A 70,687-nucleotide genomic window follows, 5' to 3' on the forward strand; every position below is an offset into this window, starting at 1 on the left:
GCTCAAATCACAAGCAAGGCACAGTCTCCCAAGGATACTCAATCATTACACAAAAAGCCAATCTTGTAGAAAGGGAACCCAAGAAAACCTTGTACCTCATTTTGATGGGTACCTAAAGCTCTCCTCAAGGCACAAGGGTACTATAAAGATAGTTGTTATCTTTTGATTTCCAAATGTGCCAAAGTCACTTGCAAAAACATTCACAAAGCACAACCCTTGGTAGCCAAAAAACCTTAGACACCCAAGCTAAAATAGAATTTGGAACCATGACAATAACAACCTAGCACCATTTCACAAAAGACAAAAAATAATATTAAAGGGAAAATGAAGGAAACTTTGAAGGATCATAACTTGCTATGTGATCACGTTGTCAATACCAAATCTAGGCCCTCTAAGGCCTCTATGGATTCTCAAAAGACCCAAGCCACAAAGCTTACCATAGTCTACAAATCCAAGGGTCCTTATCATTTTCCTACCTCTACCATCACATAGAACAAATCATCCTCTTGTGCTATAGGCAAAGTTTTGCACTTAAGACCCTGAATTCCATGGACATGGTAGCAAAGAGTAGTATGCGCAAGACCCCAAACTCCAAGTCAACACTTATCTTAGACACTACCAAACTTAACCACTATTTAGACCAATCAAAACAAGAAAAACTCCCTCAAAACCTATAGCTCATGAGCCAAATACACCTCTAGACTAATGCTACCAAGCCACTACCTCTTGTCAAGCCTAAACCTTCTTGCAATTCAATTTGCAAGATGGCTATGGATGTGGCTTAGCACGCAATTTCATAAACACAGAATGCGTCATCTAGTTAGAATTGAAATTTAGAACCTTTGCCAAGGTTTTTGCAATGACCGATGTGGGTCTCATTGATGATGAATGGTCAAGCTTGTTTCCAAATGGCTCCCCAATGGCAACACACATGAGAGAAAAATGAGCATCTCTTCCATAAAAGCTCTTTGATTTAGGAGAAATTCTCAAAAAACTTTTTAGATAAAAAAGTATAATCACGACAAATCATTTTATTATATGCATCAATCACAAAAATCAAGGATTACTTGGAGATTGATGAGCTTAAATATAAATGCAACTCATCATACTATTATTTAAGCACCAAGTGAGTAGCAAATGATGCTATCAATGTATAAAGACTAAACACTTGGGACATGATTGTCCAAACCATTCCAAAAATTCAAATTCAAAATAACTAGTCAAAAAAGATCATGGAAGCAGTATCAACAACTGATGTTGAGGACAAGGAAGAGCAGTAGGAGTTTGAGAGAATACTATGATAGGCCACTTAGAAAAAGATGAATGCAGGTTGGGTAAGGAAATTAAACAAGGAGCCATACATAATACCATTGAGAATAAGGAAGTAGACCACTAATGCTTTGTTGTATCCAGACTCGAGTGACTTATATGGGTAAGTGGTTCAGAATTGTGATTGATTGTGGAAGTACTCCTTCCTTTTTTTGCACTAAAGATAGTTAAAACATTGCATCTCAGTCTTAAGGAAACAAATAAAATTATACTAGAATTAGGTAGTGGAAAGAAAGTTACCTCTACTAAAACCATAGGAAAAATTCACTTCAAATTAGATAGCTAGGGAACTCAAGGCAAATTCTAAATTTTGCAATTGGGTTGCTATGGCTATATCTTGGGCATGGACTAACTCAACAAGAATAAGACCTAGATCTTGTGAGAAACTTATCTTCTAAGACTAAGAAGGGAATTGTAAGAAAACTTAGATTTTAATAAAAAGAGAAAAGCCTAATGCTTTTGTACATAGCTAATGTCATCCCCGTAGTCATCCTCATCATTGACATCATTATCATCATTAAAAAAAAGGCTTCACCTCTTGCGACCATGACATGAAAAAGGAGGGAGATGAGATCCATATCAGTTTGACTGGACAAGATCAAGCAAAGTAGGGCCCCATCAATCAAAAGGAACAAGAGAGGAGAGAGCTACAAGGCTATATAAAGTCTTAGCCTTAACATTAAAAACATGATTTTTTTTGTTATGTTGGAGAGAGAGAGAGAGAGAGAGAGAGAGAGAGAGAGAGAGAGAGAGAGAGAGAGAGAGAGAGAGAGAGAGAGAGAGAGAGAGAGAGAGAGAGAGAGAGAGAGAGAGAGAGAGAGAGAGAGAGAGAGAGAGAGAGAGAGAGAGAGAGGAGGATTGTGTCCATAACTCAAAAAATCAAGCGAGTTCATCTCGTTCTCCTCCTTGAGAATCACCTTACGAATCACTCTCCTTGCTCCGTTCATATACTCACAATTCAATACTAGGGACATCCAACTATCTACATTTCCACTTTATCCTAAATCCACCCAAGTATACATAAGAAAATATTTAATCCGGCATATAGAAGCATTATATCTTCCCCTTTATCTCATTACTGAGCTCACTCCTCATAAATTGAGAACTTTTTCTTGCCTAACCAAACTTTATACTTTCTTTGAGCTTATCCTTCTACCTTGATAAGCCTTTAGTTGAGGATGCATGAGCCCTAGAGGGGGGGACCAACAAAAACCCAAAGGAGAAGCAAGATGAGAAGTAAGATGGCCCCAAATAAAAAAACATTGGAGATGGGCAAGAAATAACACATGCAAACAATGTTTCTGTCACATCAACTCAAGTCCAGATGTCCTGCTTGTATTTTAAAAGTAGTATAATAAAAATAGAAGTATTGATTAGAAAATAATAATGAATTGGGACATAATTGTTTGAGTCCCAAGATCCTTATGGACACCTTGAGAGACATTTAGATAGACAAAAATAAAGGTGCTTAGGAGGGAAATTCCAATAGGATTAACCCTTTCCATGATTGCTTCTAGTCTATGTTTATAATTTTCTAAACAAATTGGATGTTTATATTGCAATGATGAAATGGCTTTTTAAGAAACTTCATCGTAAATTAGAGTTAGCTTTCATATTTTGAATGGATTTTTTATGCGATAAAAACTCAAGGAAGTTAAGATAACTAGGGATATTTGTTATCTACTATTCTAATTATCCAATGAAATTAACTAGTAGAGATAACTAGGGATATTGGTAGGTACTATTCTAATAATCCCATGAAATTAACTAGTAGAGAGAGAGTGATCTCTCAACCTAGAAAGGGTTAGAAAAACATTAACTCTTTGATAGATAATTTTCAAGAAAAGTAGCTTGATGAGAATTTCATTCTTAAGTAGAAAATAAGTCTCGATCAAAGACCATAAAATTGAAACAAGAGATAACTTAAATACACTTAGATCTTTAAAGAAGGAAGTCCTTGGATGTTAGAAATATAAGAGTCATCTTATTCATGGGAACTAACAAAAGGAATTCCATTGACAAAGCCTAAGATGCAATATCAAAACCATGAGTTACATCAAGAAAAACTTATGCTTGTGGGCTTTAGAAAATGCACAAGTTTACTTATCATACTACGTGTCACATTCAAAGAAATGTTTAAACTATTTGTGGATTCTAAGAAATAATTTATTCAATACAATTGAACTCTTAGATGTGTGGACTAGACTTCCCCAAGGTCAATTGCATTAGCTCTTCATCAAGGAGGTGTATTATCACTTTAGATGGACTAGCACCCAAAGGTTAGAGGCCTCTCCCTAGGGACTTTTCTTTTAGCTAGGAGGTGCTAAGGAGCCAAGGGGGAATTGGTTGTAATTCATTGGATGTACATGACTAGCTTAATGCCTATGAGCTCGAGATGGATCTCCTAGAAGGCCTTGATGTTAGCTAAGGGTGCGCTTGGTGGGTTTTATAAACTATTGCAATAAAAATAAAGACAAAAGTTTTTGAAGAAATCTTTTATTTTCCAAAGGACTATTTTCCTTGCATTCATATTTGTGCTTAAACTTACTTGAAGGAATATTATTTAATGGGCTAATTAATGAAGTTGGATTTGTATGTCAAACTACATTGTGTTATGTTAGTTAGAAAACTAAAGCTACTCCTCGTGAGAAGTGGGTGTTTAAATTGCCCATGGATTTTTCATATAGCAAAGTGGTCTTGGTTAGCCAAGAGGATTCCATTTAAAATCTGAAATTTTAGATTAGGTCAAGTTAGGAAGGATTGAATGTCAACTATCCTAGCGTGTCATCCTAGATCTAAATCGATGTTATTTTAGGGGGGACTGAGTTGAGACTATACCTTATAGATAGAGGGGTTGATGCATATCACCCACCCCTGCCACCCATTTCTCACTCTCTTTAAACCAATGCAATGTTCTAAGTTTGAGAGATGATAGCAAAGTAGTTATCTTAAGCTAATATTAGATAACCGTGGTAGGAGGCTATAGTCACGATTTAGGCTTGCTTTAGGTTGATCTTTGTGGGCTTAAGGTGGAACTTTCCCTACGAGGTAGACTTAAGTAGTTTGAGGTCATGGAGTTTGATTATTCCAAGGGAGTTTTGAGCAGAAGTTACATTGATTACTTCGTGATAAATTTTTGCCATTATGATTCGATGGATAAACATGCTACAAATATAGGTGTTCACCTAGATATGACTATAGGCTCTAGATTTGCAAGGCCATGGACTCTCTAGAATTTGGATGAAAAGGGATCAATTTGTGCACACCTTAGATTGACTTTATGATAATTTCTGTATCATGAAAGGTGTTGGATATAGAATGGCATATATTGCTTTATCAATACTAATCATCTTCCCTATATTAGAACCAACCTTAAGTAGATATAGTGGATGGAAAATCTAAAAGTTGTTAAATGTTTATTTTGAAGGAATCTAGGGTTAGTCTTATTCTTTTTATAGGATGACAAAAAATTCATCTAAATCATTATATTTATTACGAAGTAACTAAAGTGATTCAGACTAATAGAGTTACCATTCTAGGTTGCTCTTGCTGGCAAAATTATTGTAAAGAAGTTTATCTCGAGACTTTTCTTCCAAATACAAAATCCTAGAGGTTTTTACCAAACCTCAATCCTACCATACTATTAATGTATCTAATTTCCATGAATAAATCTTTATAATAGGATTCTTATCATGATGTAATGTCTCTCACAAGGGCAACAACAATTTGATGCAAGAAATAAGACCAAGGTTAATGTATTTGGGAGCTTTATCCTATCAAACCAAAGCGACGGAACTCAAAGTTGTTTTCACTACAACAAACCATACCACTTTAAAAGATAGCGTCCCAAGCTAAACCAACCTTCTCCACAAGGGCAATTTTGTGGCCAAAACAAAGATGAAATAAGAAGAGGAAAAGGGAGAGCTATTGTAGTAACCCTCGTAAGGGAAGAAGAAGAAGAAGAGCGTACAATGGAAGTTAAAATGAAAAGAGGGATGGTTTATGTCACTTTGAATAAGAAGGGACCGAATTGCTAGTTCTCGTTGATTCAAACACTTGAAAACTATCAAGACAAACCCTTCAAGATTTTGATAGATTGTGAAAGTAAGCATTCCTTTATTTCTCCAAAGTGTCCATAGAAACTAGGCATAGAGGTCACACTAGCATCCAAACTTTTAGTAGAGTTAGCAAATGGAAAGGAACTTGTATCATCACAATAAACCTAAAAGAAAATCAAATGACTACTCAAGGTAAAGCTGGTAAGCCAAAAATCTAGCTAAAGCTTCACAAATAGTACAAGGGCTAAGAAAAGAATTGCTTGTATACTTAACTAAACTCAATAAATTAGTAAAGACAAGAGATTGAAAGAGAAACCTTATTAGATAAAAGAGTATGCATACATTTTCCATGAAGAGTTAATTGAGTTTCCACATGAGAGAGAACTTGACCATGAAAGTAAGCTAGTACCAAGAGCTGCCCCAGTGGCAAAAGATCATATCCAATGTCCATCTTTGAGGATATTGAGTTGAAAAAACAACCTAAGCACCTATTTTATTAGGGATACATTGACAAAAAAATTTATAATGGGGGCCCCTGATTCATATTTCATAAGAAGAAGTACAAAATCCTTCATCTTTGCATTGATCACTGTGGGCTAACTTGGGTCATAGTTAAGAACAAGCACCCAATCCTTTTGAGAAGGGGACATTGTGTTTTTGCATATCCACCAAAAGAAGAGCTCACTATTATTAAGTGAACGAAGAAACAAAGCCCAAGATATCGTGGACCTTACAAGTTTCTCAAGTGCCTAGGGGCCAATGTGTACAAGTTGCAACTTCTCGAACACTTAAACATCCACAATGTTTCTCATGTTAGTTTTTTAAAAGGCTTATGTAGCAAACATTGATCATGTATATTGGATGATTAATAAATTTTAATGCTGAGCTAAAGAGTCATTGAGTTCAAGCCTGAGAGAATACTTAAGGTGAAGGAGAGGATCTGTAGAAGTAGAACTTTAAGAGAATATCTCATCTAGTGGAAGGACTATCTTGAAGAGGATGCCACTTTGATTGTGATGAGGAATATCTAGTGGAAGGACTATCTTGAAGAGGATGCCACTTTGATTGTGATGAGGAATATCTATGTAAAAATGACCCCTAATTTCTCTTGAGATGAGGACATCTCCATTTCTCTAAGGAGAAGAGGATGTATAAACTTTAGAGTTTAATAAATAAGAAAAGCATAATGTTTCTATAAATAGTCCATATCATCCTTTAGTCATCATCATTATCAACTGAAAAGCTCCACATCTCCCAAAATCATGGCATGAAAAGGAAGGGAGATGAGACCCATATTAGTTATGGCTAGACAAGATTGAGCAAATCATGTGCCACTTCAATTGAAAGGCATGAAAGAGCGAGAGAGGTACAAGGCTATATAAAGCCTTAGCCTTAAATCTTACACACTACATGACATTTTTCTGTTATGCTCCACAAAGAGAGAGAGAAGGGATGTGTGTGTGTGTGTGTGTGTGTGTGTGTGTGTAGAAGGGAAAGAGAGAGATAAAGAGGGAGAGTGACATCGATAGAGAGAGAAGGAAGGTAAAGAGGGAGAGAAGGATAGATTGAAGGAGAAGAGGGTCTCATGTCTACAACTCAGAGTATCAAGTGAGTTTATCTTATCCTCCTCCTTGTGAATCACCTTGCCCCTACAAATCACTCAGCTTGCTCCATCCCTATACTTCCAATCCAATAGTGGTGACATCAAACTATCTATATCAACCCCTTTTTCTTTCTCTATCTCTATTTTTGTACAATTACCACTTTTACCCTTGTCTCATCTCTTGCTCTCTATCCTAAATCTACACAAGAATGCATAAAAAGATCTCTCATCCAGTATCTAGAAGCATTATATCTTCCCCTTTATCTTACTATGGAGCCCACTCCTAATAAGCCAAGACTTTCTTCTTACTTAAACAATCTCTATACTTCTTTTGAGCTTATCCTTTTGCCTCGATAAGCCTTGACTTTAGGATGTGTGAGCCTTAGAAGGGCCAATAAAGACCCAAAGGAGAAGCGAGACCAGGAACATGGTAGAACAATTTGTGTATGTAAGATTGCCTAAAAATGAAGGAACATGAGAGTAAATAACACCTACAAACTATGCTCTCGTCACACCAACTCATGTCCATGTGTTCCCCTTTTATTTTGAAAAAATATTTTTGATATTTACAAAAATATTAGTTAAAACATGACAATGAATTAGACACAACTATTGAGTCTCAAGATCCTTGTGGACACCCTAAGAGTTAAGTACTAGATGGACAAAAATAAAGGTACTTATTAGGAGGGGAATTCCAATAGAGATAACCCCTCTTGTGAAGACAATACTTAAACCCTCCTGTGACAGTACTTAGTTCACACATAGAGTTTTCTAAACAAATTGGAGGTTTATATTGCGATGATGAGATGACTCATTAAGAAAATTCAATGTTAATGAGAGTTAACTTTCGTCATTTGAAGTAAGATTTATGTATGATAAAAATTCAGGGAAGTTAAGATAATTAGGGATTTTTGTTAGATACTATTCTAATTATCCTATGAAGTTAACAAGCATAGAGAGTTTAATCTCTCAAGCTAGCAAGGGTTAAAAAAACATTGACTCTCGGGTATAATTTTATTGAAGCAAAGTAGCTTAATGAGAAGTTCATTCTTACATAGAAAATAAATCTCAAGTAAAGACCATGAAATTGAAACAAGAGATAACTGAGATACATTCATTAGATAGGTATATTACATCTGGAATGAGAGGGAAAGAGAAATTTAGAAAAACCTAGATATTTTTTGCACTTTGCTAAAACTAGACAAGAGCCAATTGAGAATCAATTTCTTATGATTCATTTTTCTACTAATACTTAATGAATTTATATCAAAATGATGAATCTTAGAAGCATTTCCTTGTATTCCAAGTTATGTTTACTTTGGCTATGCACTCTCTAGATTTTGGATGAAAGAATCAATTTATGCATACCTTAGATCAACTTTATGATATTTCTCCATTGTATTGTGAACAATATTGGATGCAAAAATGCGTGTATTACCTAGACCAAATCCATGGAGGATTATTTTCAAGCCACAATGATGTATGCTCCTAACCAAGTTATGTTAGCTAAGTTAACATTAATAAGGGAAGCACATCTTTTTTGGAAGTAGTGGTGTTGAGATACTTGAATCTCATAGACTACTACTACTTGGGAGTTAATAAAGGAAGCTATGCATGGAAGGTAACTTTTGCCTTCCTATCATGCCTTGAAGATGAATAAGTTCTTTGAACTCTGCAAGTTAGGGTTGAACTTAGAGGCTTACTGCTCCTAGATTGTGACTGTGAAGAAGTAAACCTTGCCCATGGATATCACTCAATAGGTGGCCAAGTTTTTCTGAGGCTTAAATCCTCCCTTGGATACACAAATAAAAGCTATACATCCCATAAATCTTTAGAATGCTTTGATAAGAGCTAAACCATAGCCTCTAAGAAAAATCAAGGAATGGAAGATATTGGGGTGAAGGATTGCCCAATTAAATATCCCGTGCCTTCATAAAAAGAGCACAAGAGAAATATAAATTTGATGCAAGAAAGAAGATCAAAGTTAATACAATTAGCATCTTTGTTCCATTAACTCAAAGCAATGGTACTCAAATGTATTTTTATTACAACAAACCATGCCATTATAAAAGACACTATCCCAAGATAAACCAACCTTCATGACAAGGGTAATTTTGTAACCAAAATAGAGGTGCAATAGGAAGAGGAAGAGGAAGAGGAAGGGCTGCTATAGTAGCCCTGATAGGAGAAGAAAAGGAAGAGTCCACAATGAAAGTTGAAACAGAAAGAGGGATGGTTCATGTGGCTCTCAACAAGAAGGAATTGAATTGCCAATTCTTGATAATTAAGATGTTAGCAAGCCATCAAGGTAAACCCTTCAAGATTTTAATAGATTGAGGAAGTACTTATTCCTTTATTTCTCCAAAGTGTGCAAAATAGACACATAGATTACACGAGTATCTAAACCTCTTGTAGAGTTAGCAAATGGAAAGGAAGTTGTATCATCGCAACGAACTCAGAATGTAGAGTTTGATCTAGGCAATGAGCCCATTAGCATATGGTTCCATGTCATGAACTTGGGTGCCTATAGTATCAATGCAAAGTAACCCCACAATCCAAATGACAAGAGAAGCTGAAAGGGACCCTAAATACCAATAGTTAAGAAGGGATGTTCAATTTAAGGATCAAGATCCTAAATTGTTTGAGGCTTCTCCATTGAGGAAGAGCTTGTATACTTTAAGAAAATATTATACATTCTTTCTAGTCATGAATTGAGGAAGAAGATACTCTAAGAAGTGCATAGCTTCCCATTTTTAGGATCTTACTTATGCCAAGATACTCAACGCAGTTAGGAAGAAGTTATCATTGGAAAAAACTTAGAGGTGATAGACTTAAGTATGTCATTGAAAGCCTAAGCTACCAAAGAGTGAAAGCAGAGCGTGTTAAAGTATTAGGCTAACTTCAACCCCTTAATGTTCCTAAGATGAAGTGGGGATTCATTAGCATATGTTTCCTAGGAGGGTTGTCTTCAATCCATGGAGGATACAACTCTCTCGTTGTGATGGTGGATATGCTAATAAAGGTTGCTCATCTCATTCCCATTAAGGCAAACTACAACACTTTAGAAATTGCAAGGTTGTTTGTTAAATAAATCTGTAAGCTTCATGGGTTGCCAAAAAGGATCATTAGTGATCAAGATTTTCTATTTTACTTCTCAATTCTAGAAGAGCTTATTTGAAGCTATTGGTATACAACTATGCTTTAATACAATATATCACTCACAAACCAATGGCTAGTTAGAGAAAGTCAATTAGGTCATAAAAGACATCTTGAGGGCATACCATTGCAAAGAACCTAAGTGGTGGATGCAATATCTACCCTTCATGGAATTTGGTTACAATGCATCTTAGAGCCAAAGCATCAAGATGATGTCATTTTAGGCCTTGTATGGACAAGATTGTCTCACCCTGCCCAACTTCTTTGATCCAACACTAAAGGTAGAAGCTTCCATGAAGATGCTAGAAGATATGGATGAATAATTAAACACCATAAGATAGGATATTCAAGTTTCTAAGGATTGCTATAAAGCCTACACCAATCTTGAAAGACAGGAGCTAATCTTCAAACAAGGGAACATAATGTTTCTCCATGTCCACCCAAAGAAGAGCTCACTATCATTAAGAAAATTCAAGAAACTAATGCCAAGATATTATGGACCTTACAAGATCCTCAAGTGCGTATGGACCTATGCATACAAGTTATAACTTCACGAACACTTGAACATCCACAAATTTTTCAATGTTAGTTTGTTGAAGGCTTATGTACCCAACCCTAATCATGTACTCGATGATCAACAAATTGTAATGCTGAGATAAGGAGTCCTTGAGCTCTAGAATGAGAGAATACTTGATGTAAAGGAGAGGATCCTTATAAGTAGAACTTTAAGACAATATCTAATTTAGTGGAAGGACTATCTTAAAGAGTATGCAACTTGGATTGATAAGAAAGCTCTGTGCAAACAACACCCTAAGTTTCCCTCGAGATGAGGACAACTTGATTCTCTAAGGGAAAGAGGATGTAATAGATCTTAGAGATTAATACAAAAATAAAAGCCTAATGCTTTTGTGGATAGCCGACAACATCCCTATAGTCATCTTCATCATCAACAAAAAAGCTAGACCTCTCATGATCTTGACACAGAAAGGGAGAGAGATGAGATCCATATCAATTCAATTGTACAAGATCGAGCAAAGCATAGGTTACATTAACCTAAAGACATGAGAGAGGAAGAGAGCTACAAGGCTATATAAAGCCTTAGCCTTAAGGGTTGCACACTATATGAAAATATTTATTATGTTGGAGAGAGAGTGAGTGAGTGAGGAGGAAGATAGAGAGGGAGAGTGAGAGAGATAGAGAGGGAGAGTCAGAGAGATAGAGAGAAAAGAGAGATAGAGAAGAAGAAGAAAGAGAAGGGAGAAAGAGAAGGAGAGCAAGGGAAAGAGAGATAGAATGCAAAAAGAGAGATAGATAGGAGAGAGAGTGTGAGAGATTGAAGGAGAAGAGGGTCATGCACATAACTTAGAGAATCAAGCTACTTCATCTTATCCTCTTCCTTGTGAATCACCTTGCCCCTACAAATCACTCACTTGCTCCACCTATATACTCCCAATTCAGTACTAATGACACCCAACGACCTATATTGGCCCCCTCTCTCCATTCCCTTTCTCTATTTTTTTCCAATTACCACTTTTACCCTTGTTACATCTCCTACTTTCTATCCGAAATCCACCCAAGAATACACCAAAAATATCTAATTTGGTATCTAGAAGCACTATATCTCTCCCTTTATCCTATTGTGAGCTCACTCCTCACAAGCTTGAGACTTTTCTCTTAACCAAACTCTATATTCCCTTTGAGCTTATCCTTTTGCCTTGATAAGACTTAACTTAAGGATGTAGGAGCCCTCCTAGACGGGCCAACAAAGACCCAAAGGAGAAGTGAGATGAGAATGTATGTTAACCTCAGTTTAAGATGGCAGAAAAATAAAGCAAAAAGCGAAAAAAGAACAAAAAAATAGCAAAGGTGCAAAGGCGGCCCCTAAAAGCTAAGCTAAGACGAAAGTGCAATTTTAAAAAGAAGGCGCCTCAAAAAACTCAAAAAACTCTTGTAAAAGAGCGCCAGGCTCCCTCCTATGCCATTTGTAAAGGAATAGACATGTGTAGGCTTAAGGCATGAGGTAAGAAAAGGGAAATAGGAAAAAGGACCTTGCCACAAAGACCAGTCATGTAAAAAGGGATGGGCACGTGTGGAATTTTAGGGCTTGTATATAAAGTTCAAAAAGTGAATGGAAGCTCATTCTTTGGTGTGTGGCTAACAAGAGACCTCTCTTCTTCTCTTCTTCTTTTCTCTTTGCTTGTGTGTGTGCTCTTGAGAGAGGGAGTGTGAGAGTGTGAGAGAGTGAGTGTGTGGGAGTGAGGGATCAAGAGGGTGAAGCTCTTCACCATCTCCTCTTCTCTCCTTCTCTTCTCTTTCCTTTTCTTGTGCACGTATGACTATGGTGGATGGAGCTTGATGGAGGAGGCTTGAGGATGCTTGAGCTAGCATCTAGGATCATGGAGCTACCAGTGTGTGCAAAGGAGGAGGAAACTCATTTTGGCATTGAGGTAAGCTCACTACATTTGTAGGTTCGAAGGCGTGTCGGCTATGTAAGAGGTAGCCATTAAAGCTCGCTTGGAATGCTTGAAATAATAAGCGGTCCGTGGGTCTTGGCAGTTGAGCGAGAGCTCCCACATTTTGGTTCCGTTGCCAGGACCAACGGATTCAAGCTTGAGCACTTGCGTGCCTCATATCGAGCATTGAAGTAAGAGATTCATCCCCAAACCGGAGCTTGAGATAGGTAGGAAGTTGGTCTTTTGATCTTCGATACAAGTAAGTATTTTGGTTGTTTAATGATTGGGAAAGAAGGGGAGATCATTTTAGTTAATTGCTTTTGATTCTTGTTGCATTTAGCATAGGTCAGGATTACGAAACTAGATTGGCAAAGCATAGGGTTTACTACTATAAAATAGGGTAAAACATGCACAAATTGGGGTAAATGGGGAAAAAGAGTGGTTGAAATGCTTAATGCCGGCAAGAGAGTGATTGGGGATAGCAAGACCCTGCTGGGGAAGGGGTTTAAGGGCCAGGAGACCATAGAAGAGCTCATTTTTCACCCTAGTAGAGAGAGAGAGAGAGAGAGAGAGAGAGTTTCCAACATTGATTCGGTCCAATCTTGCCATCGGGGAGTTCTTCGCACGATTTAGGTATATCAGAACCTTCATGCTATGTATTTGTTGTGATCTGGAAGTCGGCGTGCCTAGTGATTGCGTGGATCATTTGATTCAATGAGATTATCCTCGGTGCAGCCGTCATCGTGCACGACTTGACTCGTTTGAGTGGCTTGGTTTTGGGCCGAGTCCCAGAATCAGACCATTCGGCTCTCGACCACCCAATCCATTCGGCCCTCGGATAACTCGGACCACTCGGCTTAGACACGTATCACTCGGCCCGTCTGAGTCAACCCCTCGGACCACTTGGCCCACTAATGTGACTTGGCACTCGGCCACATCTGTACCACTCAGCCCCTGCAATTCGGACAAGTTGGGCCGCGTTAAAGTTTTGCAAATTTTGTGGAAGTTTACACCAGACCCAGCTAGATCTCAATGGCACCAACCTTTGTGAGCAGTCCTGATGCCCATAACTCGATTTTGGCACAAGGAATAGGCAAATTCGCAAGACGCGACTGCTTAGCAGCTTGAGTAGGTTGTTGAGAGAGTCAGTGCCTTAATGGCATCTCGTGGAGACATAGACCCCAAACAAATCTAAACCGAGGAAGACGGCGTAGCAAGAAACCCTAAAACCTAGTAAGACGACTATCAATTGATCGAACAAGCCTATCAGGCCTAAGACAAGACCAAAGTGCGCAAGCTGCTTAGACACTTGCTCTTCGCACTCATCTTGACTTCCAGCACTTGAAGTACACCTAAGAATAGCTGAAAGCCTGATTGAGCACAAGTGCACAGAAAAGAACACACTCGCTGAGTGGAGGTAACTTGAGGATTGTATACAATAATTAAGGAACTCACTTAGATAAAGGAACGTGAAGGAACCCACCAATAAGAGGAGATCCAAAGACATAGACGGGCAATTGGAGCCTGGCATAGGACTAAGCGAATAGCAATAGAGATGTGGATCTACCCGACCTCCTTAACCTTATCGACAACTTGGTGGAGCAGAGAACACAACCATGTCGGAGGAAAGCTCAGACCATAGGGAGAACGAGGAATTTGACTTAGGAGTTTTTCCAGAAGTGATCCAGCAGTTGGTGAGTAGCTACGACTCTCATGCTCGGTATGAGCACCGCGGTAGAGTGGAAGAAGCCATCATAGCTGACCTAGAGGAGGAAAGGAAACTAGCCCACAAAGCACTACAAGGCATAGTGGAATACAACCAATACCAGTAGACTAGGAGCCTGAGGTAGAACACAGAGATGCGAGAGATACAGGGAGTGTTGAACCTAGCAGGCAGAAATCGAACTGGCCATGAGAGAGCGCTAGAAGGGGACCTGACGCTAAGTGAGCTTCTAATGAAGCAATTGCTAGACAACACAGCAGCAGAGCAGAGTGCTGCAGCATTGGCCACATCGCTACTAGCAGGGTTAGGGGTGAGCCAAGGCTCCAAGAGCTAGCTTAAGATACCAGTTGTCACTAAGCAACTCGATAAGTACTAGCTCCAAGATGATCCGTACACCTTTATAGAGCAGTTCGAGTAGGTCTGCAAGGCCAATGGTCTCACTGACTTGACTCAATGCTCTCAAGCATTCGAGCTTTGCTTAGGAGACAAGGGTCAAACTTGGTACACAAGTCTAGATGCCATAGAGCGAGTGAACTTCAATGGACTAAAAAACCTCTTTATTAAGAGATTTTTCGAGTCTGGATACTCTAACAACCTGCTAGTATGACTTATGAACATCAAGCAAAAGGAAAAAGAGGACATTCGTGACTATGTGACCCATGTAAGGAGTCTCTTCAAGAGAATCCCGACTTGACCGAAAGAGCAGTGTCGATGGTATTCATCAGTGGAATACAAAATGAGGAGCTTTATAAAGTCTTGGTGGGCAACTTGAGCTTACAGCGAGATGCGCTAGCAAGGGTGTTTGAAGAGGCCATTCGAGTCGACGACCAATTGAAGGAGAGGAGCTCTAGGAAACCACGACGAGACCAACTCAAGAAGTTCAGAGAGAGCTTCAGCATCCAACGAGTGATCAGATGCAAGTGCCCAAGATAAGAAAAAGGCTGCAGACACCAACCAGGAATTGGCTGACATGAAAATGGAAATAGCCAAGATGCAGGAAATGATAAGACGACCAATGTGACCACATGTCCAATGCGTGTACTGTGGTGGGAACCACTTACCGGCTGAGTGTCAAGACCCTAGGTCATGACCTTGTGCTAATTGCAGTAGGTTTGGTCACGATGGTGCACATTGTAGATTTCCTAGAAGACTTTCGTACTCACAACCGTACGGTCAACCTTACCTAGCAAACATGCCGCAACAATTCTTCAAAAGGGGAGTGCCATTGGCCCTTCCCACGCCAAATGATGCTAAGCTGGCTGTTCCTAGAATGGATATGAATCCTACTGGAATACCCAAACCACTTGGTCCCTATGTGACACATCCACCGAGTGACGCTCCAATCAAAGATCCAAATGAGGAAGAGCCTTACGTATACCCTTACATCTCGCATGATGATGAGGGCAACATAGTCCTTATGGATTATCGACCAGTATCGGTGATGGCATTAGGTAGGGGACGAGGTACATGCCTAGGAGGGCAGACCCAAGATCCAATCATGTGTTGGACTTGCAGTCACCCGGGACATATCTCATCACGGTGTCCCTAAAGGGAGCAACAAAATAGAGACAAGGCTGACCTAAGGTGTCCTAAGTGTGGAATCACTCATCTCTTCATTGAATGTCCGAAGTGAAAACCATCCTCGAGCTTAGCTAACATGCCATCTATCCTATTGGGGTTGTTTGGTGTCGAGAATTTGGATGGGGAGGCTACACCTATACCATTTCATGTCATGACCTATGCACAAACAAAGCAGACCGGCATATCACTGCTAGGTCCTAGCAATCTTGACACAGCCTCGATAGGGAAGAAGAGCCATAGGCGAAGGAAGAAGAGACCCGAAGCTAAGGTTGCACTAAAAACTGAGAGTGCCACAACGCTACCTACTGGAAAGAAAGTCACTGATGCTGAGGTAGAGACACTAGTCCCAAAGATTGCTGAAAAGGGAAGTGCTAAGGAGGGGGAGTACCCCAGCCCGAAGCCTGTACAAACAAACAAACACCTCCCAACACCTCCCTCCCTCCCTCCCTCCCTCCCTCCTCTCTCTCTCTCTCTCTCTCTCTCTCTCTCTCTCTCTCTCTAAAAAAAACACCATGTGCCACTCTGACCCCCTCCACCGAAACTGAGAGATGCGGTTGTGCCACAAGCAATACTGCTTAGGCAAGGCCTTAACTCTACGGGCCAGCAACCCAATCAGGGCCACTGGCCAGGACAATCCGAAACAGGAGAAAGACAAGCAGCCAACAACCTCCTTACCACTCTAGTGACCACCCTGGTGACGGTAAGCCTGGGAGATCTGCTTAGGCAGCATCCGATCCTATGGCAGGACTTGAAGTAGTGGGTTGAAGGGTCACAAGAGCAAGCTGCTGCAAGCCTACAAGAACATGATGAAGAGACGTAGATACTGAGTTTGACATTGCACTCCATGCCCAAATCCTTGCACATTAATGCTTTTTGGGAAGGCATTGAGAAGCACGCAGTCTTACCGGTCTCAATCCTAGGCGACACAACAAGGAAAGGGATTGTAGACACAGGGGCAGGAGACAGTGTACTGAGCCATGCAGTGCTCCTGACTTGGGGCATCCCACTTGTCGAGACTGCTAGGTTCAATGTCACATTAGCTAACGGAATGAAAGTGAAACCATTGGGGTGCTAAAAAACTGGCCGATGAGAATTGCTGGAGTCCAATTCTCAGTTGATTTTATAGTCATGAAGGGAGTGGACTACAATATCCTATTGGGCCGACCCTGGATGCGCAATGCCAGAGTGATCGAAGATTGGGGGAATGGTCTCATCTTCCTAGGCAATAGAACAGAAGCCATGAGGATAGAGATGGGCTCCTAGAAAATTGTACCAGTTGACCTCAATGCCGTCTTTGCGATGCTCAAGGGTAATACCCAGATCAAGAAATCCTATGGACCCCTAACTAAGTATATCCCATGTCCTAAAGACGAGCAAGACTAGATGCATGTCCTTGCTACCATTGATCTGTCGTTCTTGGATGAGGAGGAGTACAAACAGGCCATTAAGATGATCGGCGAGCCCAAGGGTGCACCCTCAGTACCAATCTGTATAATGGCAAGAAACCCTTGCAAAAGACCCAACCTTGTCACCTTCCAAAAGCCAACCAACTAGAGGGAGCTCCAGGGGGTTTTAGAGTATTTGACCGGCAAGCTAGCAGGCAATCCATCAACAAACTTCAAGCCACTCCAAGATCTCTTAAATGAACCAAGGTGGCAATGGGCCAGGGTGCATGACCTAAACCTCAAGTACAATTGGCTTGATCAAACACACGAGACATACCAAGACCTAGGAGATGACGAGCGGTCAGTCAAAGATGCTTCCAATGACAAATACAAGGACCACTGCTACTTCAGTGATGACGAGAGTGAGGATGAGATAGATACCATAGAATATGACATCGAAGGATGAGTGATAGAACATATATGGGCAAACTCTAGGCCGAAGAGAAAGAACACCTCCAGGATAAAACAAGGGGTAATGCACGTGGATTGTGACCGCACTTGGTTGGAACGTGTAAGAGCCATAGATTTGGGACAAGCAGGCCTAACCCAACTAGGTAACAGACTAGTGCTTAGAATAGAGTTACCCTCCGAGCTGTGACCACCGGGGGAGACTACCTTATCTAGCGAAGACGAGGAGTTCAATTTCGAGTCCAAAGTGAGCTCAAAAAGTGACCCAGAAATACCGAGGCATCCCAAGACTAGACGTACCAAGGGGGAGCTGCATGTCCACCTGAGGCACAGATGCTTAAAAGAAGAAAGGGCAGAACAGTCTTAGGATGCAAGAGTGGACGAACAAGGAAAACCACATGACCTCCCTAAGAGATTTACAAAGTTCAAAAAGGGCGATAGGGTAATAATCCTGCTGGGTGCCAAACATCAAGGGCAAACAAGTGAATCCATTGAGGGACCCGCCAAAGTCAAGGAGGTGAACCTAGCCCAGGAAGGGGAGACACCCCGACTTGTCTTTATTGTTGATGACACGTCTCATTGTCCTCTTACAAGAGTATATAGACATATTCATCTGGTCCTTGAATAACTCAAGGGGGTAGATCCAAGTGTAGTGACTCATAACATACCCATGATGCCAGACACAATGCTGGCCAAGCAACGACCGTACCCCATGAATCCAAAACATGCTCAGGCGGTCAAGAGATCGACAAGCTGATGAGAGTGGGATTCATCTATGAAATTGAGCACACATACTAGGTATCACCCATAGTCATCGTAATGAAGAAAAACAGTGAGATTAGGGTGTGCATCAATTACAAGAAGGTGAATGCTACAACTAATAGGGACAACTACCCATTTCCGTACACTAAGCACATACTTGAGAGAGTGGTAGGCAAAGCGGCCTACAGTTTTTTGGATGGCTTCTCTGGATACAATCAGGTGTAGGTGCATCTTGACGATAGGCATAAGATTGCATTTGTTACTGAGTGGGGTATCTTCGTCTACATAGTCATGCCCTTCGGGTTGACGAATGCTCCAGCTACCTTCCAACACCCTATGTGCACTATATTTAAAGGCATGCTTAGGAATGAGTTGGAGGTCTTCGTAGATGACTTGTGTGTTCACTTGACCTAGCAAGAACATTTAGACAGACTACGAGCGGTCTTTGAATGGTGTCGCCTATATCGCCTCTCTTTGAATCCCTTAAAGTGCCATTTCTGGGTAAAGCACGGATGTATCCTAGGGCACATGGTGTCGAAAAATGGCATTGTCACGGACTTTCAAAAGTCATGGTCATTGTTGATCTTCCACCCTTGACCAACTATAAGGGAGTGTAATGCTTCTTAGGCCATACGGGGTATTATTGGCGGTTTGTGCTGAATTATGCATTGATGGCTAGACCTTTGTACAAGCTATTGATTATATTCGAATGGACTGAAGAGTGCCAACACGCATATGAGGAACTAAAAAAAGCTCTGACCACATCACTGATTCTACGAGCCCCAGATTGGGACCATTACCTTCCACGTGCATATTGATGCTTCGAAATTCACTATAGGGGCAGTGTTGTGCCAACCTGGCAAACACAATCTCGACTATCCAGTGAGCTTTGCTAGCATACAACTCACTAAGACCGAGATGAACTACTCGACAACAGAAAGAGAAGGTCTGGCCATGGTATTTGCCATGAAGAAATTTCAGCATTATTTGTTAGCCACTTCTTTCACCTTCTTTGTGGATCATCAAGCCTTGCTATATTTAGTGAACAAACCTTGTGCTATAGGCCGCATAGCTCGATGGTTCCTTTTGCTTTTAGAATTCGACTTCTCTTTGGTTGTACGAAAAGGGAAACATCACTACATGGCCGACCACATGTAATGCATCCCCCATAGGAGAGGTTGTTGAATAAGGCATCATAAATGATTTGCCAGATGCACACTTGTCTAGCTTGTCTAGCAAGAGAGAATTATTTTGAGCCGACTTGATGCCATATTGGGCAGACGACATAGTCCAGGTGCTTGAGCATGGACTACCTGAATGACTAATAGAGAAAGCCTAACTTAGACGGCTCATCCTCAGGATCCAACCCTATCAGTTGATAGTAGGTCAACTGTATAGACTAGGGCAAGACACTTGTTGAGCAGATGCATATGCGAGTACGAGATGCATGAAGTGCTCTTCGAAGCACATAGCAGAATCACTAGAGGACACTTTAGCGGAGAAACAATAGCTCGCAAGGTGTTGCAGTCTCAACTGTGTTGACCCACGCTTTTTCGCGATGCAGCACGGTTCGTTAAGCACTGTGACAAATGTCAACGGACAAAGGTCCCTATTCACAAGGATCAAATGGAGCTAACCCCGGTAATTGCACGACAACCCTTCGAGAAGTGGGAAATTGACTTCATAGGACCTCTTAGTTCTGCGGCACAATACTCTCAAGCCAAGTATATCATTGTAGCCACTGACTATCTAACAAAATGGGCAGAAGCATCAGCTACGAGAAAGAATGGAGTGAGAATGACTGCCAAGTTCCTATGGGAGTAGGTAATCTCATGATTCGGCTGCCCCATCGAACTGGTTGGCGACCAAGGCACACACTTCATTAATGAAGTGATCGCACATCTTCTATCCACCTTTCTAATTATCCATCGGAAATCCTCGCCATACTACCCTCAGGCAAACGGCCAGGTGGAATCCACTGATAAAATTCTAGTAAACGTCCTGACCAAGGTAGTCTCTGCTTCGTGCAGTGACTGGGATAACAAGCTAATGGCAGCCTTGTGGGCTTACCGCACAGCCTACAAAACAGTTGTAGGCAAGACACCTTTTAGGTTGACCTATGGAACTGAAGCAATTCTACCTGTAGAGTTCTTTGTTGTTAGCCTAAGGATCACACTTCACAAAAGATGGGAAGGGAAGGAAGTGTGGACAAAACGTCTAATTGAACCCAAACGCCTCTCGAAAACTCGCCTCCTAGCTACCCATGCACTCATATGCGAGAAAGCACGATGCAAAAGCTAGTTTGACAAGCATGTCAAGTAGCGTGACTTTGAACAAGGCGACGATGTGCTCCTGTACTCCGTTAAGGGGCATAAACAGAAAATAAAGTTTAAAGGTCTAGGGCCCTTCAAGGTTCCTGTCTCATCAGCTGAACTGGTAATGTCGAACTCAAGACTTTGGAAGGCGAGGGCGTAGGCTTCTTCAATGGTAGTCGCATCAAGAAGTATTATCCCCCCACGCACCCTTGCAGGAACCACCAATGTTAGAACCACCCGTCAAAGTATGGGTAGCCACAATCGCATAGATTGACAATGAAAATGACAAAACCGTAAAACCTGCCTACCTCATCACAATCACTCCCAAGCAAACATGCATTGTCAATGCCTTAGTTGATAAGGGAGCAAACTTCAATGTCTTAACCCACGATCATTGGACCCATATTGACAAACCACAACTACATCCCACTACCGCCAAACTGAGCCCATATGGGGGTCGATCATACGCACTCTTAGGGAAATGCAGGGCCGCAGTTTCTATCGAGTCTGCGAGCATACCAATGACATTTTATGTGTTGCCAAACACTGAAAATGCAGGCATCGAATCGCTACTGGGTCGAACCTTTAAAAAGCAAACTCACTGCAATGTCAATTATGAGTCATAGCATATCCACTTAGCCACTGGCAATGTTCGCATAGTGGTGGCTTTCAACAAGGGCTACATAACTCCCACTAGACCTGCAACGCCACTAGTAAACACGCATTTAGCCAAGTCCAAGGAGGAGGGTTGTGATTTGTTACACCCTCCCAAACCTGTATGCTAGCAACTTGCTGAAACCAAGGTCAATGCCCATGAACACCAGTTATGGTGGGTGCCTAAATATCAGAACCTACTGTCGAAAAGCAATCAGCCACGCCTGCGCAAAGCTAACAACACAACCTCAAAACCTAGGAGGCCAAAACAAAGCTACAAACAGTGGCGAGTGGTCAAACCGCAATGGGTTCCTAAGACCCTATTGCAAGCCAAGGTTATTATGAGGGTAATGCTTGGATACGGATCCCTAAGTCTAAAGCAACCAAGAGCGCCGATCAAGTGCCACCCTCACATGTAACCATACCCTACCATGCAACGTGTCAAGGCCTAACGTCGTAGAAGACTCAAGACACCAAGCACATTGACTCACAACTGATTATGAGCATGAAGACCGACCAGGTCTACCGGCCCAAACCTTAGCCTGCCGTTCCCGAACCAGTCCCATGCAACTCAATCAAGACTCAAGAGGCTGCATCCATAAGTAGTAACACCCCATTCGCAGTCCAGTCGTCCGAGCTCGCTAGGCAAGCGACCCAACTGCAATCTTAGGAACAACCGAGCCCACAACTATCTGCTCTACCAAACTCTCTAGTTCTGTCAAACCTCAACCACCCGCAGGCCTTAGACCCTCCTATGAGCAGAAATCATTCTTGTCACTGGCCGCAGATCTTGCTGAAGACATAGGGGATGACATCATTGCTTGCCTCAGATGCTTAGATGCCACATTCATGTCGTTGAATCTGAGCTATGACTACTTGGACTTGGACCTATTGCAAGAGCCCTTTGCGACAAAAGTTCATACAATGCCTTGTTTATGGGACACACTGGAATTTGCATTCGTCAAAGCACCCCACTCAGCTTGCAGAGTTGCTTCCATTGAGATATCTATAGAGCAAGCCATCAAACAATGGCTCATCACGTCATACGATAAGTGAGCCTCTTCTGCTATCACTGATCGAGAATTAGAGGAGTTAAAAAAGCTTGCTGAAATTGAATCCCCATTCTTACAGAGCTGGTACGCTCTTTGATTGCAATGGGATCTCAAGGGATGCCAAATAATGACCAACTCTGAGCAGCGATGCACCATCAAGACATCGGAATACGACCCAACTTATGTCGCTCCAACTTCATATAGGGTGTTAACAACTATTCGTGATTGACCCCTAAAAGAGCACATCAAAGGACACCCTTATCTTGACCACCTCCCTGATAGAGGAAGAGTTACATATTGCTAGTTGCATCGACTCCGGTGACGTCTTGATAGATGTCCTTACTTACATCACACATGTAGATAGTCAACCCTTCGATCTAGACTGCAACGCTCAGTTGGAGTACAATCCAGACTCCTATGCTTGGCTCATGCGAAAGTAAACACTCAACCGTAAGCTGACAGCCCTAGGCCTGCTAGCTTTCAATCCTAGGAAGGATTCTCTCCAAATCTGGAAGGGGAGGGGATAAGGTAAGGTGGGTGAGTCAAATCGAAACTAATCAAAATCAAGCAAATGCATAAACATGTAAGGAAAAAACACATCGCTATGAAAACCTTAGTCGACATTTAAACGCAGGAAGGAAAGAAACACATTAATTTGCAAGTGAGGAAAAATGTCACAAAAATGTGGGATTAAAGGGTGGAAAAGTCTGAAAGGAAAGTTTATGTTGGAGCTTAAATGCTTTCATTCAACAAACACCAAGCCTTTCTTTTTCAACAAATAACTCTTTCGCAAGCACTAATGGGAATGATGGTTCATGACAGGAATGAAAGATGTTGCAGCAAGATCGTGCTCATCGACTCCCTTTCATGGAGGAGGAGAGAATGTAGTACGGCATCAGCTTAGAAAACTGTGCTTATAGTCAGCTGAAATTTTGCATTCACAACCTTGAGAAGGTGGTAGCCAAGGAGCAGCCGTAAGGAGAGTAGTGGAACAATGTAACCTCTCCAAGTACCTAGAGAAGTTTGCGTAGGAATTTGACCACACGAAGTGTGTGGAATTTCTGAGAACGTACAACCGCGACCAAGAATGCGGAACGGTGACTGTGGGAAGAGGGGACAATGCTCGACAGGTGCATGTGCCATTAAACCAGGCCTTGGTGGAGAAGGCACTGGGGCTAGAACCTAAGGTGGAGAAAAAACGTAAGAGATATGTGTATGCTATATTAAAGATGAAGAGGGAAGATGTTTTGACAAACGACAACATCAGCATACAGGATATCCCCGATGGTGAGATCCGATGCAGGCAAAGTTGGTGCACTCACTTTTCTCCAGCCAACGCAATAACTCCCTCATGCACCAGATCAGTGTGCATGTGCTGGAGAATGTGGCATCCCATACCCTAGATAAGGCGGACTGGAATGGCTAGATGCACAAGACGATAGACCAAGCAACCAAAGCACTAGCCCTGGGCAGCAGACAGGCAGGCGGAGAATCCCCATCCTTTAAAAATACTGAGAGGAAGAAACCTTCCTCGAAAGCCTCCTTCATCGGGTATGGAAGTGTGCTAATGGCCATTATCCAGGAGGCTGTAAAAGAAGCCCAACAAGGAAAGGAAGGAGCGTATGAGACCCTAGATAGGTCGCCGACCCACTAAGGGAAAGAGCCATCGAGCGACAGGACAAAAACTAAGACAGAGAAGGAGGAGCAAGAGGCTCAATCCGGAAGAAAAAAAACAAAGAAGCCCACTAAAAGGACAACTCAGAAGAAGAAACAGAATGGGGGTAGGAAAAAGGAAAAAGAAGATCTAGAGAGAGCCAAAAGGGAATCCCTAAGAGAGGTGGTGGAGAGGAAAAGAAGGAGAAGGAAGAAGCTGAAAAGCTGGTAGAAGAATCAAGGAAAACAGAAGAAGAGAGAGAAAGAAGAGCCATGGAAAAGGAGGCGGAGTTGAGGAGACATGAGGAGGAAGACATGGCCGAAGCAACTCGCCGGTCCATAGAACAACAAAGCTGACTCAATGGCCTAGGGGCTTTAAGTCCGCTTAGGGAGGACAGACCCGACTCAAGCACTCACGTACCCAAAGTCATGCCACCCATGGTCATCGAAGGCAAGGGTAAGGCTCCCATCCATCCCATCTTGTCCCTCTTGGTGCTCGCCAGCGAAGCAACCACTATCACCTCAAGCATCTCGACTAGCACCAATGTGAAGAGTTTTGTGGCCTGGATGCAGTACTTTATCAATAAGGAACTAGCAAAAGGAAAGAGCAGGGAGACTATCGCCACTGGGTAGAAAACGCCAGTCACAGATGCCGATTCTAGGCAAGATTTGAAACGCCAAAAGATGGAAGCTTTGACCACCCCAATCCCTACTACTATGACGTCTCCAGCAAACCATGATGAATATGTTGATGGATTGCTCTCTCACTTAGAGAAGGCAAGGGAGGAAAGAAAGATAGCGGTGGTTGAGTTGGAAGCGGAAAAGGAGTCAATGGCAGCCTTCCAGCTCGAAAAGACGAGGCAAATGGCTACGCAACAAAAGGAAATCCTTGACCTGAAACGAGAACTAAAAGCCAAAGAAGAAAATGAGCAAAGATGGCGGCAGCAAAGATGAAAATCATGCAATATGAGGATTTGTTAGCAATTATAGGTCGGATCGAATGGGGCATGAACGAGTTTGCCACAGGGGAAGAAGAAAGGAAGCGAGAAGAGGAACAACACCACAAAGAAATGGAAACCATGACCGAAAACTTGAGCCTTGAAAGAGAGGAGCATGAGAGAATGAGCAAGGAATTGGAAGACTAGGAGTAGAGGCTCATGGCCTTGGTGCAAAGACAAGGAGAAGGTATGGAGGAAATGAAAAAGAGAGCCGAAGAGTGGGCATGTCAAAATGAACGAAGAGTGAAGACCTTGGTGCATCACTTGGCTCTCATGGAAAAAGAGAAAGTCCTAGCAGAAGGCAAAGCAGAGGCAGCCCAAGTGGCTTTCAATACTCAACAACCAATCTTCCTGAATACCCTCATGGATGCCACTCATGTAGAGCAAGGGGAGTCCTTGGAGGTGGTAAAGAAGAAGTTGAGCATAGTGCACAAAGCTCTGCGAGCAGGGCTACATATGCCCCCCCAACCCATTGCAGTTGGGCTGAGTCTTGATGAACAATGTAGGTACCTATTATCGGCCGCCCTAACCCCCTAGGAGATTGATTCTCTGGGGTTCGTAGAGGAGGTACAATAGCAAGAGTGCCTAGGAAGTGAGGCTAAACTGCGATTCGACCTAGGCAGATTTGAAGAAGAAGTGATCCTACAACCCCCTTCGCCCCATTTTGAAGGGCAGGGGTAGCCAGCAAATGCGCTCGTGAAAAAAGAAAAACCACCCTGAGGGAGAAGAGAAGGAAAATGGTGGAAGAAGCCAGACAAAGATTGAGGGCTAACCCTATGGCACATCCATCCTCCCACCATGCCCAAATGACATGTTGGCTAGTTTCCATGCGGAGCTCATAATTTGGGAGAGATAAGAAAAAGAGAAGCAGCCCTTCAACTTCAGCTTCCTCATTCCCAATGCCCTACGCAGAGTGGACGAGGTGATCAATGTCAGAAGCCGGCTAAGCCAACAATGGTTGAAAGAAAGAGAGAAGAATCCCACCCTCTGGAGCATTGAGGATGCGGAATACTTGCAAAATAAAGTTTTTGAAGTGCCTTGATTCGTGTCCGGATACGAGTGCCAGCCAGTGTGGGCAGAGATGCATTTGCGATGACAACGTGTTCGCATGGATGGATTTTTGTAATACCCTCCCTTCTGAGAGAAACAACCCCACCTACATGGCGTACCCTTGTAGGATAGGAGTAGACTTTGATGCAAACACCCATGGCCGTTATGACTTCCCCGTCATATATAACCCCTGTACTACCATCTTAGCCCAAGCCCTCACCTTCACTTCTGACAGCCTAGATGCCACCATGACCCGCTTTATTGCTGACTTCTCCTCCTGTCCGAATCTCGCCTTCATTACCACTTGCAACTACCTTAGGCTATTAAAAATCCTACTTAGGCAGGACCCCATCCCGACAGAACGTGGCCTCCCCCCACTCTTTTTTGACCCTAATGCCATTGATAGCTACGCGATGACCCACTTAATGATGCAAGCCAGCCTCCTACCTTCCTTCTACCTCGTTGTTCTTAAAGATATGAGTGACAACAAATTCACCCGATGCAGCCATCCATTTCTCTCCACCACCCCTCTCCAGGTCCGGTTGAACCTTAAGAACTTCATGTAGAGCTGGAAATTTTTGAGTCACTCCATTAAATCCCCTTCACCACCACCTTCTGAGGACGAGGACTAACAATTACCTACTGCTCGAACCCTATACCTCAGCAAGGCCTTTAAAAAACAAGTAAGGAGCCTGTGACATGTCCACATGCAAGTCGCGGTACATAGCTCACATTCACTGCACCTAGGGGTCCTCAAGCTAGGCCCTATTTTGCCTCCCCACTTCACGCTTAGGGCACCCCAAGGACATTCCTTAGGGCAGGAATCCCAATAGTTGCTTAGTCTTTTTACTTTGATATATGCATATAGCTACTTGAGATCAGCCTATGTTAAAGTGACCATAAATGTCATGTGGTATGTTACTTGTATTACAAGCACCTGTCTTGATATTCATGCAGTTGTATTTCTTGAGATCAGATGAATGTCTGAATGTAGAGAATGACAACGCCGTGTTTTATTGGTCATTGCTAGTTGATTTTTATTTTTGTGTCTTGTTACTTGATTACCAAAGTCATTGTTTATGAGTTATGTGTTCATAAATATTTTCAGGTATGGCTGTTGGAATTTGTGCAAGAATTATGTTAGTGATGAAGTCTAGCATTTCAACATATTTGTGTGTTCTCATATTTCCTGTTATGGTTCTAAATACCCATAACACTTTGGCAATCCTTATGGATTACCACTTTGAATGCTAGGATTGGTATTGAATGCAAGAGGTTCTCTGTAGGGACTTGTTTTTTAGCTAAGAGGCATCAAGGAGCCAAGGGGGCTCTAGCTGTAATTCTTGGGTATAGTAGGACTAGCTTAATCCCTACAAGCTCGAGATGGATCTCCTAGAAAGCCTCGATACTAGTAGTAGCTGAGGGCAACTTGGTGGGTTTTATTTTTGGCCTTAAGGTAGAGTCTTGGTGTGTTAGGTTAATTAGAAAACTAAAACTACTATGTGAGAAAAGGGAGTGGTTAGAACCTCAATAGGTTTTTGTTACAGTAGAGTGGTCTCAATTAGTCGGGAGGATTTCACAAAAAATTCAAACCACTTGATTAGGACAAGTTAGGAAGGGCCAAACATTGATTGTCCTAATTTGTCATCCTAGATCCTGACCAATGTCATTTTAGGGTAGCACAATCTACACTATGTAATGGATAGAGGGATTGATGCATAATACTCACCTCCTTTTTCACTATGTTTGAACCAAGTGTGGCAATCGTTCACTTTAGTTTGATGGATGACAGCAAAGTGGTCACTTCTAGTTGATGCTAAATAATATTACTAGGAGACCATAGTAATAATTTAGGCCTCACTTCATGTCCATCCTTGTGGGATTGAGGTGGAGCTTCCCCCACAAGATAGGCTCAAGAAATTTGAGGCTATGGAGTTTGGTTATTACAAGGAGCTCAAGAAGTTTGAGGTTGTGGAGTTTGGTTATTACAAGGAGTTTTGAATAGAGGTTATCTTTATTACCTCTTGATGGACTACTAAAAATTTATGCCATCAGGATTCACTAGATAGGCATGTTATAGGAATATCATAAAGACACATGGGAAAGCTAGGAGAACCAAAGTCCAACTAGCCAGTGTAAGTTGACTCCAAAAGGGGTTGAATAAGATCCATCTAAACAAGATTGAGAAGACCCAAGAAGACATGCTTCCTTCATGGATCAATGACTTTAAGGATGTCTTCTCAGATAAGCTAACACAATTGCCTTCAATTGACCATGAAATAGGATTGACACTTGGAGCCAAATTGGTATCCAAATGACCATATGAGATGTCCACTCAAAGGCTTCAAGCTTAAGGAGCAATTGAGGCAAGTAATTGAGAAAGGATCCATCCTTCCAAGTAATTCAGCAAAGGGCATTCTTATTTTTTTCTAGAAGAAGAAAGATGGATCCCTTAGGCTCCATTTGACTTCAAAGGACTTAACCAAGTGATGATTAAGAATAAGTATCCCATAGTCGATGAACTCCTAGAGTGACTATCCAGAGCCAAAGTCCTTTCAATGATAGACTTGAGATATGGGCATTACTAAATTTGAATAAAAAATTAGGACATCCCAAATATTTCCTTTAGCACTAGATGTGGATACTATGGATTCTTGATCGTGTCCTTCAAGTTGACTAATGTCCCATAAGCATTCAATCAATTGATGCAAGATATCTTTCGACCATACCTAGATGATTTTGTGTTGATATTCTTCGATGGTCTCTCTTCAATGGTGTGCTAGTATACTCAAAACCACTAGATCATGAGATTCAGGATTGCACTCCAAACCCTCTATGAGAATTGACTCTATGCTTGTCTTTGCCCTCGATAGACCTTTCAAAAGTAAAGGACATCCTGGATTGGCTTATACGTAAAACACTTAGGGAATTTTGAGGACTTTTGGAATTGATAGGATGGTATTAGAACTTTATCATTTTGGATCTTCGTAAAACATTATTCCCTCATAGCAACACCATTAACTAATCTCTTGAAGAAGAACACTTTGATCATATGCGTAGGCAAGCACCAAAAGCACTTTGATAAACTCAAGGAATCTGTAAACCCACTACCCTAGAATTGAAACTCTGTGATTTCACCTAACCATTTGATGTATCACTGATGCAAGTGGACTTGCAATTGGAGTATTGGTACAAGAAGGAAGGCCTATGGCTAACACCTCACAAAAGTTGAAACATTAAGAGTCCAATCATACTACACAAAATATCAAGCTACTCACATTGTCCATGCCATAAAACTATGGAGACATTATCGATTAGATCAAAAGGTCACTCTAGTAATAGGCCACAAGAGGCTTAAGTGGATTTTCACCTAAGTTGACTTGAACATGAGGCAAATAAGATGGATAGAAATGAAACAAGAGTTTGATTTTGGGACTAAATATTGATTGGGCAAAGATAACATGGTTGTAGATTCTTTGAGCTACAAGGTTTTTGTTAATAGTATGATTGACTCTTGAAGCTTGAGAATCATATCAATAACCATTGACAATCCAAACCTAGAACTTGTATGCCAAGACATTCCTCAAGACAGAGTATGAGATGCTTATGGCCAAGCTACTCCAAGGCAAAAACTCTGACAAAGAATGGGCTAAAGATAAGGACTAACACACAAGCAATGGGTGTATTTAGTACCAAGATTACCTTTGTATTTCAAAAGGACAAGAAGTTAAGGCCAAGATCTTATGGGAAGCACATGGTAGCCCAATTAGGAGACATTTAAGATATGCTAACACTCTTAATGTAGTCCACAAAGAGCTGTCATTGGCCAATATTGAAAAGAGAAATACTATGGTATGCAACCCAATGCCTAATAACTTACCAATGAATCAAGGTAGAATTAATCAAGATACCTAGGGAACTGCAATCCTTAACCATTCCTCAGACGAAGTACAAGTCTATAAGCATGGAATTCGTAATCAGGGTTACCCACAATTGTTCTTGGTGCATATGACTACACCATGGTAGTCGTAGATATGTTGATTAAAGTCACTCAGTTGACTGTGATCAAGACTACTTACATTTGATATTTTCCTGAGTATTTATGAAGGATATATTTAGACTTCACAAACTAGTAAAGAGTGAAGTCAATGGTAGAGACTCCAAGTTCACCTCAAATTTCTAGATTTTTTTAATTCCAAGCCTTCAAAACTCAGTGTTTCTTACCATCCACAGACTAATGGCCAAACCAAGAGGATGAATCAAATCATTAAAGATATCATAAGATCCTATTGCGATAGAGAATCAAGACATGATTTGAACATCTATCTCTTGTAGAATTTTCTCACAATGTTGCATGTGAGTAGACTATTGACATGTCTCCATTTCAAGCTTTATATGGCCAAGAATGCGACCACTTTTCAAACTTCTAGACCTAATCTTAAGGTGAAAGCATCCTAAGTTATGGTTGAAGAGATAAACCAACAAATTTGGGATATCCAGTACAGTATAAAGTAGACTAGCAAGTTTTATATGGACCTCCAAAGGACAATATGAACCTTCAAGGAAGGAAACATGGTTTTCTTAAGGGCGAGACTTAAGAAGGCTCACTATCCCTACGAAAATATAAGAAGCTTAGTCCAAGGTATTATGGACGTTATGAGGTGATCAAGTGATGGGAAAGCAAGCCTATAAATTCAAACTACTACCCTACCTCACAATATATAAAATATTCCATGTGAGTGCACTTAAGCCCAATGTACCTCATCCCAAGCATGTACTTGGCTATGAATAGATAGCGATGCCTGCTTGAAGGATCCTAGAAATGCAATTTAAAAGGATCCTTGAAGTAAGTAAAAAGCCTCTAAAAGGAGTCAAATCCTAAGAGAAAACCTTGTATAATGAAAAGATTATCTTGAAAACAATGCCACTTGGATTAATGAGTCAACTCTTTTAAAAGAATATCCCCAATTTCTCTAGAGATGAGGATATCTTGATTTCTCTAAGGGGAATGGTGTAATATCCCCACTATAAAGATAATACTAATAAAACAACTATGTGGACTTCAAAAGATATAAATTAATGTATGAAACATGTTAAATAAATATTCCCAACAATGAAATGTAAATTATTAACACATTTGCACATTTACATGTTGCTAGAGTGGGCACAATTAAGAAAGTTAGTGGAAAAATATATTTGAATTTGGCTTTTAGTGAAAATAAGGGGGCTAAAAACAAATTTACTTTTGGGGGAGAAGGCAGCTCAATAGAGCTAAACTCAAATTAGAGTGATAAAAAAAGAGGGAACGGGAAAAAGCATATTAGGCTCTCTCTTTCCCCTCTCTTCCAAACATCTATATTAGCCTTCCCCTTTAGGCCAAAAACCATGGATTCTCAACTTTGGGTGACAAGATGAACCGATGTTGGAGGTGGTTGACCTTCAGGACAAGAGGACTCTAACAGTGCAAACCATTCATGTGATGAGGTGCCTGTGCCAGATGCAACATCCTTTGACATCCCAAGATGATGGCACCTTCTTTTTTACTGATGATGGCTTCAAATCCAACAGAACTAATGTTACACCTTTCCTAAAGTTTGTTTACACCATTATTTTCTTCCTAGCCACTTATCTAACCCTTTTTTCTATGAACAAAGCTTGGGAGGTGATTTGAGTCCCAAAACGACTCTGAATTGTGTTAATTTTTTTTTGTCAATGTTGTTGGTACCTGTGCTTTGCCCTACCCAATAGCACACTTGAGTTTGGAGGCTATTCACACGCGTTTGTGAAATTTGTGTATTTTTAATGGCCCCAAAGAGACATACAGAGAATGCTCGTGCTCTCACCCCATCAACGAGCTTGTGATTGAAGTTAGACACATGCTGAAGCTAAAACACAACCTAAGAAGGCCACAAAACTCATGCAACCTAAAATAGTAGGTTACATGCCCAACTTGAAGTCGTGGTGGTTCCATGCAACGACGAATGTCCAAAATAATCATGTTTAGGTAATTTTGGTTCATTGATTTTAGTTCAAAATGGTCTCTTTTTCTTCTTAAAGTATACAATGATCATGCACATGTTAGTAGGATTGTTAAATAAGCATGAGATAGTTAAAAAGGGCTCATAGAATTGTTGTTTTACTTTTAACAATTATATTGGTTGAGAGTTGACTTGAAAATAACCCAAGATATCTCAAAACTGACTCTAGCTAGATAATATCTTTTTAGGAATGTAAGATGGGCTTTTTAAAAAAAGTATTCTCATGAGCAACATGGTTAAAAAGTGATTAAAACTATTATTTTATAATTGTAGTGTGATTACTTTTGTATTCCGAATGTGATGGTTACCTTAGAACCCTCATGCTTGTGATAGTCAAGTGAAAAAGAGGTTATGTGGTTCAATCCATAGAGATCCCCACACCAATGCACCTTAGCATCTTACACGATGCTCGAAAAACTCAAGGTGAGTATCCTAAGCTCTTGTGGGAGCTAGGTGTTTTGCTTTTTGATTGCAATGATCACATACAACTTGACCTTGCAAGGTTGGAAGTCCCATCCTAGGTGGGATGGATTTTTCCCACTCTTATGGGAGTAGTGGTTTTGTATAATTTTTATGAATTAATATGTATTCATGTTTTCCAAAGTGTTTGTTACGTGCTAAAGCCTATCTTAAAGAGTCTTTTGCAACAAATTAATAAAAGGAAATTGTTTTTATGTGTCCAATATAGTGTGATAGCATGCCTTGCTAACTAGATAATTAAAACAATCTATCAAGGAAAGTGGGAGCCCTTAGTCCCAACGATGAATGGCCCATGCCTAGCTAGACCCAATAAGTCAAGTAACTTTCTTGAACACCAAATAGAGTTGCTAGAATGTGACCCTCTAATTTAGTAGAGTAGAACTAGCTCAATACCATTTTAAGATACTAGAGTGTGGTTGAATATTGGTCCTTATGGTTGTGGAAGTTTAAAAGATAGCTCCACTGATCTCAAACCAAGTGTGGTGTTAGCCCACTCCCACCTTTGATTGTTGCAAAGTGACCCTTCTCACATGCATGTTAGACTACTGTTAGGGGTGACTATAACACACTTCACTTATGAAGCACGGTTAGAATTCTTGTGCCCAACTAAGTCTGAAGTTTCCTAAGGGGAGACTAGATAGTGATGCACATGGATTCAAGTTGCAACAACCGATTATTAGAGTGCTCCTCTAGGCTTTTAGAGGAGGCACCTCACATAAACCCTTGACTATGATACCTAGGCCTTGATTCTATGATGTGGAGGTTCTACAGGCAATTGTGTCACAACAAGAGATTGAGGACAATTTGGAATTGTAACTTAATGAAAGCAAGGCTTTAGTAAGTGCCCCTGAAGACATGTATAGAATTGATAGCGATGATGGATGATCTTATTTAAAAAACAAAAATTTGTGCTTAAAGTGCACACTTTAAATGCTCCTTTTATAACAATAATGGAGTAGAGGAGCATAATTGTTATGTGCCCATTAATTATACATCAAATCAATACCTAGGTGCATGAGATTAGGTATGGTTGTTACATTGCCCATCAATTGAGAACATGTTCAATCCCATGTTACATGACTTCTAAAAATATAAGGGTTTGTCAAGGAGGATTGTTGTGGCTTCCACCACATCTATAAGAGTCTTGAAATCATTGTGAAATATTGTTACATTGCAATGATGAAGATGGTTTCCAAACACCTCTAGGTAGATCTTCTCTACATTTGGCTTTATTTCTATGACAGTGCACTTCTCCACCTTCCATCATTCCTCTTGTGCTTCAATGGTAGAAACTTGCCATTTTGGACATGTGTTTTTAGTGGATCTTTATTTGTTTATCTCTTTCCACTAAAGGCAAGCTAGGTTTGCCCACTTGATGGTCATGGCAACGACATGAGCTACTTCTCTTTGGCCCCTTCCTAGAACTAAGGTTCACATTCTTTCAAAGGTTTTTTGGCCTCTCTCCTATATTGTAACTTCTTCTTCCTGTCCCACTCAAGTAATCCGTGTCTTACCCTAATGTCTATTCTAATTCATGTATTGTTGATTAGCCACAAGATTAGTCATGTTGATGCATGTGCAATCTTAATTTGATGAACATGTTTCTCTACACAACTAGAGAACAAGGTATTCGAGACATAATGAGCATTTTGGAACACAAGATTAAAAATTAGCATTAGATAGAATGACAAAAAACTTCATAAATACACTACTTTAGAAGTGATTACTCTAGTAACAAAACATGTTAAAAAGAAGTACTCAAGACTTGCTTATCAATCTTAGATTGATAAAGCCAAAGATGACTTCAATAAAATAAGTAGTTATCAATGAAACAAAGATAGATAACTTCAAAACAATAAAAAGAATCCATGGAGTAAAATAATGATAATTTTTATAAGGTTTAGTACATGAAGAAGACATACTTGAGGTTCATTGATGCATAAAATGGCATTAGGAGGTGACATATCATTTATTTGTGGTGTTGATCCACTTGAAGTTCCTTGTGCATGGAACACACACACACACACACACACAGAGAGAGAGAGAGAGAGAGAGAGAGAGAGAGAGAGAGAGAGAGAGAGAGAGAGAGAGAGAGAGAGAGAGAGAGAGAGAGAGAGAGAGAGAGAGAGAGAGAGAGAGAGAGAGAGAGAGAGAGAGAGGTGTGACATCAAGTTACTTTTGACAAATAGTCCCTAATCATGTGATGTTGTCATATTTATGAGTATCACCAATGACATTGCCATACTTACGAGCATTACCAATGATATCTCCCAACACATGTATAAGAGTGGTGTTGTGACATCTCTCATGTTGGATTGAAATGAACCTTACAATAGTAACATTTACTTTGTTTTCCATGTTACCTTTACCATCACATCATCACCACTACCACCACCACCTTGTCATGCTACACCTTGATATAGACATCAAGAGGTGACATTGAGTTGCTATCAAGGAATAGTTATGTGTAATGTTGTGGTTATAAGTATGGCTAGTGACATCTCCCAAGCACATGCACTTCAATGGCATTTTGAGATCTCTCATGCCAGATAAAAATAAACATTATAGCATTAGCACTCTGATTTATCCATTCTCTATGTCACAATTACACCACCACCACCTTCTTATTACACCACACTTTGATATCTTGAATAACAATGGGAGTTGACACAATATATTGGCCATAATTATAAGTATTGGTAGTGACATCTCCCTAGCACATGCACTTGAGTGACATTGTGACATCTCTCACGTTAGATTGAAATAAACCCTACAACATTAGCATGTTAATCCATTGAATTTCCATGCCATCGTTACATCACACCACCACCCACCACATGATGCAATGGAACAGTACCCAGAAATGACATAGAGTTGCTATTTGAATGTTATTTCGAGTAACATTGCCATGGTTAACATCTCTGTAGCACACGCACAAACCTTATAACATTAGCATGTTAATTTATCCATTTTCCAAGTTAGCATTGCTATCGCACTTCCCCCTTGTCTGACAACATTTAGCATGTTAATATATCAATTTTCCTAGTCACCATTACTACACCACCACCACCACCATCATCTTCTTGCGTCTGCATTGCAATGCAATGGAATGACACTCGAAGATGACACAAAGTCTTTCAATCAATGGTGCCATGGTTAGGAGCATTGCTAAGTGACAAAGTTCAATAGTCTTTCAATCAATGGTGCCATGGTTAGGAGCATTGCTAAGTGACGTCTTCCCTAGTGGCACATGCACAAGGGAGTGGCATTGTGACATCGTCTCTCATGTTGGACTGAAAAGTAAACCTTATGGCATTAGCATGTTAATTCATCGGTTTTCCATGTCACCATTACCATAGCACCACCATCATCATCATCTTCCCGGACCATCATGCTCTGATGATCGATCCGCCATAGCCTAAAGCTCCGTGCTCCGACAGTGTGCGGCTTTGACTGGATCACCTGCCACTAGCTTGGCATTTTTTTCCACACCATTTTTCCTACTTCCGTGCTCACTCGATCGTCTTCGTCAGAGCTCCAGCTCTTCAGGGAATGGCTTCTCGCAGATTGCCACGCAGTGCCGTGATGGCGGCTGGGGAGCTGAACTGAATTAAATTCTGCTGTGTAAGTTCTGCTAACTCCCTCTTTCTCTCGCTTTTCGAACTTTGCTTCCCTGTGTGTCTGTCTTGCTTAGTCAGATATAGCGTCGGTTCCTGAACAGAAGGGGGGAAAGCCCTTCTCTCACAAGAAAACCCTAATTTTACAGGCAATTATGATGGAAGAACAGATTCTACGGCACATTTTCTCATCATCGCGTTAGCCGAATCGTTCATTACTGATTGGATTTTGCGGGACCACTTCGGGAGCGGAAACCCTAATGCTAACCGCAGGGAGGATACATCCGCCGTGCCAAGTAAGAATTACTGCTGTTACAGCAAGCAGCTAATTTAGTTGACAGCAGTGGAAACCCTAACATTGCTGCCACGGCTCGAGTAAGACAGGGTTTTGGCAAGTGAAAGAGCAACTCGCCTGTACTGTGCAGGAATCGGGGGTGCATGTGAGTCTGATCCTGATGCTCTAGTTATGCTTTGGGACTAGGCGTACTCAGCATTTTGCAATAATTGCTGTCATCACATCGATGTAGCAGGATTGTCACCACATCAACAGAAAGATAATGTTGATGGTGGAAAGCAAGCAGGGATTGAATACCACAGTAACACCATCTCCAAGTGCAGGCAGAGCTTCTTCTTTTGAGATTAAAAGCTTAGAAGGATGGACTGACATGTCGCGCCCACCACCCCCTCCACGGATCAACGTCCTTGATCTCAAGGCCCAAATTGTTAAGCGTGTGGGCCCTGAGCGAGCCAACAAGTACTTCTCACATTTTCGTAGCTTCATCAGCTCTCACCTGTCCAAGCAAGAGCTTGACAAAGTCATCATCCTCACAATCGGCAAAGAGAATGTGGCATTGCATAACCAATTGGTCAAAGCAATTCTGAGCAATGCTGTACATGCACAGGCTCCTCCTCCTCCTGCTGCTCAGAATGTATCTAAGGCTGCGAAAGGGGCTCGAGTCAAACCTCCTTCCCTCTCAGTTGTTGGTGATGACACTTTACAACAAGTCTCTTCTTCTATCCTGTCAAATGGGGATGCTTTGGCTACTTCCCCATGCAAAGGAAGATTGTATACACCCCGTGAGCGTGATACTAAAGCCAAGAAAGACAAATCCAGCCCTCTTGGATCTCATTTTTCACCAGATTTATTACGACCTATTCAGCATATCGAAAGTGCAGCCAAGCAGTTGGATGCAGAGTCTAATAGTGCATATGCACCCCCTTTGAAGCGTCTCAGAGCTCTGCAGTCAACGTCAACTGATAGTGCTAGCCCTCTTGAATCCTCAAATCTAGGGTTTGGAGGGGAGGATACTAGTTTGACTCCTGCAGACAGGTTAATTAAAGCACCCTTAGGGATTCCTTTCTGCTCTGGCAGCATGGGTGCTGTACGGAAGCCCCCATTAGTTGGTTATCCAGTGCATCTGCTTCAGGATGTAACAAATGATGATTGTTTGGATGCGGCTGACTTGCCTGATATTGAGTCACTGCACAGGTGCATGGAGCAAATAGCAGCACTGGAGGGCCTCGAGGGTGTCAGTAGAGATTGTGCAAATTTGCTGAATCATGCACTGGATTGCTTTCTGAACAGGCTGCTAAAAGCATGCATGGATTGCCGGACTACGTCAGCTCAGCAAAGGCCAGTTTTTAGTGGCTCCATGCAGGATAATACTGTGAGGGAAGAAGTCTCTTCTGCTTTGAAGCGCAATCGAGTTCTTAATGGGGTTTGGTCTGGGCCTGCAGCTGAACTATCCAGGAAGGGTAGGGAGAAGATTGGACCTCCCATCTCTTTAACAGATTTCAAGGTTGCAATGGATTCAAATCCCCAACAGCTTGGTGAAGATTGGCCTGTACAGTTAGAAAAACTATCTTTCCGTTTGTTTGATCAAGAATCCAGCAAAAGCTGACCTTTACTGTTTCTTCTCCACTTCAAGTACTAACCCATTGGTCCCTTCTTCAGCTCCCAGGATACAGGTGTTTGGAAGCTCTAGCCTTCTCTGAGCTTGTGGAAGTATTTCATTTGTATGCTGATGGTTGATGGGAAGATAACAGTTTTCATCCTTGTGGATCTCATTCCATTGCAGAGGATCTGATGTAAGAAGCTACTGTAGGATTGATCCCGACGTCGAGTTCCTGAAGGTGCTGGTCAAAGGGGGAAGAAGAGACTATCTTTGAACAATTTGTCCTGCTAGGTATCCACCTGTAAACATGATTCATCTATACGTTACATTTTCTGACTGCCTTGTCTGGTTGCATCTGTGCTTATCCAACAAGGTGGCTGGCTTGCCTGTTGTATTATGACTACCATGTCAGAGGAACAGTCTTCGTTTTACCCTAGTGTTTTCAGGCCAACCAGACAGTGTAACAGAGACATTTTTGCTTCTGAATTGAGTTATATTCCTCTTAGACCTAATGTCTTACTTCTTTGTGCATCAATTTCAGCTGCACAGAGGTTTAGCAAAGTAGTATTGCTGTACACATGACATGTGTTAGCAGGTGTGGCAGAATACAACACATGCATTTAAGAGTTTGTGGTACAGGTTTGAAAGTTAGTGTGGGAATGTTTAATTTTATCTGTTATTGAAGAATCGTTTAGTATGTTTCGTAGGATATGAATGCACCTCATTGTCATGCATAACTTCTAGGAGTCTTTCTTTAGTCACATGATGTTTTGAGTGCTGGATGGTTGTTGGAGCCACCATCTGTGGGATCTTCTATGATGTGGTTCCTGAGATTGAGAAATGTCCTTTCAGAACATGAAGTCATTGAGGGAATGTTTTAATAGACTTTTTGCAACCCTTAGAATACTTGTTTTTGCTTAGTCTTGCATTATTTGATGGCTTGAAATAGAGTCCTTTTTCCTTTTAAGAGGGTAGGAGCATCTGAAGAGTTTGTGGTTGCCCAATTTTTTACAGTCGGCTACATTTTACTTGTCCCATTGGACAAACAGAACAGCAATGCATTGGGTGTCTTGCAGAAGCTAGAGCCACTGCCTAGAGATCCTGATGATTAGATTTGTTGTAAGAGCTGTTTTAAGAAACTTACACAGAGCAACTTCATTGAAGTGTCCATCATGGATTGTGAATGCTGAGTTTGTAGCTTAGTCCCAACAATATTTGCCTACTATACCGAATCAAACATGCTTGTTTGCATGTTAATAGACATTTCGGCTCATGCTTAGCATGGTTTCTTGTAAGTTGGGAGTGAGCCTTAGGCTTCTTATGAAACTAGCATCTCAGCAACAATTAACAGTACTATTATGATATTTGCTTACTAGAGCTGTAGGTAATTTGTTACTTGGAGTTGACTGAGTCTTTGTAGCTCAGCTGCGGGTGATGTAGCATCTGGTCGTCTGTTTATATGTGCTTATTTGCATGAATAGCAAGCAAGCTGATCAACTGTAAGCCCTACCGTCCTAATCAGTTTGACTGTTGGATTTATGCATGGTACTTACATTTTGTTGCACATTCATCAAGATGAAGCGTTTCACAAAGCATATGGATCTGCCATATGATGATCAATAATCAATTAAATAACAATAATCAATCTTCTTTTTCTCTATCCATCAACATTGACCTGTTAGTTCTTTCTGCCCTTTTTCTTTATGGGTGTCCAATGAGTTGATGGTGTCAACTTGTGCATGCATGTGATGAGATGCATGTAATTATAAGAAAGAAAAAGGTCAACCCAATTTGTTATAGTTGCAATATTTACGAAAGGTATCTTAAAGTAATCATGACCTTGATCAACTCTCTAGCACTCGTTTGAAGTACAAAAGTTGAATAATTATGCTCAAACAATATCTTTAACCTAAGCCTAGCATGAAAAAGACTCAGTGTAGTTACAGTGTTTCCAGTCAACCTTGAGTTGAAGCCGCATGGAGGCAAGCCTTCACACCACATTCTAAGAGAGACATTAATCCCAATTAGAACATAATTCATAGACATTCTAGAAGCTTGTTGCTACTTTATGGGTAAGATCATGAATCATTGGATGCCCCTTTTATGCATGGAAGGCTTTATGTTGCCTTGAGAGCAGATGTAGTGACAATTCTTACTACAAATAGGAAGACTAGTATTAAGTCCAACATTCAAAGGCTATCAAACATGATATTGTTGGATGATCTTCACATCCAAGTAAAACGGAAGTGCATTTCAAATGCTCATGGAAAGTCAAAAGCAAGAGTATTACATCTCCCTCCCCATCTTCGTCATGAAGATGGTGCACAATGCTTTATGGGTGTACTTAGCTTGCTCATTAGTGTATGGATGCATTGTTGTTTGTATCATGAATGTATTGAGGAACATTAGTATCAAATTGTCATGGAGAGACTCAGCTATTGGATTGACATTTGCTTCACAAGCTACATTGTGCGTTCATCTATAGAACTAATCAATAAAATAAAAACTTGAATCTCCTTACTACAAAGAATCAAGAAAACCTATCAAGAAATAGGAAAATAGCATAGACATAGATAGTAGAGTAAAACCAAATTCCTAGGCCAAAATTAGATTAGCTTAGAGTGTGCAAATTATTTGATCATTGATAAAAGAAGGTGACTATGAAATTAGCTCCCAAAATCATGCTTATGACAATGGATGAGGAGAAAATGACAAAGGACGAGACAATTGGTCACTTGAAACCAACATGACTTGAGCATCTTACAAGATGCATGAATAAGGCCATCTTGTGGAATGAGTCACTTCACCTTGTGGGGTGTAAGAGAATAAGAGAATGCTTATCTTTAGGGAAAAGGACCAAGTTAGCAGCTCCCCAATAGCCTAGGATGACTCTCTTGGTGTAGGGAAGCTCAATGGGGCTATGAGCAATAAATATCATTTTTCCTTGGACAAGAGTATGATCACATATGGCCTAACCTTGTGCAGTTAAAAGGTCCCACCCTAGGTAAGGATGGTTTTGCCACTCTTGCTAGATTGAGTTAAAATTATTTCTTATAAATATGATTATTTTTTATTGATTATTGAACCTTATGTAACATAAAATAAAAGAAAGCCATTTTTTAATGATACACTAAGGTTTAGAACTCTAAGGATATAGAGGCTAAGGTTCAATGACTATTAGAAGACTTACAAAGAAATGAATGAGTTGTTGAATGAATAATTGGAGACTTTCTTTGGCTTGACATTAGTGTCATTGTGACTAGGGATTCAAGGAGCTAACCCACCTCTTAGAGGTCCCTTTCCTAGTTTACCAACTGGCTTATAGATCACCGTGCTATCAATTTAGAGAATTGGTGTTTCAAATCCTTCAAAGGATACACATTTCTTTGCCTATATTACATCCGTCAAGAGGATGGGTATTGTATAATCTATGCGCTAAAATTGATCCTCATTTGGGGATATATGCAAGTAGGACCTACTATGTCATGTATGACCTTTAGAGAATTTGATGGATCAAGAAACTTATATAGGTTAACATGTTTTCTTCTTTTTTCTTTTTGCACATATAAATTGCTCTATGTAAACAAGGAACGAGTACTTGAGACCTTATGCATATGCATGAAGGTGACTCACATTCTTCCTTTTGAAAGAGTTACTATCATTCCAAGGTACCCACCTCAAGAACTATGTATGGGAATACCTAGAAGTGCCAAGTTGTTATACCATCTACTATCCTTTACATAGATCACTAACTTATGAAAACATATCTATCATGATAGGAATATTATGGAGAATAGGGATGATTTCTATAAGGCTTCATTAATAAGACAAGTTGTGTATATATTATATATTTTCATGCATAACTATTATGTGCATCATTAGTACTTTTTGGGTGAATTGTTGTTGAAGGACCTTATGTTAATACTCTAATATGAAAAGAGAGTTTGAGGAGAGGAAGTTCAAGAAAGAGTGGTTAAGTGAGTGTGTTGAAAGATTTAATATTCCTATGTGTCCTACATCTCGAAGCTTTTCTTATGACAGTTGAGTAATGATCCTCATCATAAGTGGTTATATTTTAGATCTTATATGAGAATGCTTGTTGATTCCTGATTTGGGAGTTTAGAGAGAATGTTATGATCATTGTAGAGAAGATGATACTACTACACCTTAGCATAAAAATGGGTGATAGTTGGAGTATAGACTAGGGAAGGGTAGAATCCTATTTTCCCTAGGTGTTAGCCAATTCTATGGTCTTGCAATAGTCAACATCAAGAAATTAAATGGTTTGAAGAACTCAAAATAATTAGACTTTATAAGTTTGATTATATCCATGGAGATAAACCTAAGCACATAAATGGAAAATTCATTTTGAGGGCCAAATGGATTCACGATGAGATAACCAAGGCTATCCCACCTAATACGATAGCACTTTTTGAAAGAAGAAAGTCAAGGGCTATAAATTCACCAAATATTCTAATCCTTCTACTCAAATAGGGTTTTCAATCCCCCAAACCAAACCTCCTATCTTTTCATTTAAGGGACTTGAGATATATTATTGTAATTGTGATTTTTGTACCTGAGATTTTTAAACTATATATATATATATATATAGTGTATCTCATTTTAATTTGCTAATGTTCAATTATTCTTTGGTTTAGGATGCTGAGAAAGCTTATTCTTGATTCATGGTGTTCAACATAGTATACTGAATAGCGGTCAATCACTAAATGTGGAATTTGGAGAGGTGGTGATGACTTTTCTTAAGAATGTTTAAAATCCTCATAATGCTAGAATACAACAAGGTTGGTCATGAGAAATGCCTTGGAAAACTTGCTTCCATATTTTTGTAATCAATCTTGACTCTTCGAAACCTTAGGATGAACTTAGAAGGATCTAATGGCTAGAAGAGTTAAAGCTAGTTCACCAATTCATATTCAAATAATACCATACTAATGATATGGTAAATGCTAATGAGAGATAATGATGTTATGTCATTAGGTCTATGACAAACTACTGTTAGTTGTACCTCGGAGTAAATAGTTATGTATGGAAGATGCTCACATAGTGCACATGCCTTAAGAGGATTTGTAACACTACCAAATGAGTAAAGAGCTTGAGAGATTTTACGAAGATCAAATTGTACCCCTTCAAGAAATTCATGAGTAGAATTGGTTAGGAATCCAAGTTACTATTAGCTATGATACTTAGAAGCTATGGAATTGTATTGCTCATTTTTGCAATAATAAAGGCATAGATTGTCATTATTTATTTGAATTTCTAGTCCCCTTACTTTGATTTTATCGCGTATCTTAAGTCAATGAGAGAAAAAAATGTATAAATCAAGAAAATGTGAAATCCAATGAGTTGTGATTTATTGTCAAATCAAAACTACAGTGCATATATGGAACACTAAGAAAATATGTTTCTTTTGAGGCAAATTTAGCCACTAAACTTCAATGGCAAAGGAACTAAGGTAGAGTAAGATGCATAATCTTTGGATTGGATGATTATTTTTGTGCCATTGGTTCAATTGCAACAAATCAATCCATACCTACTCATCTTTGCATCACTATTGAAGCCAAAAAATTTTGTGGAAGCAATGGTGCAAAAACAATGTGGTGATCAAAGCTTCTCAATATGGGGAATAAATAAAGGTACTGAATTGAGCAAGGGTTCATTTGATCAAGTAGTTCACCTTGGGGAGTCCTTAGTGCTCTTTTAGAAAAAGAATTATGTATCTCTTAGTTGTGTATCAACTTTACAGGCCTAAATCAAGTGATAATAAAGAACAAATATCCTAATCCTCAAACTAGTGAATTCTTAAATAGAATCCATGGAGCAATAATCTTTTCAAAGGTTGATTTCATGTCAAGGTATTATCAAATTAGAAAGTATCAAGATGTTCATAGGATATCCTTTAATACTTGATATGGGCATTAAGATTTCCTAGTGATGCCTTTTGGATTGATCAACAACCTAATTACCTATAGTCAATTAAGGCATGGCATATTTTGACCCTACCTAGATGAATTTGTAATAGTGTTCTTTGAGGGCATCTTGGTGTATTTTGAAATCCCATAAAGATCATAAAGGTTAGCTAAAATTAGTACTTTAGATTATTTGGCAAAATAAAATCTACACTAAGCAAAGAAAATGCATTTTTATGCACTCACCAAATTGAGTATCTAGGATATATATCCTTAGTACTTATAGGATGGTAGTAGATCTTCATTAAATATTAATCCCTCATAGACGCACCCCTAACCAATCTTCTTAAGAACCACATGAAAATCATATGGATAGTTGAGCATTAGTAAAGCTTCAATAAACTAAAAGGATGTACTACAACACATGTATAAATTCCAAAAATTTCTCAAGAATTTGAAGTGTCCACCAATGCAAGCGAACTTGCAGTTGGAGGAGTCAATTAACACATGTAAAGCTTCTAGACTTTTCTCAAGAATTTGAAGTGCCCACCAATCCAAGTGGACTTCCAATTGGAGGAGTCTTGTTACATGAAAGAAAACTAGTTGGCTACACTTCTAGGAAATTAAAGCCCTATAAAACTATCTATGCCACCCATGACCTAGAACTTCTTGTCGTGATCCATGTGTTGAAACTATGTACCTTCTAGGGGAAGTTTTTGCTAGTAATAGATCATAAAATTCTAAGCTAGATATGCAACTAGTCAAAACATGAAACAAAGAAGATGGTAGACATCTCATAAGAGTTCAATTTTGAGGTTAGACATAGGATAGGGAAGGATGATGTTGTAGAGTTAATGCTTTAGACAAGAGAGCCTTCTTAAACACTATTGCAAAAGTAATATGTCTCAAATTAGTATCTATACTTGATAATCCTATTTTGGATGTTACTCATAGAGCCATCTCCATGGATTCAAAGTACCAAGCTCTCATGGAAGCAATAATCCAAGGAGGAAGCTCTACCAAGGAGAAATCCAAGATTAAAGATAGCGAGTCAACAAAGATTTCCAAATCCTATGAAGTGAAGATGAAAAATTTTTGGAAGCCCATTGCAATATATTTGGGCTATGAAAAGGCATCTTAAGACTATCCAAAGGAGCTATGATTGGGTATTGAAGAGAGACATTTTTGCTCTATGTAAATGCCTATCCTACTAAAGGTGAAGGTGGAAAGTCTCAAAATGCCAGGAGAACTTCAACCTTTTGACATTCCACAAATGAAGTGGGTAGAGGAGACTGTGTATCAATTTACCTATAGCTATTGATGGGTATAACTATAAAGTCAAGGGTATCCACCAAGATATTAAGATAGTACAATAAAAAAATAAGGCATACTTAGATCCTCAAAGAACTAAGAGATTATCCAAAGAAGGGGTGTGGTTTTCCTTGTGTAAGATTGGAAAGATTTTCTTATTGGGAAAATACAAGAAGCTTAGTCCAAGCTATTATGGGACACATGCAATAAGAAAATATTTGGGAAACCAAGCTTATAAACTCTTGTTATCTCAACATCTAAAGATCCATAATGTAAATCATGTCAACCTATTAGAACTTTATGTCGCTAACCTTAACCATATCTTAGATTATGAACATATAGTTATTCCATCCTAAGCAATGCTTGAAAGGAAACAAAAGAAGATCTTAGATACTAGATAGAAGCTTCTTGGTTTTCACATTCTTTGCAAATACCTTGTATAATAGAATGAGTATCTAGAAGAAGATGCCACATGGATCCTATTTCAAGATGAGGACATCTCAAAATTTTCTATTGAGGGAAGGATGTAATGTAGCCATTTTGTGTACTAAATCCCAAGTAATATAAGTCCCAAAATTGTCAAATTAAGACCAACATAAGACGACTTACACCATTGAAAAATGAAAAATTATTTAAATGCAATAGCTCAATATCATAATAACAAATTAACCTTAAGTCAAGGCTAAAGATGACAAGCATGAGAACAATTTAGGAAACTTGAGACTCAAGAATTGTTATAAATTAATTGTGAAGTCAAGACTACCCCAAAAAATCATTATACAAAATTTGGACTTAAAAATGGTCCCTTTAAGAAGTTTGATCACTCTCCCTCCTCAAAAATGGGGTTAGGGTTAAATTTTTGCAAACAAACTGACAATTTGTCTGACCTTTGAATCTACTCTACAACCTCTTTTTGGTGATTTAGCATGCCATGAGATTCTTATAAAGGGGTCACATCAATTTCAAATCTTTTGAAATATAAAGAATCTCATGGTGTGTTATAGGTCAACATAAAGAGCTTGAAGAGCACATTCAAGGATCTACCAAATTTTGAGTTTGTTTGCAAAATTTTTATCCTAACCCCATTTTTGAGGAGGAAGAGTGAGTCAAACTTCTTAAAGGGACCATTTTTGTGTCCAAATTTTACCTAATGTGAGTATTCTAGAATTTTACAACATTGTAAATGGACACTAAGAATTCATCCTATGTGTAGTGTCTCTACATTACATGTTGGCATTTGTATACTTTTTTAGCAACGTCTCTTTCTCCCCATGAAAACTAGTCTCTCATAATTAACTATGGCTAAGATACTAAACACTTTTTATGATTAAATTGATATTTTCCTCTCAGTCTAGTTGATAATTTGCTTGATAAAAATCAACAACATTATCTACATAGGAATTCCTAGGCTTGAGTCTTTACACACACCATCGCAAATGACCGTCATAATATAAATGGTTAAAGAAAAAAATTAATTTGAATCATAGTTTTTTTTTAAACCTCAAGGATTAATTGGTTCCATCACAAAAAGAACAATTGAAAAGCAATACTCTTATCTCGCATATGAATACAATTTTGAGTGTAGATAGCTCGAGCATGTAAAAGACCCTTGCAAAAGAGTTTTCATGTGAAAATTTAGTAAAATTTAAATTCTTTTCTTTAGAAGTCAGTTCAACTTCGTGCATGAGGAGGAGGAGAGAATTTGCATGGTAAGAAGTACTTGACAAGAACTAGTCAAAGCCACAATGAAATCAAAGCATATGAAAGAGATGTGAAAATAGAGTTCTAATTACTTAAATTCTTGCCACTTTCCATTAACCCCTTATCTCAATCATGTAGGGTGTTCTCCTTTAGCTTCACCCCCTATGAAAAGGATAGATTTACCCCCTTGCTTGTCTTTCTTTTCCCTCCATCACCTTCATGTTGGGCTACTCATCCCCTCTTGTGGAGTGGAAGGCAAAGCAAAAGAAGATTGAGAGAAAGGTCAAGAATTAATCACTACCATCTCTCCCTCCCTTAATCCATATTAAGACTAGCCCTCAACTTCACTTGAATCAGCCCCTCTATTGGATCTATGCAAATTAGCAGCCTCATCAATTCATTATCTCTACTTTTACCCTCTAGTATCAATGATATTTAGCTCTATTATTGATTCCTCATCATCACCGTCATCAAATCCAATATTTCTCTCATTGTTAATGTAGTAATCATGTGATTCTTAGGCCAAAAACTAGTCCTTGATCAAAAAATTTCTCTCTCTTATGATCCATAGAAATCAACCTCTCTTAAACCTCCACATTGCAAAATGTAGTCATCTCCACCAATAGTTTCTCAACTTGTATTGGCCTTCTTTCCCATATTCAACAATGATTTTCATTCATCTAGAGTATTCTTGAACCACTACATTCTCAAGCTCAAAAAAGGATTAGTCCAAGTGATCCCCCAAATTCTATCTCAAATCGTCCCCTTGTTCTTCATCTCTTTCTTGCAATTTGGCACTATCTCCTATCCATATACAAGGATTATATCAAGATCCAACCAAGAAAGCCTAGAGGAGACAAGTATATGTGACTTTTCATGGATGCACATATGAACCCAAGCAAGCATACTTTATTGAATTGATCCACTACCAAAACACATGGTACATGACCTTCCCATCTAGCTCAATAGTTTATTATACGAAGATGATTAGAGCAAGGAAATCACTTGATAATATGATCACTTTTGATACACAAGTTGTGCATTTAGGAGAGGATTAGTTACATCGATAAGGAAGGAATAACACAATCTTAAATGATTTGGTATTGTTGCTTCTCTTAGATAGTGTTAAGCATAGTGGATGGAAAGGAGGCACGAACAATGATAGGACCATGATTGGTAGAGCTTTGCAAATGGGCAAGGAAAAAGAAACAAGGATAAATAAAAGCAAGGATAGGATACTCCCAAATTGTGAAAGAGCTATATGATTTTTTGATTGAGTAATCATGATCCCCTCACTCCCACTAGGAAAATCCACGCTATGTGAGCATGGGAGTATTTATCTTCTTGCCATAATGTCAATATTGGGGTGGGCACGTGCATGTGTGTGGAGTAATAATCCTCCTCTACTTCATCTTAACATCATCTCCTCTATCTTGTCCATCTTCTTCTCCCTCTTGATGTCATAAGAAGCTTTAAATTCATGAGAAACATACTTTGCACCATTATTAGTCTTAGGATGGTTTAGTATCTTTCCAAATGAATTTTTTGCAAGTGCCAAAACATTTATGGAAGTAAGACAATGCATCTTTCCTAGCCATAAGGAAATCCCCCCTTTCCTAGTCACATAATTAATAATATAATAAAATAGGATGCCCCCTACTAAAGACCTTGTAGGCATAGGCCCACATATATCATTGTGTACCAGGTAAAGTGGCTCACTCTTTTCTCTGTTTAAGCTCCTCTTATGGGTTGAATGAGTATGCTTATCATATATATAATGCTCATGTATAGAAAAATCAACAAAAGTAAAAACTAGAAAGTAACCCAAATGAGAAAGAATTTACATTCCCTTTGTACGCATATGACATAATCCAGATGCCACACTTGGTTATTCAATCATCATAATTACATGATCTTTTACCATGGATGAAGAAGATAGGTCACACATTTGGCTCCTCTAGGTACAACAAGTGAGCGCTTGTGGAATTTATATAATTGACTACCCAAGGTAGTGGAATATCCCAAGTCATCAAGCTAACTAGTAGAGATCAAGTCCTTTGTGAGCTTGGTCACATGCCTTACATTCTTAATGGGGTGAAGGTAGATCCATTCTAAAATGAAATCTCTTGAATCGACAATTTCACACATGTATTCATTCCCAAGGTGGATAGATCCACGCTTTTTTCTATCATATGAATATTACTCCCTATGAGGAGTTACATGAAAAGAAGTACTTGAATCAAGTATCGAATCTTGGTTCAAGTGCCAATCTAATGCAATGAATACATCCATATTAAGACTAGAAGTAAACAACACTTCACCATTATCTTCATGTGCACTTATTGCATTCACTTCCTCAACCTTCACTTTACCTTTTCACTCTTTCTTGTCAACATCCTTGTCATCATTCTTGTTATCTTTCTACTCTCACTTCCATTTATGACAATCCTTTAAACTAATTTTGCAACATTGCAATATGATAATGGATTTAGCCAATGCATCCAATTACTTACACCTCTTTAGACATATTTGTAGGATTTACTTCATTTGTATTAGGACATCTTAGATTTTCTCTTTCCATGAACTAAAGTTTGTAACATTGGGTTTCATAATGTTATAGAGTTAGTTGTTCACAATAGATGATGAAGCCACAACTAACTGCCAAACCAACAAAAGCAAAAAAATGCACACAAAAAACTACCAAATTTTTGGAGCAAGTTACTCAATATAACTAAGAGCGAGAATAAGCTAAATGAACCATTGATGAGAAATAAGACATATAATACTATCAAAAAGTTGCGTAAATGACTACATAGAATCAATAAATTGTAGTACTAGATCAATGAGTCTTCATAAACATAATACCATAATAGCATCAAGTTGTGTAAGACCAATTTCCCTAAAATCCTTGCAACAAAATCAAAACTGTGTCTATAAAAATGCTCATTCACAAGCACATATCATAGAGTATATCTCACAAGATATGCGAGTCATATACTACAATAGGATATGAATATAGTACAATTTTTGCTCCAACGAATAGTGACTCATGCAACAACAATTAACAATAAACTCTAGAATGGTAAAAATTACAATCTACAACCTTTGTAAAACAATCTAATTTGATACAACTTGTATCTAATAGTCTGTAACTTGTTATCTTTACTACGTAAACCGTATATAGCATCTATATAGTGGACATTGTGAATGTGATTTAATCTACAAGTTTCAAATAGTTTGTGTGAAATTATAGAAGACAAATGCTTGTGCAACACTTACAAGTAAAAAACTGAGGCCAAAACAACCTCAGATTTGAAGTCAACTAAGCTCTTTGAGCCTTGCTCAAGTATTTTTTGACCTCTTCTTGCAAACCAAATTTCAATTAAAATAAAGACCATGAAAATTTCTACTTGCGGTGCTGGCTAGGGAACAATTTCCCTAAAATCCTTGCAACAAAATCAAAACTATGTCTATGTTAATGAAGCTATATGGAGCATGGAGAATACATAGAGAAAGAAAGAAAGAAATATTAACATTCACTAAAGATCAAATTGACCTATGAGACATGTCCATATACAAAGGAATATCCTCATGATATCATGAAAGTGAAAAATGAAAATGAAAATCCTATCTAGATGTGCAACAAGTGTAAACATCATCATTAAGGCAAGCTCTCAATGGATACAACCATGTCCATCTGGGGACACGAGGCTATATGCATGTGAGATACAACAATGCCATGCAGATCTAATGCCACCTAGTGGAGTATAGGGGGATGTAAGATGTGATAGCTAGAGGGGGGCCTCTTGGGACAAGCTTCTAAGTAGCTCCTAGGGAAAAGTGCTAGCTCTATGGGCCAAGTATTTCTCATGCTACTATTGAATCTAGATGACCCCTCATTGGTGGGAGTATGGCCTCCTCTTGTTAGATGCACTAGGTTTGTCATCCTCTCTAATCGCTTATTCTCTATGTAGCAACAGACCTCTCCTTGGTGGGAGCATGGCCTCCTCTTGGTAAATGCACTAGGTCGTTCACTCGCCCTAATCTCCTATGCTCTCTGTAACAACAATTCTCTTGATCTCCCTATCCCTAGATCTATATGTCCCCTAATTGATGTAGATCCCTAATAAAAATTTGTCAAGATTTTATTGCCATGAGGGATGCTCTAACTCTTTGGATCTCCAATATGTATCGCCCCAAATATCTCTAATCTGATGTACTTATCACCAATTGTATAGTTTTCTACCCCCCCTAAAACAATGCATGATACTTCTCTTGTATCTGGGCATAGGGACTACACTAGCATAGGAAGTGCTCTTCTGTCTCCACCTCCTCATGGCATAGTCCATAGATCCTCTCCTCCTTGGGTACCCATTAGGTGCCGTGCCTATTTCTATCTCAACTTGGTGTGATGATACACTAAGCTGGCTTGTGGCAACTCACATGGCCTATGGCATGTAGCAAACCATGTACAATGGTCTAGTAATGCACCCATCCTCAATGAGGCTCATGAAAAGGTATATGTAGTGTTGCATCTTTGTGGGGAGGGAAGCTTGGGGTGCCACCCATGTGTTGTGTGTGTGTATCTATGACACAAGTCCTACATGATGATCATGTTCCTCTCTATCCACAAGAGCTGGGGATCATGGTCATATTGGAAGGGAGGGAGGCTCATCATGGTTATGTCATACCTAGCCAATAGCTACTCCACCAGGAAGTACCATGATCTCTCACATCCTTCATGGGCCATTTATCTAGAGGCTTCCAATGCCCTCTATGATAACATGTCAGATGTCATGTCCTATACTTCTTGTATAAAAGTGACCATCTAGAAAAGGGCCTCTATCTCCATGGGTGTTGCAACAAAATCTGCTCTAAGTATCTCATTGGGCATTGAAGTTTGCTGCATATCCTACATGACAAAAAAATAAGCTGATGCGGCTCTATCTGTGTCCAAACTAATGTGGCTAGTCTAGGGGCCTAAAGAGTTGCTGCTAAATACATGAGAGCAGGAGTAACCATAGTGTCAAATAGCCACTTCTTGGTATATGGCTCCTGCAAGTATGTCTGGTGGCGTTGTCTCTCTAAAAGCACCAATGATGCATATTCATTGGTGAAACGATCTTGTGTAACTTGTGCCATGGAAAAGCAGCCTAATGTGGTAGTATTAAAGACTCCCAAGTAAACATATGAGCTCATCACCTATACTAGCTATCTATGCAAAGTGAAGGATGATCACTTGTGCGCTTAGGCTAATGTGTGGAAGATTTGCATATTGGTTTACCCAAGGTTTGCTAACAATCCTCTATCTAGGCAAAAGCGATGGAGGGCTTCGAGGTGTCTCTAGAGTCCCTCATGTGTCTCTTAAATCAAAACAATATCATTAGCATACAACATAATGTGGATATGGATACCTGCCAAGTCAAAGCCAACTCCTCCTCCTCTATGATGTAGTCTGTGATCTAATCAATGGGTGTAAGCATGAATAGGCAGACTTGATACGTATTCCCTAGAGATCACTAGTAATCTAGTAGCTTCCTCTTTAATATAATGGGAACCTTTGTCTAAAAGTTGAAGCATCTTCAAGTTAAAGATTTAATTTAACATAACTAAAGGTAGCCAATTGATGGCACATGATGTTCTTTAAGTAATTTACAATGCCCTCTATCCATCCCCCCCCTCTCTCTCTCATTGCCATCTCTACAAGAATTCTTGTACGAGCTTGCATTGATAGCTACTAAGATGACAAACAATGGTAGGCTACAATAGGACATTGATAGCTATACTAGGAAGAAACTTGTAGCTACTAGCAAGAAAATGGTATCTATCAGTATGACAATGGCACCCACCAATGTGTCAATGGTAGCTATCAACATGGAATGATAGTTATCAATAGGACAAAGCTACTGATTAGCTAGCAGCAAGATATTGATAGCTACTAGGATAAAACATGTAAGATACTGATAGCTACCAGGATAAAACATGTAGCTACCAGTAGGAAAGTGGCACCTCTTAGTATGACAGTGGCATCCACCAATGTGTAAGTGGTCGCTACTCAATGGTAGCTAGTAACATACAGTGGTGGCTACTAGCAACACATAGGTAGCTACTTGGACAGTGGTAGTTAGCTAATAAAAAATTAGAATTCATTGTTCAACCATGTGAAGACTTGCACACAAATTGGCATGAGAGTCAAGAGCCAATGTTTCCCAAAATAAAAGATTCACATTTCAATGGACTTTAAGACTAAAGACTCAAGAGTTTGGATTTGAAATTGCAAGTGACAAACATGTAAACTCCCATGTATATTGCCATAAAGGCTACACACAAATGATAAATACTAGACATTAAAAAAATACTAAACAAAGTTCAACCCACAATGTACAAGTACTTGCCTATCTTGGCTATTTGGATGGATAAAAATTTTATTGCCCCAAATATGGCTAGCAAGTATGATTGTCCCTATTCACATTCCTATGGAATCCAAGTATGGTGATGTATGAAATTTGAATTATACATGTTGGAATGCAACTATGGTTGCAACCATCATTGAAACTTTATACAAATCAAATTAAGGTACTTGAAAAGATCAAAGTTCCTACTTACATTATAGCTCAAAGACATCAAAATATGATCACAGTATAATGTTGAGTACATGACAGTTTACAAGATAGCTTTGAACTTTTTAGGGTGTATGATTCCTATCTAAAGTGTTCAAATAGCCGCATGTGCTTAACAACAATACTCTCACAATCTATGTTTCTCTCCAAGGATAAGGTTATTGCAAAGTTTCAATCCATCATCTATACCAAGCCAATAGTTGAGCCAATTACAAATAGTACAAGAAAGATATTGCCTTATCTTCCTAATGTGTTGAGCATATACCTTCTTGACTACACATGCCATGCATGGGGGTTTCCACAATGTCTTCTATTCAATCACTGTCATCCACAAGGATAGTACTCATTGCCCAATAGGCTGGTTCGTGCTCCCAAATGTATGACAAATTCTTGTAAAATATTGGCTTTCCCCTTGGTCTTTGAAAGGTAGTCTCTTTCACATAGCTCTCTTGTGCAAACAACCCTTTACTCCATTTTTTCTTTCTTGACTATCATTTTTGTCTATTGAAACTCAAATGCATTATAAATTGTGGTGCATCCTTAACTAGGGTGGTTTGCCACATTTGAGCATGAAGCACCTTTTGTCTAGTTGTATTCCTATTGAGTGTCCTCCTACAAATCCCTCATATGCTTCTTAGAGCCCATCCAAGTTCTTGTATTCTCCTACACATATTCTCAACAATCCATCGTACCCTAATTTATACATTGTGATGTAATAAGCTAGTAGGGTTGGGTTTTGATAAGAAGATAGGTGAGCCTTTTCTTCTCCATGGGCTAGTTTAGCAATTCATTTTTAAGAATGTATGCAAATCAATCATCCCAATAAGGACTTAGGTCTACTCTAAGGAGTTAAATCTTTCTACTCAATTTGAAACAAGTGTGCAATTGGTAAATCATCTACAATTCCTTATGGTGATTTCCCACTTAGAATTTGTGACATGGGGCTTGCCATGTGATGTGAACACTAAGGACTCAAACTCAAGCAATTAGAGGAGACATTGTATGCCTAGTTGTGCATGGTTTGTTGATAAGATAAACTTGACAGTCTACAAAGAAGGTGAATGGGGTGGCCAAAAGGTGAATGAGGTGACCATTCTTAATCTTTCCCTTTTTGTTCTTGAGTAGTTCATTTCTACATCAATGAGTTTTCTACTTACGAATCTCACTATTGATGGAAGTCCACGTTGTATGTTGCTACATAATTTCTCCAATAGAAATCTATGATACATCAATGTGTATATTGAACATGTATAGAGATCTAGAAATGATAGTGTAATTCAAAATACAAGTCCTATAATATCTAGTCCAATGGAGAAAGCATTGAACACCATTCGTATTTATTTGTAATGAAATATCAACCTTGACTTTAAAGTAGTCACTTGTAATCTCGCTATTTGAAACCATATGTAGTAAGTTACACCCATGTTTAATCCAAAATTGCCATCTCAAGGGCTCAAAGAGAGTTTCACCTAAGGCAGCTAATGGAAGTGCAATGTGCTTGTGAGCTCCTTCCCGTGAAGGTGTTCACTCTTAGAGCTCCTAAGCTTTTTCTTAGCATAATGCTTGGGATAGAAGCACTTGGGTTGAGATCTTAGAAAGATACATCTATAGGAATAGGTTCGGTGAAACTTTTTATCCAATAATGCTTGGGATAGAAGCATTTGGGGGTTGGGCTCTTAGAAAGCTACATCTATAGGAATAGGTTCAATGAAACATTTTATCCAATATTTCAAGGCTCTCCAAATTAGTGGATTCCATTTTACCAAAACACCAATAGGCAACGACACATGCATGGAGCGTAATGATACACCCATTCCAAGGTCTACATCCTTGAACCTATTTGGTCTTGCCATTCAAGTTAACTGAGTTTGTCCTTGAGAGGACATAATTGAAAACCGTTCATCACTTTGTGGTTGGACTCAAATCTCCAAAGGTAGCACTTATCAAGGTTCATTGTAGCATGTTACTTAACATTCCTCCAGTGCTCAAGTCCAAATCTACATCTTTATTTTGAAACTTATCTTGAGTCTCTGTTGAGCCAAAATCACCAACAGTGAGGAATTTGGACAACTTCTATTGTTTCATAAGTTAAACTCACTTCAGCAACAATCTCTCACCTTGTCTCTCAACACTCCACTCTAACTAACTATGCATCTCACTATCCAAACCTAGCTTTGAGTGTAGTGAACTCACCAACTTATCTTTTTGCATTGTAATATGAAAGCTTGAAGGCTCAAAGATGGTTCCATGACCATGATCAACATGATCCAATGCCATCACTTCTTTGCATCCACCACCGAGCACACCAACAAGTCGAGAAGCTAGTAGAAAATAAGAGAAGAGAAAGAAGATGAACAAGAGCTTCATCTTCCCTTAGTCCCTTGCTCAACACACCTCTCACTCATTCACTCTCAACAATGGATGTATGATGATAAAATAGAAGAAGAGAATAGAAAGCTTCAATAATTACACTAATAGAGCTTCCCCAACATGGATGCAACAAAAGGGTAAATACAAGTGAGACCCCCCACCCTTATATAGATACAAATTAGGGTTAGGGTTAGGTCACCTCTCTAGGAGAGTGCATTGTTTTAGGGTTATGGTTTGCACTCCACTTCGCATTTTAGGATTTGTACCCCTTTTGTGTTTTAGGGTTTCCACCACTGTGAATTAGGGTTTATGCTCTCTTTTGGGCATCCTACCCACTTTGGGGCTTCTAGGCTATTCAATCCTCATTGCATGCTTGTACCTTAGCCTAATTTGAGCAAACCTATGCTAATCTAATCATAAATACATGTGCACAACCCATACAACAATTACGGGTGTGAAAAATACAATACAAAAGATAAATACAATGTATACGAGAGTGAGATCAACTCTCACAAAATAATACATCTATGATAATCTAATGTCCATGAAGTACAAAAAATAGTGTAAGTACACAAAAACATGTTGGGGATAAAGGCACTTGTGCCTAACCGCATGTATATTACTACACTGACAATACTCGCACACCTGTACACTATGGGTGGTGAGCACCCATCACTATCACTTCATTAATTATTCTTTTAGTGACATTTGAATGAAGGGAAGTCTAGTCACACATTGTGACTATTGGAGTTCCCATATCTTTTATATCTCTCTCTCTCTCGCTCTTGCTCCTTCTACCATAGCTCTTGCTTCCACTTGTGTGCTTCCACTCGGTGCTCACTCTCTTCAATTGGTATTAGAGCTATGTGAGGAGATTCTTCATCCTTTGCTTTAGCCTGGATTCAAAGCTTCAATGCAAGGTTTCATAGTAGCCATTGTTTCTTTCTCCCAATATATGCATTGAGTCTTTCCTTCTTCTGGCTCGTTCCAACTTGCTCTATGCTTATTGAGGAGCTTCCCAAGGCTTAGCTAGGCCTTTTTGAGTGCTTGTTGAGCTAAGGAGTAGCCATTTTATCCATTTTTTAGCGGATACAAAGCATGCTGTAGAAGTGGTGGACAACTATGGCAGCTTGACAGCACTGTCATATTTTGGCCATAATTTTGTATACAATATTGGATTTAGAAGTTCTATAGCTAGAAACAAAGAGCCGACAAGATCTACAAATATGGACACTCAATAAGTTGATTCTATGGAGTTTTATATTCTCTATTCGCACAAAACAAAACTATTTTGGTTTAGACAACAAACAATAAATTCCATAATGCATGTTTGATGCTTCAGGGATGCTATTTTGATACCCAAATGGTATGGTTATGGATTTGTGTTGATTTGGGTACACATTTGTCTCAGTTTTCTCAGAGATTTCATTACTATAATATCAAGGTTGAATGTCATTTATCTAGGAAAATCATATGTCTCTTGTCACTTGATGCTTTTGGGGCTTAGTATTGATGCCCAAATGTTCACTTGACACTTGGGGATGCTTAACACATATCTTAGAATACTTTTGGGCTTCGATTGAGCTTGCATTCACTTATTTTTTACTACCATATCCCTACTATTCATAGTGGATAGCAAACAATTGTCTGATAAAGATTATTCTCATCATGCTTTGAAGCTACTCCTCAAGTACCACATATTGGATGTATCGACACTTTGGTTGTATGCCTATGAATATATTTATGATATGCTCCTAAGTTGAGATTGGAGCTTGGATGCTTTGACATTGGCTATCATTCTTATCCTTCAATGCTACTTGGATGCTACAATCAGAATCTTATAGACTACTTGGGTTCAATGCTTCCAAATGTATGCTCTATGGATCTCTTGGATACTCGAATACCATTCACATGATGTTTTGAGCTTTGCTTGCTCATTTAGCATTCAACTTTTGATTCAGTGGGAGCTACTTTTCTTTATGCACTGAGCCACATTAGCACTTGGATGTACTACAGAGTGGGATGATTTGATCTCTTGGCTTGGACTGGGTACATATGTCTATCACGGTGTTGTTAGTGGTATTTATGTGCTTTTGGGTTATGTGTTGAGCATTACTTAGCAAATTATGCATATGGCAGTTCTCTTCATTTACCTTTGATACCTACCCTGTGCATGATGTCTATGCCCATTGCATGTACGGTTTCTAACACAGTGCAGTTTTGACAATCTTCAGTGCCAATTGTTCCTAGCTTCTTCCTTCTTGGTTGCTCACAATTGATTGTTAGCATATTTCTGCAATTTATTACAGTAACCTATCATTTCAGTTCTATGCATTCTATTTGAGGGGAGTCACCTAGACTTGATAATCTTTTGCTTATGAGTTGTGGACATCTAACTACTTTGGCAATATCTCTAGTCTCTCACTTGATTTAATAGTGTTTTGGGACTAATTTGCAGGCTATTATAGTAGCCCATCTTGCCCTTCTTTATACTTGCTTGGTCTCATCATGGCCAGTGTGGTTCTCGTGATAGTGCTATCTTCAATATTGAGAAATTGGGCGGGACCAATTATGGCTATTGGAAGACCCAGATATGGTAGGTTTTAGTGTAAAAATTACAAGTTAGACCACTTAAAAATAGGGGTGCCAAACCCAAAAACATTGTTGCTGAGGATTGGAATGAGCTAGATGACCTATGCAAGTCCACAATCATTTTATCACTCTTTAAGAATGTTCACTACAATGTTATAATTGGAAAGCTGACTACATATAAGCTTTGGACACATATTAAGAATCTTTATGACAAGTAGACTCCTACATCTCAAATGTATTGGTTGAAACACTTGATGGACCGTTGTATGAAGGAAGGGACTTCTATGTTTGCACACTGGAATGAGTTTTACTCCATCATCAGTCATTTAGCTTCGCAAGAGATTGAGTTCAAGGATACTTTGCATTCTTTATTTTTGCTTAGTACTCTACCTGAGTCATGGGACACTTTCTGTATGGCTCTTTGTGCTAAGGATGGTTTGAAATTGTAGGATGTTGAGAGTGACCTGTTGACAAAATAGGTGGATAGAAAGAACATGGGTACTTCCCCGACATCCCATGTATTGATTGTGAGAGGCCAACAAGGTAGAAATGGCCGTGATAGAGACTCTAATAGGTCTCAATCATCTAGAACACGTGGATAGCCTCACAATAAGTCTCATGGCCATAAGTCTGGTTTACTTATCATTATTGTGGGAAAGTAGGTCATATTCTACCATAGTACTATAAAATGCATGAAGACAATCGCAAGAAAAAGAAAAATGATAAAGCGCAAGACAAGAATGATAATCGCAGCATTGGGCCTAGCAAGTCTAGTGTCAAGATTGAGGAGATTAATGTGGTGCAACCTAATGTAACTGATGATCTTATCTCAACAACTTCTTCTTTGGATGTTTCATAGTTGATTGATGCTTTCTCAGGATATACTCAATGCTGGTTGACAGATTCAAGGGCTTTCTTTCATGTGACCTCCCATAGAGAGTGGTTTTACTCCTATCGTAATATGACTTGATCTATCCGTTTGGGTAATGACCTAGCATTGGAGATCGTTGGTGTTGATGATGTCCAATTGCATTTTGGTTTAGGCAACATATTCGCTCTTCATGATATACGTCATGTACCAACTCTCATGAAGATCCTTATCTCTATGTTGGCACCTTAGATGGTGTAGGTTATGTTGTCTGCTTTGGTGATTCCTCATGGAAGATTTCCATGGGAATCTTGTATGTGGTGCGAAGTCTAGTACCCTCTATCCTTTACTTGTATCTAAGTCAGTTGACTATGTTTTGACTATGGCTGCAATTCCACATGTATCTCTTTGATATCGTTGTCTTGGGCATATGTCTTTGAAAGGAATGAAAATGCTTACCAGTTTGCAATATCTTTTGTCTCTAGACTATAAGTATATTGATTCTTGCGATCATTGTTTATATGGCAGGTAGACACGTAGTACACATAGAAGTCTGACATAAGTGTATGGGTGAGCCTTTGGCTCTTATTCATTCAGATGTATGTCGTCCCATGCCTTTGAGAGGTAGTGTGAAGTACTTTGTCACATTCATTGATGATTACTCACATAAGGTTTGGGCTTATCCTATTAAGCAAAAATCAGATGTCTTGTCTATCTTTTTGCATTGGCTTGCTCTTGTTGATAACCAATCTGAGTATAGGTCGAAATGCCTAAGTTCTTATAATGGGGGTGAGTATATCTCGAAAGATTTTGAGCAATTTTGCGATGAGCGGGGTATGAAGCATCAATTGACCGTCCTCCCTCCCCAGAATGGTATTGCCGAATGCATGAACAGGATTATTCGGGAGAGAATCCATAGTATGCTTAGTCAGGCACACTTACAATAGCATTTTGGGCTAAGGCGATTACTACTATTATACACTTGATTAATTGGTCCTCCCTTGCATTGCTATTGATTGCTAGGTTGTAGAGAAGGTCTAGATTGGGAAACCTCCATTTATATGCTCATTTGTGCATCTTTGGTTGTGAGGCATTCTGCCATGTTCCCAAGGACAAGCACAATAAGCTAGATCCTAAGTATGTAAAATGCATCTTTCTTGGTTATGGGGATGTAGGTGAGATGGGCTATTACTTATGGGATCCACAAGCTCACAAGGTTATCTGCAGCCATGATGTCATTTTCCATGAGGAAAATATGCATAAGCAGCCTAAGCATGTGGTTGAGGTACATAGGGTGACCTTTCAAGAGGATTCTCCTGCTTCCGTACAGCTAGCTAGACAATCTACAGCATAGAGATGCTCCAGTGGCCTAGGCCTTGCTTTTATTGTGTAGGATCATTCTACTTTGAGATGCTCTACTAGACGTTAGCCTAAGCGCTTTACGTCTTCCATGGACTATGTTATGGTGACAAATGTAGGTGAGAGGCACTAATTTTATCCATGCATCCATTTTTTCAGCATGTGGCATTACTTGTATGATTACATGACATGGATTTGACTTTGCATTTCTTCTCAAATCATGAGTTATTTAGCAAGGAATTCATTTTTACAGCATCTCTTCAAGACACATTGCATTGAGACAAAAGCAAGTGCATCTAAAGAATGGTACTCAATTGAAAAAGGAGGTTTTGAAGTTACTATTCATGTCAGCTTTGTATACAAGAGATATGCTTATGTGATACTAGGAAAATATATTTGGTGGACTACACCTCAAAACTACACCTTTGTGATACTAACACATCATGGGACTTCAAGTGATAACTTGTCATAAGGCCCAAAAATGGCATAGTAGAATAGAAAGGTACAACATGTAGGCACATCTCAGGACTACACCCTCATGACACAAAATATGTGAGGGTTCACCATTGAGCATAGGGAATCACATTAGAGCGCATCGCAAGTAGAGCTTGAGTGACTACTACTACTCATATAGATGGACTCCCATAGAGGGGGGTGGGGGTGTGCTGGTGGTGAGAGAGAGAGGGGAGGAGAAAAAAAGAAAGAAAGAAAGATATATTAATGCGAGGCCATGCTGCATAGAGATGATAATCACTCATCAGGCTATGTAGTTGGAGTTTAACTCCTTATAGACTAACCATACATGGGATTTGGTTCCTTTGCCTAGAGGTAAGAAGGCATTGCCATGCAACTGGTTATACAAGCTGAAAAGTATCCTTAGATATCCCAAGCCTGCTTATAAGGCCAAATTGGTAGCTAAGGGTTTCAAGCAAGAATATAGTGTTGACTTTAATGAATTATTTTCTCCTGCATTCAAAATGATAACCCTACACTTGGTACTAGCATTGGTTGCTCACTTGGACCTTCATCATATGGATGTAAAGACAGCTTTTTTACATGGGGACTTGCCTAATGAGATCTATATGCAATAGTATAAGGGTTTTGAAGAAAAAGATAAGGAACACCTAGTGTGCAAGTTGAGAAAGAGCCCTTATAGCCTTAAGCATGCACCTAGGGAATAGTATCACAAGTTTGATGCTTTTATGCATTCATAGGGATATAGCCATAATGTGATGGCATAAAGAAAGCTCATGATGGTAGCCTTATGATTTTGGTACTCTACATGGATGATATGCTTATTGCTAGGAGAGCTCATGATGAGCTAGATGCCTTGAAAACTCATCCCAAGAAGAGCTTTGAGATAAATGACATAGGACATGGCCTCGCATATTCTTGGGATGTGCATCAGGCACAATCACTCTAAGGGGCTCCTTTATCTATCACAAAAGGAGTATATCTAGAAAATCCTTGGGCAGTTTCATATGTAGAATGGTAAGCCTATTGGTTGTCCTCTACCTTCTCATGTGAAGGTTAGTCAGGCCAATTGTCTACAGTTTGATGAGCAGAAGGCCGAAATGTCCAAGATCCCTTATACATCCACCATGGACAATTTGATGTATGCCATGATATCCACTCGTCTAAACATAGCATTTGCAATGGAAGTTATGGCACGCTATATGGCTATACCTAGTAGACAGCATTGGGATGCCCTCAAGGGTATCATGAGATACTTGAAGGGCACATCAACTATGTGCATATGTTATGGTGGCCAGGATACATGATTCATGGGGTACACTGACTCTAATTATACAAGACATGCACATAGTAGGAAGTTCATCTCTAGCTATGTCTTCAACTTTGCTGGAGGTATTGTTTCTTGGATGTCTAGAATGCAGAAATACGCACTCCTCTCTACTACCAAGATCGAGTATGTTGTAGTTACTAAGGCTTGCAAGGAGGCTCTCTGATTAGGTTGCGTGGTAGCAGACCTTGGTATTATTGATGTGGTCCCTACATTACATTCGGATTTAATGAGTGCTATCCAATTAACCAAAAATTCGATCTTCCATGCGAAGACGAAACACATTGAGATGCGTTATCGCTTCATTAGAGAGGTCATTAAGGACAAGTATGTTGACCTTGTTAAGATCTCAACTAACCAAAATTCTGCATATCTACTCACAAAAAGTCTCTCAATGGATCATTTTGTCTTCCTTACGAAGTTGATGGGCATTGGATGAGATTATATCTTTCCTCATCATGTTGTACTTATGTACATTTGTACTTTGTCACTTTTTTCTTGTTCTCTCCTCACTAGGAGCACATTCACCTTTAAGTGGGAGGTTTTTGGGAGTAAAGGTGCTTGTGCCTAGCCACCTATATATTACTACATTGATAGTACTTGCACAACTATACACTACAGGTGGTGGATGCCCATCACTGTCTTTTCATTCTTTATTCTTTTTGTGACATTTGAATAAAGGAAGGTTAGTCACACATTGTGACTGTTGGAGCTCCCATATCTTGTATCTTTCTCTCTCTTACTCTTGCTCCTTCCACCATAGCTCTTCTATTATAATTGTGAGATTCCACTCTGGGCTCACTCTCTTCAAAATAATCGTTTAAGTGCTCCAAAAATAATAATCTACCATCAAATAAATCTTGCACTTATTCTTTGACTTTTCTTTGACCTTCTTTAACTTTAACCTTCACAAAATGTTGTTAACATTATCCCCCTCCAAAACAAGTGCCAGTCCCATGGTATTTACATCAAAGGTAGATGTGGAATTTTGGGAGCTGTCATAGAAGAAGTAGTGGTCCTAATGGTGGAGAAATGAGTGGTGCTAATGAAGAACTTGTTCTGTTGAAAAATAATGTGCCTAATGATGAAGATCTTGTGTTGAAAAAAATGATGCTCATACTACAAATGATGCAGATGATGTCCAAAAAGATGTGGTAACTGCTCAAAGTTGATATTTACATGAAGAAAAATTGATGGCATAGCAAAAGAAGAGAAATGAAACATGGAAGGATGAGGATGTAAAGGACACCGATGTTGATGGGGCATCAACCCTTCAAATGATCGTCATCTATGAAAGTCTTATAAGCCAACTTGTGCTCTCCCTAAGGGGTGTGTCAAATATGTGTATGGTGACTTGTGCATGTGTAGGTAGAATTGGGAGATGGATTGAACTTCAAGCAAGCCTAAAGCGTTATCCCACACTTAATGACCCAAAATCGTGAATAGGTTATGGTGCAAATATTATGTGAGTGCACGTGCATATATAGTCTCATACATAGTTAGAAGACTACTCCATGGACTCTTCTCTTGATGAGGGCTAATAAAGGAATACTACATTGGTGAAGATGGGAGAAAGCATCGTTGTTGTTGAGGGAAGATAAAGATATCAAAGAGACACCATTGGGGAGATGGAAAAAAGGTGGAGTCCAATCCAAAAAGCTCTTGAATCACATTGTTCTCCACAAAATTAACATAAGGGGGAATGGATGAAATAGGTCCCTTATTACGTGAAGTGAATTTTCCTTCTTACTTCGAAGTTGAGTGAGTTGCACTGGGATGAATGAAGTGGAATGGAAAAATGACAAGTGACTTATGGAGATATATCTAAACACGGCAACTCGAGACTCCCTAGGTATGTTTTGACCTTAATGTGCCTTGGGTAAATATGGAGGGAAATGGGAGAAGAGACTAGGGGGTTAGAGACGGGGCTAGCCAACCAAAGCCACTGGACACATCCAACTTGAGGACCCCTAGGTGTAGTGAAGCGTGAGTGCACTGAACTAATCATGGAGTTGTTTCTCTCTTTTCCTTTTCTTTGTTCTTTTTGTTTTTTATTTTTTTCTTTTCTCTCTTGTTTCTCTTCTTTTTATGTTTTTCTCAGTCTTTTCCTAGCTCAAAGCATGGAGTTAGATACTGGAGAGTATCCATAAAGAGTGAAGGCTGAGCCTACAACTATGAACCATAATGCTTTGTTGTTGTTGAAGAATTTGCACGTGTTGAAGATTTGTGTGTCTACTAATGAAGCAATTTGCAGCTCTTCTTGTAGAAGTAGATGACCATTGAAAGTTCAAGTCAAGGGATGTGCTAGATGAAGAAACTGGGATGTCAATATAGATGGTGCTCAGATGTCTCTGTCTTTGTGAGAGTCTCTTAGATGATCTAGTCACCATGATGTTGCCGTATCTTGGAATCTTCAAAGAAAGATTTTACTATCAATGATTTTTCCTTGAAACATGAAGTGCATTGCATTGTTGGGTCACCTATTATTTGCATGCATTCACTTGGTGAAATTTTGAGAATACCATGTAGTGGATGCAAAGTCAAAAGACATAAAAAATTACAAAAAACGTTTTTTACATTTCACCATTGTACTATTAGCAAAAACTGTGATCTTATACCTTGATCTTGCCCCCACAGAAGATATAGCATTGTTTCAAAAAGTAGATGGTCTTTGTCTCTTGTCATTGCAACAAAAGAAAAATATATGTCATAATCACTCTCAAAGATGTAGGTGCTATATATGTCGGATCATGTATGGAAGTCCAAACTTCCTTTCTTTGCTCAGCAATAGTCATTAGACGACTACCATGCCTTGCAACTAAACCTCGAGTAGAATACCATTTTCTTTCAAACTCACTTTAACCTTCGGCTTTCATGGCTAATGTCGCAATGTATTCATTGCTTGCCATGCATTGGGTGGAACACATGAAACAAGCAATGCTTCTCTTGCTCTACCTTGGTCATTTTCTTCATGACTTCTCCCATGACCGTTGGCTATTGCTTTGACTATGTCAGAGGCCTTTCTAAGAGCATCTTATCCTCATTCAATAGTTTGAATTCCAGTGTCGATATGAATATATGCATGAGTAAGTGAAGTCAATAGTGTTTCATCTATTTCCCTAGATCACATAACCTTGGATTGATCCTTTCACTACCCCATATTTACTAAAGCCTCCATGAGAGGTCTCTTAAATGGATTTAAATGCACTAGACCTTCTAGTCGAGAAGAACAAGACTTCTAAGTCATTGGATTCACTGTGCCCTTTGGGCTAGAGTTTGTATTTTGTTGTGAGACTGAAGTACTAGAGGTTTGTTCCTTAGTTGAAATGATAGGTTTGGTTGTAGCCAAGGATTGGCATTGCATGGGTTTCACCTCAAAATTGGAAGTAGTAGCTTCTAAGGTAGTGGATTGGTCCATCGTGTCAATCAAAGATGATGGAACAATAGGATCCTCGAACTCATGGGAATTAGACTTGGTCTTCAAATTTTCAAATTTTTCCTTGACAACACTCTCAAAGGGAGATTTTTGATCCTATAATGTTTTCTTAGTTGTCCATTGTGGGTCTTTTTTAGTGTAATGAGTGGCTGCACTAGGCTGCTACTGTTGGATGTTTTGTTTTGGCTTGGGTGACAAAGATTCTTGGTTGTTGGGAGAGATTACTTGTTTGAAGGACAAGAAACTTCCATGGATTGTTTCTTACCAACACTGGAGGGATCTATATTCACCTTCCTTGGACTTTCTATTTCAACAAGAGTAGCATCACTAGGTGGTGACTACTTTGTGTCCTCTTTTGAACTTAGTGACTACTCATCCATTGCTAGTTCCTATTATGGATTAGCAACTACTTCAAGCTGTTTTATTTCTTGAATTGAGGATACATGTATCTCAAGAACTAGTTGCTCAGCTTGTCAGTTTGTATCTCCACAAGTGTCTTGGTCCTTAATCTGGATATGTGGTTAGGTCTCTTTCTATTTCTCTTGGATTTTGATGGACCTTGGACAATGGTCAATGGAGGTGGCTTTGCGGGTGGTTTTGGCAACCAATTCTAACAATTTCCCTCATAAAAGCGTTGAGCACATAGCAACACTTGGGAACGCATCACGACTGTGTGTGCTAGCCCTCTAGTAATGCTTCTAATTATATGCCCTAGGTCTCCTATTTCTTCTAGATAAATTTCACTTTCTAATAGCTTGAGAAGCTATTGTGGTGGTCCTAGCCACCTTGGACTTTACTTTGGTGCCAGAAGGATTCACACTAAGTGGTTCTCTCTTGTCTGCATGTGGTTGGAGTAGCTCCTTCAAAACTCTCTGGCCATCCTTACTAGGTTTTTGATTTGACTCTAAGACAAGTTGCTTGCCCTTCCCTAGAGAACATACAAGGTTCCTTTTGATAAAAGCAGTGATAATCTTAACTTCTAGCAAGCTCAAATATATTCGATGTGCTTCATAATCCATAATACATCTAGTCACATGCTTGAAAGTTCTTCCAAGACAAACCTCTCTACCCATATCTTCCCCATTTGAAAGCACATAAAAAACAATGGGAAGACTCTCAATCTCTATAGTTTGAAGAATCTTGCATCATCCTAGGAGGGGAGAAGGTGATCCTCCATAAGGTTTGATGATTGCATTTGTTGAGACTAGTTCATGTTAACCAATCACAATCCATACGTAATCAGAACCTTCATCAATGAGAGCATCATTGATGAGCTCTTGCTTGGCATGACCCTAAGATATGGAGGATGTATTAGCTCTTCATCTTTTGGGTCAGCATTGACGGCTTTGACCTTTCATATGTTAAGCTCTATAGACCATGTGAGAGTACTACTAAACACCTTGTGTGTTGGATAATCATGATAGATATAAGTGATGCCACACTCAATGCATCTAAGCTTAATCTATGTGAATGTGTCTACCCCATCTAGTCTGCTAGCTATGGCCTAGGCTCTTGAGTTACTAGCTCAATCATATGGTTAATGAATAGATGGATGGGAAGGTTTATTTTTATTATTGACTTCAAAGATTTTAGAACTTGTAGACCCATGGCCTAGTCCCCTATGAGGCACATCAACTGAGTCTTAGGATCTAAAAGCCCATACGATACTCTTCTTGCAAAATGAAGTTCTTGTGTGGTTTCTTCTGTGTGTTTTTATTCTTTTGAATCTCTAGAATGATGTGAATTCAACTTGATACTCTTGATATTTTAGTCAATAACTTATCTCCAAGCCTAGATGGTGCAAGTGCAAGTGCTAGGTAATACAAATGCTAGATGAGGTGTGCAAGATGTGAGATGATGCAAACCCTAGGTGGTGCAAGTCCTAGGTGGGTGGTGCAAGTCATGAGGGTAGTATAAGTGGTGCAAACCTAGTGGTGCAAGTGGCCAGTGTAGGTAGGTAGGGCAAGCCTAGGTGGTGCAAATCCAAGTCTGAGTAGGTCGTGAGATGATGCAAACCCTAGGGGGTGGTGCGAGTGCAATGTGACCTAGGTGGTGCAAGTTGATAGTGCAAGTGACAAGTATAGAAAAGTGATGCAAGCTTAGATGGTGCAAGTGGTGCAAGTGATAAGTGTAGGTAGGTGGTGCAAGTGAAAGCCTAAGTGGTGTAAGTGCAAAGTGACCTTGGTGGTGCAAGTGGATGCTATAAGTGCAATGTGACCTAGGTGGTGCAAGTCCTAGGTTTGTGGGTGATGCAAGTGCAACGTAATCTAGGTGGTGCAAGTGGGTGGTAAAAATCAGTGGCAATGTGAGTGAGCGAGCTAGGGTTGAGGTGGGGCGAGTGAGTGGTGCAAAGGATCCTAACTATCAAATGGCAATAAGAAACAAGCAACCAAACAATGAAGCAATGGTCATGTATTTGATTCTTGTATTGTGTGTTTTAAGTTTTTTTGAGTTTTGATCACTTTCCTTCCTTCAATGCACATACAACCAAAGAAATATAATAAGCAAGATGCACGTTCAATCCACAATAGTATGACACAAATCGTTTATATAAGAGAAGTTTGAGTTTTGATTTTTTTGCCTTACCTTTTGTGTTTTGTGTTTTTTGAGTTTTGAGTTTTTTGAGTTTTACTCACTCTTCTTCCTTCAATGCTCACATTGCCAATCATCCATAATAAGAAACCTTCATCTACAACATTGATACACATATTGGTCAAGTAAAAAGTGTTGATCTTTGAGTTTTGTGTCTTGTGTTTTGCATTTTGCATTTTTGTGTTTTACTCGCTTCAATACACATGCAACCCAACAAGTATAACAAGCATGATGTATCTTCAATCCATAAAAATATCACATGATTTGTTTAAGTAAGAAAAGTTTTGAGCTTTGCATTTTACATTTTGCATTTTTATGTTGCTTTTGCTTCAATACACACACAACCTAACAAGCATGCCAAACATGATGTATCTTCAATCTAGGTTTATTTAAGCAAGAAAAGTTTGAGCTTTGTGTTTTGCATTTTGCACTTATTCAATCTCTGAATCTCAATCCAACAAATCAGTTCCTTCCTATTTGGCCTTCCTAACCTAGCTACATGGGTTTCAGAATACTAGCCACAAACGTGGATGATTGTCGGTCCCCTATTGTTCCCATCCATGCCCATGCATAAGCCTCCTTTTCTGCCACATGGTAGGAGTATAAGAACCTCAGCAGTTGCACCATCCTAGATCTCAATAATGGAACCAAAATGTTGAGCCAAACATACCATAGGACTTTGGATTGGACTTTTATTGTTTTAGAAGCTACAACTCACTTCGGTGTCTCACCTTCAACACTAAGCTCTGACTAACCACGCATTCTTCTCTCCACAGAAAGCAAGAATAGAAGACTAGTTTCGAAGATGTAGTGAACTCACCAACTTACCTTCCTGCATTATAGTCCGAAAGCTTGAAGACTCAAAGATAGTTCCATGAACATGATCAACACAATCCAATGTCGTCGCTCCTTTGCATCCACCATCAAGCACACCATTAAGCTGAAAAGCTAGTAGAGAAGAAGATAAAAGCAAGAAAATGACGAAAAGCTTCACCTTTCCTTAGTCCCTCACTCAGCACACCTCTTACTCATGCTCTCTCATTCACTCTCAACAATGGAGGCAATATGATAGAATATAAGAGAATACAAAGCTTCAATAGTTGCACTAATAGGGCTTCGCCACCATGGATGCACCAAAAGGATAAATACAACTGAGACATCTCACCCTTATGTAGACACAAATTAGGGTCAGGGTTAGGTCACCTCTCTAGGACGGTGCACTATTTTAGGGTTAGGGTTTGCACCTCACTTTGCATTTTTGGGTTTGTGTCCCTTTTGTATTTTAAGGTTTCCACCACTATGAATTAGGGTTTTCACCCTTTTTGGGCATCCTACCCACTTTGTGGATTCTAGGCCGGTCAATCCTCATTACATGCTTGTACCTTAGCCTAATTAGACCAAGTCTATGCTAATCTAATTACAAACACATGTTCGCAACCCATGCAATACTTGCAGGTGCAATAAATACAATGCGAGAGATAAATACAATGTATATATAGAAGTGAGCTCCGCTCTCACAAAATAATATATCCATGATTATCTTATGTCCATGAAGTATAAAAAATAGTGTAAGTGCCCAAAAATAATCATTGAAGCGCTCCAAAAATAATCATCTACCATCAAATAAATACATCACTTGTGCTTTGACTTTCTTTAACTTTAGCCTTCACAAAATACTGTTAATAGTCTCCTTGACCAAATCTTTCACTTGTTCAATGATCTTGAGTTGGATTTTTGGGTCAAGATACTCTACCACCTTTGCCCTTTCAAAAATTTCCATTTAGATGGAGCAACCTCACTTAAGAACATGAGAGTCAACATACTATGCCCACTGGCATAC

At 39.5% G+C, this 70,687-nt stretch overlaps 1 protein-coding gene across 3 annotated transcripts; it reads left to right on the plus strand.

Annotated features, from left to right (window-relative positions):
* Nucleotides 1-36,028: 36,028 nt before the first annotated feature.
* Nucleotides 36,029-38,772, plus strand: LOC148025460 (uncharacterized). 3 transcript variants are annotated; one of them, XR_015693099.1, is made up of 3 exons: nucleotides 36,029-36,382; nucleotides 36,525-38,343; nucleotides 38,454-38,772. XR_015693099.1 is itself a non-coding variant. In XM_087692594.1 (3 exons), the coding sequence occupies exon 3, from the start codon at nucleotides 36,933-36,935 to the stop codon at nucleotides 38,274-38,276; it is 1,344 nt and encodes a 447-aa protein (XP_087548720.1). In that variant the 5' UTR covers nucleotides 36,029-36,382; nucleotides 36,525-36,671; nucleotides 36,801-36,932; the 3' UTR covers nucleotides 38,277-38,772. The 3 variants fall into 3 exon arrangements, 2 of the variants coding, with proteins under 2 accessions (XP_087548720.1, XP_087548719.1); XM_087692594.1 differs by having other exon boundaries at nucleotides 36,525-36,671; nucleotides 36,801-38,772; XM_087692593.1 differs by having other exon boundaries at nucleotides 36,507-38,772.
* Nucleotides 38,773-70,687: the final 31,915 nt, after the last annotated feature.

This window comes from Lygodium microphyllum, chromosome 14, assembly GCF_053477565.2.
Source record: "Lygodium microphyllum isolate KBCC chromosome 14, Lygodium_microphyllum_v1.1.10, whole genome shotgun sequence".
Classification (NCBI taxonomy): domain Eukaryota; kingdom Viridiplantae; phylum Streptophyta; class Polypodiopsida; order Schizaeales; family Lygodiaceae; genus Lygodium; species Lygodium microphyllum.

Coding starts and splice junctions, on each gene's coding strand:
- LOC148025460 (XM_087692593.1), top strand. CDS start 36,933: ATGTTGATGGTGGAAAGCAAGCAGGGATTGAATACCACAGTAACACCA.